The 72,089-nt window shown below is 45.5% G+C and overlaps 2 protein-coding genes across 4 annotated transcripts; one reads left to right on the top strand and one right to left on the bottom strand.

The window, feature by feature from the left end:
* Nucleotides 1-13,939: 13,939 nt before the first annotated feature.
* CIB1 (calcium and integrin binding 1) lies at nucleotides 13,940-46,654 on the bottom strand. Its single transcript, XM_040414131.1, has 7 exons — nucleotides 46,504-46,654; nucleotides 46,005-46,039; nucleotides 36,220-36,322; nucleotides 35,607-35,760; nucleotides 21,488-21,606; nucleotides 18,454-18,542; nucleotides 13,940-14,550 (listed from the first exon to the last, which is right to left on the bottom strand). Exons 1-7 carry the CDS (start codon nucleotides 46,552-46,554, stop codon nucleotides 14,529-14,531), a joined length of 573 nt encoding a protein of 190 aa, XP_040270065.1. The 5' UTR covers nucleotides 46,555-46,654; the 3' UTR covers nucleotides 13,940-14,528.
* Nucleotides 46,655-47,030: 376 nt separating this feature from the next.
* GDPGP1 (GDP-D-glucose phosphorylase 1) lies at nucleotides 47,031-71,628 on the top strand. Of its 3 annotated transcripts, none has more exons than XM_040414129.1 (2): nucleotides 47,031-47,083; nucleotides 69,979-71,628. In XM_040414129.1, the coding sequence occupies exon 2, from the start codon at nucleotides 69,988-69,990 to the stop codon at nucleotides 71,167-71,169; it is 1,182 nt and encodes a 393-aa protein (XP_040270063.1). In that variant the 5' UTR covers nucleotides 47,031-47,083; nucleotides 69,979-69,987; the 3' UTR covers nucleotides 71,170-71,628. The 3 variants fall into 3 exon arrangements, with proteins under 3 accessions (XP_040270063.1, XP_040270062.1, XP_040270064.1); XM_040414128.1 differs by lacking the exon at nucleotides 47,031-47,083 and adding an exon at nucleotides 67,824-67,874; XM_040414130.1 differs by lacking the exon at nucleotides 47,031-47,083 and adding an exon at nucleotides 68,158-68,228.
* Nucleotides 71,629-72,089: the final 461 nt, after the last annotated feature.

Here is a 72,089-nt window from a genome sequence, read left to right as displayed (position 1 = left end):
ATACTGCACCCCGTGTATAGTCCTGTATATTACACTGCACCCCGTGTATAGTCCTGTATATTACACTGCACCCCATGTATACTCCTGTATATTACACTGCACCCTATGTATAGTCCTGTATATTACATTGCACCCCATGTATAGTACTTTATATTACACTGCACCCCATGTATAGTCCTGTATATTACACTGCACCCCATGTATCGTCCTGTATATTACACTGCACCTCATGTACAGCCCTGTATATTACACTGCACCCCATGTATAGTCCTGTATATTACACTGCACCCAAATGTATAGTCATGTATATTACACGGCCTCCCATGTATAGTCCTGTATATTACACTGCCCCTCATGTATAGTCCTGTACATTGCACTGCACCCCATGTATAGTCCTGTATATTACACTGCCCCTCATGTATAGTCCTGTATATTACACTGCCCCTCATGTATAGTCCTGTATATTACACTGCACCTCATGTACAGCCCTGTATATTACACTGCACCCCATGTATAGTCCTGTATATTACACTGCCTCCCATGTATAGTCCTGTATATTACACTGCCCCTCATGTATAGTCCTGTATATTACACTGCCTCCCTTGTATAGTCCTGTACATTGCACTGCACCCCATGTGTAGTCCTGTATATTACATTGCACCCCATGTATAGTCCTGTATATAACACTGCACCCCATCTATAGTCCTGTATATTACACTGCACCCCATGTATAGTCCTGTATTTTACACTGCACCTCATGTACAGCCCTGTATATTACACTGCATCCCATGTATAGTCCTGTATATTACACTGCACCCCATGTATTGTCCTGTATATTACACTGCACCCAAATGTATAGTCCTGTATATTACACTGCACCCCATGTATAGTCCTGTACATTGCACTGCACCCCATGTATAGTCCTGTATATTACACTGCACCCCATGTATAGTACTGTATATTACACTGCACCCTATTTATAGTCCTGTATATTACACTATAACCCATGTATGGTCCTGTATATTACACTATAACCCATGTATGGTCCTGTATATTACACTACATACCATGAATAGTCCTATATATTACACTATTACCCATGTATGGTCCTGTATATAGCACAATAATCCACTGTAAACTATCGGAAATATCTTTAAAATGTTTTATTGTGAAAATGTAACATTATAGATAACTATCTGTAAGCACTCCAATCATCTCACAGTTTATTACTCCCATCATGTCACACACAATGTATTTTTTTCCCATCATGTCACACACAATGCATCTCTTCCATCTTATACATAATTTGTCACTCCCACCATCTCCATCTCATACACAATATATTAGAAACCATCATTGCACAATGTATTTCTCCCATCATCTCGCACATTGGGTCAGATCAACAGTAAAACTGTCCTTGAGAGATTGAGAGATTTAGATACAGTCCTGATCAAAAGTTTAAGACCACTTGAAAAATGGAAAAAAATCATATTTAGCATGGCTGGATCTTAACAAGGTTCCAAGTAGAGCTTCAACATGCAACAAGAAGAAATGGGAGTGAGACAAAACATTTTTTGAGCATTCAATTTAATGAAAACAACGAATAAACAAAAACGGGCTGTTTTTCAGCTGATCAAAAGTTTATTGACCACACCTCCAAAAAAAAACTAAACCCCCCCAAAACAGAAATCCAACTTCCAAACATGAACTCAGTAATGAGTATCTCCGCCGTTATTGTTTATCACTTCAAAAATTCGTTTTGGCATGCTTGATGCAAGCATTTCCATGAGGTGAGTGGGAACATTTCTCCAAGTGGTGAAGACAGCCGCACAAAGGCCATCTACTGTCTGGAACTGTTGTCCATTTTTGTAAACTTCCCTTGCCATGCATCCCCAAAGGTTCTCAATTGGATTTAGATCAGGGGAACACGCAGGATGGGCCCAAAGAGTGATGTTATTCTCCTGGAAGAAGTCCCTTGTCCTCCGGGCATTGTGTACTGTAGCGTTGTCCGGTTGAAAAACCCAGTCGTTACCACACAGACGAGGGCTCTCTGCAACATCTGGACATAGCCAGCGGCCGTTTGACGCCCCTGCACTTTCTGAAGCGCCATTGTTCCACTGAAGGAAAAAGCACCCCAGACCATTATGGCGCCCACTCCACTTTGGCGCGTAGAAAACATCTCAGGTGGGATCTGCTTGTCATGCCAGTAACGTTGGAAACCATCAGGACCATCAAGGTTAAATTTTTTCTTATCAGAGAATAAAACTTTCTTCCACCTTTGAATGTCCCATGTTTGGTGCTCTCTTGCAAAGTCCAAACGAGCAGTTCTGTGGCGTTCAAGGAGACGAGGTCTTTGAAGACGTTTTTCAGTCTCAGATGCCGTCTGATGGTTATGGGGCTGCAGTCAGCACCAGTAAGGGCCTTAATTTGGGTCGAGGATCGTCCAGTGTCTTGACAGACAGCCAATTGGATCCTCCGGCTCAGTGCTGATGAAATTTTTTTGGGTCTTCCACTTGACTTTTTTGTTCCATAACCCTCAGGATCATTTAAGAAATTCCAAATGACTGTCTTACTGTGTCCCACCTCAGCAGCGATGGTGCGCTGTGAGAGACCCTGCTTATGCAGTTCAACAACCCGACCACGTCCAAAAAGGGATAGTTTTTTTGCCTTTGCCATCACAACGAGTGACTACCTGACATAAAATGACAATGAATCCACATCTTTGCACAGATTTTGCCTTTTAAAGGCATGTGGTCCTAAAATTTTGATCAGCTGAAAAACAGCCTGTTTCAGTTTAATCGTTATTTTCAATTAATTAAATGCTCAAAAAATGTTTTGTCTCACTCTCATTTCTTCTTGTTGCATGTTGAAGCTCTACTTGGGACCTTGTTAAGATCCAACAATGTAAAATATGATTTTTTGCCATTTTTCAAGTGGTCTTAAACTTTTGATCAGGACTGTAGCAATGGGGCAGATGTGGTGAAGTGGGCAAAAATAAAAGTTTTTTGTTGCAACCAATGGCAGCGCAGATTTTTTTCTTCCAAGAGCAGAATATGAAATGAAACCTGCGCTGTTATTGGCTGCTACAAGGACCAAAGTTCTACTTTTAGACATGTATATAGATGCTGTGTTATTAAAAAATGATCCCAAGAACACCCCTCAGTGCAAAGTGTGACCCCATTACATTCAATAGGGCCACTCTCATGCTAAGGCACTTCTTGTGATGTCATCATTAGAATGTCATGGGCGTGCTTAATCCCCCCCCCCCACACTTGCTATGACCCCTTTACTTGTGATGTCATAATAGGGGCATGACTCACCTACTTATGACATAATAATCAGGGGGTGTGGTCTAATCCTATAAATCGGGGTCACACCCTGACAGCAGTGTCAGTTTCTCTAGCTGTCTGTCACCATGGGGAAATCTAGGAAGAGGAGGAGGTTGGTTCCAAAGACTGTTCCTGTGGTGAATGCTGTAGAGAGCATGGATGTCGGCCCTCGCCAGTATCCAGATGATGAAGAAATGAAATCTGTTCCCAGCGATGACGACAAGATGGATATTGGCCCTCGCCAGTATCCTGATGATGTCGAGATGGAGGATCTTCAGGGGGTCACCACCAACATCAGGGCCTCCTACCCCCGGAAGAGAAAGCGGCCATCTTGTTCCATCTGCCGCCGGCTATAACATCTGCCGATAGGCCCTCAAAATAACATCTGCTGCCTGGTTCCCATATACTATCTGCCGCCTAGGGCCATTTACAATCTGCGGCTTGGGGCCATTTACCATCTGCAGCTTGTGGCCCACTTACCATCTACAGATGGTTTTTACCATCCAAACCATCTGAAATTCCCATGAAGATGAGAAGAGCACCACAAGGCCTGGTAAGTTTGGCCCCTTCCCTCCGTCTTCTTGTTTTTTGCAAACTGTTTTTCTTATTTGGATATTTTCTCTTCTAAGATCTGACTACAAAACAACATGAGGAACCTCTCGTGACACTATTCCGTCCCTGAAAATCTGCCAGAAGTTCGACCCCCAACTTCCTCTCTACAAGTTAGCGGACCTGAATCCAGCCAATCCTGGTGATGGAGCTACTGCCTTCCTTAAAGAGCCGCCTCAGAAAATGCGCTGAAAACCTAAACTGTTTTATAATAAACATAGTTTCTTTTAAAAGAAAAAAAGTTTTTTTATTTATCTTAATTATCAAATTGCACAAATTGTACTCAGCCCTATTTTCTATGGGTATCCTAAGGGCGTTGGTTCATAACTGGAGCCTGAAGGGATGAGTTATGAATTTTCAAAAGTGCATTATGTAAGCTCACAAATTTTTATTTGTGCCTTATACTATGCCAGAAAACTAACACAAGTTTCAAAATAAATTATCCCCCCAGGTAATACTTTATGCACTAGTGATATCTCCCTTAACATACCGTTAAGGGAGATATCACTAGTGCATAAAGTATTACCTGGGGGGATAATTTATTTTGAAACTTGTGTTAGTGTTAGCTCAAAGTGTGAGCCCAGTACATTCAATATGGCCGCTCTCATGCTAAGGCACCATTTGTGATGTCATCATTAGAATCCTATCATTAGAATCCTAACATGGTTACACTTCTTGTGGTGTCATCATTAGAATTATGGCACGGTCACTTTTGTTTCCTTAGAAACACTATTTGTGATGTCATCTGCTAGAGAATATGAGGCTACATGCACATGACAGTGAAAAAAAAAAAAACGCCATTAAAACACACTGGCCATTTTTCAACCATTTTTGCTTCCTGATCATCAGTCTTTTTTTAATGGCCGTTTTGCATCCGTTTTTCATAGTCTTTCAAAATGTCCATTAAAAACAGATGAATGTGATTGGCTTTTATTTTATAAAAATCTCAACTCCTGCAGTGCCCTGAGTATACATAATGGCCCCAAACAGTAATAATGCCCCCCATAGTGGCTCCAGAAGTAATAATGTCCCCTATGGAGGCCCATAATGTCCCCCATAGTGGCTCCAGAAGTAATAATGTCCCCTATGGAGGCCCATAATGTCCCCCATAGTGGCTCCAGCAGTAATAATGTCCCGTATGGAGGCCCAAAATGTCCCCCATAGTGGCCTATAATGACCCCAATAGTGTCCCCAGCAGTAATAATGTCCCCCATAGTGGCTCCAGAAGTAATAATGTCCCCCATAGTGGCTCCAGCAGTAATAATGTCCCGTATGAAGGCCCAAAATGTCCCCCATAGTGTCCCCATCAGTAATAATGTCCCCCATAGTGTCCCCCAGCTGTAATGTTTCTTTTTAGCAAATAAAAAAAATCACTCACCTCACTCCATTTGCATACGCAGAGGTAGTTGCTCCTCTCTGGATTGTGAAGGACCTGCACTAAGTGTGGTCACATCACTGCACCCTCGCAGAATGATCTCGTTGTGACGTCTAGCGCTGAGCACATGATCCTTCGGCAGGTCCTTTTCAATCAAGAGAAGAGCGACTGCCTCTGTGAGTGCAAATGGAGGAGGTGAGTGATTATTATTTTTTTACTCCATAACCATATTGCACTAGAGTACCCATTTCTAACGGCCATTAGACAGGTGCACTCTTGTCTAAGCAACCATTGAAAACGGTCCCATTGAGAAGCGTTAAGTGTAAAATGAAAATTTTTCGCATAAAACCTGCTTGTGTCAAAGTTTGTGACTCTTAGTATGCCAGAAAACTAGTACAAGTCTCAAAATAAATCCTCCAATTAGGTAGTTATCCATCCACTAGTGATATCTCCCAACCTTTAAGGATATGTGCACACGGCCTTTTTTACACATAAAGCATATATTTGGCATGTATTACGTTGCAAAATCCAACTGAAATCCACCTTCCAAAGTTTTCAATGGGAACTCATGCTGCCGAATTGCATGGGGCACAAAGGAGGACATCATTATTGTATGGGGGCACTAAGGGGGAAATTATTATTGTGCATGAAGGGGGTATTATTCCTGCATGAAGGGACAAAAGGGACGTAATTTTTGCTTTTGTGTACAAAAGGAGACATCATTATTTCATTGTGCACAAGGGTGGATTATTATTGCATACCTCCCGACTTTTATAAAGCCCAAGCAGGCAGAATATTAGCGGCACGCATAGCGTGGCATGAGAAATTAAGTCTTACCTCTAACTGCGCCCAATGCCTATATTTACACCTACACAGTATAATGCACCCTTAGTGCCCCCCACATCGTTTTTATGCCTCCTTAGTGACCCTACACAGTATAATTCCCCCTTAATGCCCCCATAGTATTTATGCCTCCTTAGTGTCCCCATATTAGTGTGACAATCTGCAACAGTCCTGTATATTACACTGCACCCCATGTATAGTCCTGTATATTATACTGCACCCCATGTATAGTCCTGTATATTACACTGCACCCCTTGTATAGTCCTGTATATTATACTGCACCCCATGTATAATCCTGTACATTACACTGCACCCATGTCCAGTCCTGTATATTACATTGCACCGCATGTATAGTCCTGTATATTACACAGCTCCATGTATAGTCCTGTATATTACACTGCACCCCTTTTATAGTCCTGTATATTATACTGCACCCCTTTTATAGTCCTGTATATTACACTACACCCCATGTATAGTCCTGTATATTACACTGCCCCATGTATAGTCCTGTATATTACACTGCACCTCATGTATAGTCCTGTATATTATACTGTACCCCAGGTATAGTCCTGTATATTACACTGCACACCATGTATAGTCCTGTATATTACACTGCCCCATGTATAGTCCTGTATATTACACTGCACCTCATGTATAGTCCTGTATATTATACTGTACCCCAGGTATAGTCCTGTATATTACACTGCACACCATGTATAGTCCTGTATATTACACTGCACCCCATGTATAGTCCTGTATATTACACTGAACCCCTTGTATAGTCCTGTATATTATACTGCACCCCATGTATAGTCCTGTATATTACACTGTACCCCATGTATAGTTCTGTATATTACACTGCATCCCATGTATAGTCCTGTATATTACACTGCGCCCCATGTATAGTCCTGTATATTACATTGCACCAAAAGTATAGTCCTGTATATTATACTGTACCCCATGTATAGTTCTGTATATTACACTGCACCCCATGTATAGTCCTGTATATTACACTGTACCCCATGTATAGTCTTGTATATTCCACTGCAATCCATGTATACTCATGTATATTTCACTGCACCTTAATTATAGTCCTGCATATTGCACTGCACCCATGTATAGTCCTTTATATTATACTGCACCCCATGTAGTCCTGTATATTACACTGCACCCCATGTATAGTCCCGTATATTATACTGCACCCATGTCCCATCCTGTATATTACACTGCACCTCATGTATAGTCCTATATATTACATTGCACCTGATGTATAGTCCTGTATATTACACTGCGCCCCATGTATAGTCCTGTATATTATACTGCACCTCGTGTATAATCCTGTACATTACACTGCACCCATGTCCAGTACTATATATTACATTGCACCGCATGTATAGTCCAGTATATTACACTGCACCCCATGTATAGTCCAGTATATTACACTGCACCCCATGTATAGTCCTGTATATTATAGTGCACCCCATGTATAGTCCTATATATTATACTGAACCCCATGTATAGTCTTGTATATTACACTGCAATCCATGTATACTCATGTATATTACACTGCACCTCACCTAAGTATAGTCCTGCATATTACACTGCACCCCATGCATAGTCCCTGGCTCGGACTGGTCCACAGGGTTACAGGTGAATCCCCCGGTGGGCCCCTGAGCAAGATGGCCCCTAGTTTCCTATTCCCTGGACAAGTGGTACATAACACAGTAGACTTACTGCACTACATACATATGTTCAATGTACAGCACCTCAACCAGCCTATGTTCATATAATACACTTGATAGATTATTAAAGAAACTCCCCAGTTTATTATTATAGACACGATCAGAGATGAGATGACTTCTAGGTATAGGGGAAAGCTGCCAGTGTCCTCTTCTCCCCAGGACCTACCTTCTCAAAGTTGCTGCAGGGACCCCCATATTCAATCTGGTAGCATCTTGCTGCTGTGTGAGCAGGTCATATTTGAATGTATCCATACAGTGGGCCCCCAAAATGCATTTTACTGGTGGGCCCTAGGCACCCCAGTCCGACACTGGGTATAACACTGACAAAGGTAAGGTTATGCACATGGAAAGGAATAATGCAAGTCACCGGTACATACTAAATGGTAAAACACTGGGTAACACTGACATGGAAAAGGACCTAGGAATTTTAGTGAACAGCAAACTAAGCTGTAGAAACCAGTGTCAGGCAGCTGCTGCCAAGGCCAATAAGATAATGGGATGCATCAAAAGGGGCATAGATGCCAGTGATGAGAACATAGTCCTGCCACTTTACAAATCACTAGTCAGACCACACATGGAGTACTGTGTACAGTTCTGGGCTCCTGTGAACAAGGCAGACATAGCAGAGCTGGAGAGGGTTCAGAGGAGGGCAACTAAAGTAATAACTGGAATGGGTGGACTACAGTACCCTGAAAGATGATCAAAATTAGGGTTATTCACTTTAGAAAAAAGACGACTCAGGGGAGATCTAATAACTATGTATAAATACAGTCAGGTCCATAAATATTGGGACATGGACACAAGTCTAACATTTTTGGCTCTATACACCACCACAATGGATTTAAAATGAAACGAATAAAATGCGCTTTAACTGCAGACTGACAGCTTTATTTAAGGGTATTTACATCCAAATCAGGTGAACGGTGTAGGAATTACAACAGTTTGCATATGTGCCTCCCACTTGTTGAGGGACCAAAAGTAATGGGACAGAATAATAATCATAACTCAAACTTTCACTTTTTAATACTTGGTTGCAAATCCTTTGCAGTCAACTACAGCCTGAAGTCTGGAACGCATAGACATCACCAGACGCTGGGTTTCATCCCTGGTGATGCTCTGCCAGGCCTCTACTGCAACTGTCTTCAGTTCCTGCTTGTTCTTGGGGCATTTTCCCTTCAGTTTTGTCTTCAGCAACTGAAATGCATGCTCAATCGTATTCAGGTCAGGTGATTGACTTGGCCATTGCATAACATTCCACTTCTTTCCCTTAAAAAACTCTTTGGTTGCTTTTGCAGTATGCTTTGGTCATTGTCAATCTGCAATGTGAAGCGCCGTCCAATGAGTTCTGAAGCATTTGGCTGAACACTTGAGAATTCATCCTGCTGCTTTTGTCAGCAGTCACATCATCAATAAATACAAGCGAACCAGTTCCATTGGCAGCCATACATGCCCACGCCATGACACTACCACCACCATGCTTCACTGATGAGGTGGTATGCTTAGGATCATGAGCAGTTCCTTTCCTTCTCCATACTCTTCTCGCCCCATCACTCTGGTACAAGTTGATCTTGTTCTCATCTGTCCATAGGATGTTGTTCCAGAACTGTGAAGGCTTTTTTAGATGTCGTTTGGCAAACTCTAATCTTGTGGTGAACCCTCTGTAGTCACTCTGGTGAAGTCTTCTCTTGATTGTTGACTTTTACACACATACACCTACCTCCTGGAGAGTGTTCTTGATCTGTCCAACTGCTGTGAAGGTGTTTTCTTCACCAGGGAAAGAATTCTTCGGTCAGCCACCACAGTTGTTTTCCGTAGTCTTCCGGGTCATTTGGTGTTGCTGAGCTCACCGGTGCGTTCCTTCTTTTTAAGAATGTTCCAAACAGTTGTTTTGGCCACGCCTAATGTTTTTGCTATCTCTCTGATGGGGTTGTTGTGTTTTTTCAGCCTAATGATGGCTTGCTTCACTGATAGTGACAGCTCTTTGGATCTCATCTTGAGAGTTGACAGCAACAGATTCCAAATGCAAATAGCACACTTGAAATTAACTCTGGACCTTTTATCTGCTCATTGTAATTGGGATAATGAGGGAATAACACACACCTGGCCATGGAACAGCTAAGAAACCAAGTGTCCCATTACTTTTCGTTCCTTAACAAGTGGGAGGCACATATGCACTGTTGTAATTCCTACACCGTTCACCTGATTTGGATGTAAATACACTTAAATTAAAGCTGACAGTCTGCAGTTAAAGCACATCTTTCTTTTTATTTCAAATCTATTGTGGTGGTGTACAGAGCCAAAAATGTTAGAATTGTGTCGATGTCCCAATATTTATGGACCTGACTGTATATCAGGGTCAGTACAGATTTCTCTCCCATCATCTATTTATCCCCAGGACTGTGACGATGGGGACATCCTCTACGTTTGGAGAAAAGAAGGTTTCTACAAAAACATAGAAGAGGATTCTTTACGGTAAGAGCAGTGAGACTATGGAACTCTCTGCCTGAGGAGGTGGTGATGGTGAGTACAATAAAGGAATTCAGGAGGGGCCTGGATGTATTTCTGGAGTGTAATAATATTACAGGCTATAGCTACTAGAGAGGGGTTGTTGATCCAGGGAGTTATTCTGATTGCCTGATTGGAGTCGGGAAGGAATTTTTTTTCCCCCTTAAGTGGGGAAAATTGGCTTTTTTTTTGCCTTCCTCCGAATCAACTTGCAGGATAACAGGCTGAACTGGATGGACAGATGTCTTATTTTCAGCCTAATAAACTACCGTATGTTACTATTGCCAGGTACAGATGGGTGTTACCGGTAGCGGATGTGCCTGACTCTGTCCAATCAGTGCTGCTGATGTCAGACGGTGCAGAACGCCCCCACCATCCCGACTGGTAACACCCAGGTCATTTTACCTTATTACAAGCTGCTGCTAATTCGTTCATATTACATGGGGAATGCAAGTAGTCACTAAAACAGACATATCTGGGGAGGTGACAGGTCCTCTTTAAGGAAACAACAAATGTATAAGAATATATAGGCCCCGTTCATACTTTGTAGTAATGGCACTGCTCAGAGCTGCACTACTACCACAACTAACAGATGGAATAAGTTTGCAGCAGTCACTTTTTTTTTGCATTATAGGAGATTTCTACAATAATAGGCCTCACCACCACAAATTCTAATATGCAGTTTTCCAACTGATGTCAAATGCGAGATCACACACGGTAAACAGCAGAGATGGAAAACGCCGCAGCCTGCCTGGTCCTAATTAAAATCTATTCACTATGTATCATCCAGCTGCTGATGACAGTGCAATTACATTTTCACGTGGCTTTCACAATATCCGCTACCGATGAGTACATTTTCTTCCTAGAATGGCCTGTATCTCTACGTGTCTTAAATTCATAGATCTCGGATTCCAATGTATCAGGTCATTCTACCTATCGTCAAGATGATTACTGCTAATTACTAACTGAAATGTACAAGAGAACACCTTGCCCTTCCTAGTACTGGTCAAAACACCTTGGGGGAGATTTATCAAGGCTGGAATTCCCATAGGGTTGACCCCCTGTGCACCAGATAAAATAGGAGTGCCTATTTTATCACACATTTTCTTGTATAAATTCATATGACAGGGTGAGTCAATCAAAATAGTGCACCCAGTCCATATCAATTAGTGGGAGAGCCACTCTATGCACATCTAGCAGAATAAAATGTGTAAATCTAAAGCAACAACAGGACTGAACAGAGAAGATTTATAGCTGATCTTTCTGGACATCAAAATTCACAAAATCTAATTATCAGACTATTAAAATAAATCATGGGCAGGATCCTTCTCTCATGATTATACATGTACGCGATATAAATATTTGGAGCAGTTTTACTGCCTGAATGTTTACTGGAATTTATTTTCCAAAGTTTCCTATCCTCATACATAAGTAATAAAGACGGTAGCTAAAAAGAAAACTGGCGAATAAAAGAAGACAATGGAGGCAATAACTAAACTTTTAATGCAGAATTCACATTTATTGCATATTTACAGGTCATATCATTACATACGGTAGTTTAATAATTATTATTAAAATGCTAAAAACAAAAAAAAATCTGATTTAGGATAAAACATAGTAGTCATTTAAGATAGGTTACACTTAAAGAAAAATGTTGTACTAATAATTAAATTCCGTTGAGAAATGTTATAAAACTGAAAAGCAATAACCCTACAGCTTTCTTCCCACATACTTTGTGTGCCTGTTAAAAATTGCCACGATATTTCATGTGATTTTTTTTTCCCTATAAAAGGAGTATAGGAAATGACTTAAAAAAAAAAAAAAACTTCATACCTACAACATGCTGCTTATTGAAAAACTGACACAAAAAAAAAAAGTTGTAAAAAACAGCACAAAAAAGCTGTTTGTGGCGTTCTATAATTCCCTATTTATAACATTTCCCAGTGTTGGGCTCATCTCATAAACTCCTGGACAACCAGTTTAAGCCCTGCCAAGTCTTATGGGCCTTCTCTGCCTGTTCATGATTAGGTCTTCACAGCATGAACGTAACTCATCACTAGACACCATGGTGTGAAGGTAAACTGGCTGAGTTGCCCATAGCAACCAATCAGATTCCACCTCATATTTTTCAGATCTCCTTTGGAAACTAAAAGGGGGAAACCGATTGGTTGCTATAGGCAACTAAGCCAGTTTTACACCAGTTTTGATAAATCTTCCCCTATGGCTGCTTGTCGCATACAGGAAAGTACATCTGCAGGTATAAACCTGCAGGCGCAATGTAAGGATCTACCGATTAAAAGGGGTATTCCCAATGCTTAGGATATGCCATCAACTTAATATAAGAGCTGGGACCTGCACCTATGTCCAGAATGAGTCCCCCCCTAAGTGAAGAAGAGCGTATGCCACAAGTGTAGCCACCATCCACTCACCGCCATGGGATTTCTGAAAAATAGCTATTTACATCAGTCCCATAGTGGTAAATGGAAAGGTGGCCAGGCATGCTCTCTAAATTCACCAACATAGTACTTCCGAAAAAAGCCAGGCGCGCTCGCTCAGCAACTTTTGGAACTCTTATAGAAGTGAATGGACAGCACATAGGCCGTGCGCTCTCCTTCACTTTGAGGGCCCTGTTCAGGAGATAGGAACGGGTCCCAGAGGTGGGGCATTATCTGATATTGATGGAATATCCTAGTGATATGCCATGAATGTGTGAGATGGGTACAACCCTTTAACGTGTGGCACGAGGGGCTGGCCTGATAGAACAAAGGCCATTGTGCTGTCAGACTCGCACAAATGGTAAATCATATTCTACTGATCCCAGCCACTGGGTACTGGCTTCGCTCCCCTGACGCTACCGCAGATCTCGAGTCTCCTTGCATCAACATCTGGTTTGACGTGGGTCATGGGGCAGCTACAGCCAATGATTGGCTGAAGCAGTGACATGTCCCCCATGCGTATAGTCACTGGGTCAGATGATACATAGGGGAACAGTCAGTGCTGCGGATACTGATGCTGGGGAGACCTGAGATCTGCTATTGAAGTGAAGTGAAGTGAATGAGCCGGTACCCAGTGGCGGTGATCAGGTAGGTACGATTACCTCCGCAGCTCCGACCATTCTGGTGGTGGTGGGGGGGGAAGGGGGGGGTCTGCATGAAAGGTCCCTTGTGTTACACATAAAAATAAAACCATTAATAATAAATCACTTCTTCAATCACTATAAAACAGCAACATTTACATTAGAATTTTTCAGGAAAACTGGAATACGTATAGTCATAGTGAAAGTTGAAAATAGAATATTTCTAATCACTATAGAAAAGAGGACAGATACTTCATAGATCTTTGAATACATAAATTGCATACATTTTAAAATATTTTACTAAAAAAATGTACATGTGAAGGGTAGATTAAGACTACGGATTCTCTCTTAAAGGGCATCTGTCAGCAGATTTGTACCTATGAAACTGGCTGACCTGTTACATGTGCACTTGGCAGCTGAAGGCATCTGTGTTGGTCCCATGTTCATATTTGTTCGCATTACTGAGAAAAATGAAGTTTTAATGTATGCTAATGAGCCTCTAGGGGCAACGGGGGCGTTGTCGTTACACCTAGAGGCTCTGCTCTCTCTGCAACTGCTGTGCCCTCTGCACTTTGATTGACAAGTCAGTGTAAACTTGATCACACCTGCCTGGACCTGTCAAACAAAGCAGAGCCTCTAGGTGTAATGGCAACGCCCCCGTTGCACCTATATTAAAACATTTTTCTCAGCAATGCAGGCACATATGAACATGGGACCAACACAGATGCCTCCAGCTGCCAAGTGCACATGTAACAGGTCAGCCAGTTTCATAGGTACAAATCTGCTGACAGATGCCTTTAAACTGAAAAGTAATGTTGTACAATGCCACCTCTGTAGAAATGGTTTCAGGTTGCCCAGTGTATAGACATCGCTGAAGGGTATATGACCAACAGTAGTTACATGCACCATCATCAGTCAGCCTGTTACTACCGGGGGGATTACCACGCCAGCTGCCCGGCACAGAACAGTACTTCCAATTGTAATCACAGCTGACAGCTTCATTCCAGCAATAAGCCTATTGTTCACTTGAAGACAGACTGCAGCAAGACTCATAGAATAATTTTGAAGGAGCTAAAAAGAAAATACAAATACTTATACTTCCGAACAGAACTGCACTGAAAATTCTGACAACTTTAATTATGTTATCATAAACCAATGTATGATCTTTACTCACTATGACAAACCTTAAAAGGCATCTGTCAGCAGATTTGTACCCGTGAAACTGACTGACCTGTTACATGTGCACTTGGCAGCTGAAGGCATCCGTGTTGGTCCCATGTTCATATGTGCCTGCATTACTGAGAAAAATGATGTTTTAATATATGCAAATGAGCCTCTAGGAGCAACAGGGGCGTTGCCATTACTCCTAAAGGCTCTGGTCTCTCTGCAAATTCAGCACCCTCTGCACTTTGATTGACAGGGCCAGGTAGTAAAAATATGATCACATCTGGCCCTGCCAATCAAAGAGAAAAGGGCGCGGCAGCTGCAGAGCATCTAGGTGTAATGGCAACGCCCCCATTGCTCCTAAATCCTAAAGGCTCATTTGCATATATTAAAACATCATTTTTCTCAGTAATGCAGGTACTTATGAACATGGGACCAACACCGATGACTTCAGCTGCCAAGTGCACATGCAACAGGTCAGCCAGTGTCATAGGGACAAATCTGCTGACAGATGTAATTTAAAGAAAACATGTCACCATGAAAATGCAGTGTAATCTGCAGGCAGCAGGTTATAGAGCAGGAGGAGCTGAGCAGATGGACATATTTTCTGGGAAAAGATTCAGTATAACATAATTCATTTACATTCCTGCTCATTCTGGGCTTTGAAGTCCAGGAGACGGTCCTATCAGTGACTGACAGCCATCTCTGTATACACAGTCATAGAGGGAAGGTCCTATCAGTGACTGACAGCTATCTCTGTATACAGTATAGAGGGAAGGTCCTATCAGTGACTGACAGCTATCTCTGTATACACAGTCATAGAGGGAAGGTCCTATCAGTGACTGACAGCTATCTCTGTATACAGTATAGAGGGAAGGTCCTATCAGTGACTGACAGCTATCTCTGTATACACAATCATAGAGGGAAGGTTCTATCAGTGACTGACAGCTCTCTCTGTATACACAGTCATAGAGGGAAGGTCCTATCAGTGACTGACAGCTATCTCTGTTTACACAGTCATAGAGGGAAGGTCCTATCAGTGACTGACAGCTATCTCTGTTTACACAGTCATAGAGGGAAGGTCCTATCAGTGACTGACAGCTATCTCTGTTTACACAGTCATAGAGGGAAGGTCCTATCAGTGACTGACAGCTATCTCTGTTTACACAGTCATAGAGGGAAGGTCCTATCAGTGACTGACAGCTATCTCTGTTTACACAGTCATAGAGGGAAGGTCCTATCAGTGACTGACAGCTATCTCTGTTTACACAGTCATAGAGGGAAGGTCCTATCAGTGACTGACAGCTATCTCTGTTTACACAGTCATAGAGGGAAGGTCCTATCAGTGACAGCTATCTCTGTATACACAGTCATAGAGGGAAGGTCCTATCAGTGACAGCTATCTCTGTATACACAGTCATAGAGGGAAGGTCCTATCAGTGACTGACAGCTATCTGTGTATACACAGTCATAGAGGGAAGGTCCTATCAGTGACTGACAGCTATATCTGTATACACAGTCATAGAGGGAAGGTCCTATCAGTGATTGACAGCTATCTCTGTATACACAGTCATAGAGGGAAGGTCCTATTAGTGATTGACAGCTATCTCTGTATACACAGTCATAGAGGGAAGGTCCTATCAGTGACTGACAGCTATCTCAGTATACACAGTCATAGAGGGAAGGTGCCATCAGTGACTGACAGCTATATCTGTATACACAGTCATAGAGGGAAGGTCCTATCAGTGATTGACAGCTATCTCTGTATACACAGTCATAGAGGGAAGGTCCTATTAGTGATTGACAGCTATCTCTGTATACACAGTCATAGAGGGAAGGTCCTATCAGTGACTGACAGCTATCTCTGTATACACAGTCATAGAGGGAAGGTCCTATCAGTGACTGACAGCTATCTCTGTATACACAGTCATAGAGGGAAGGTCCTATCAGTGACTGACAGCATTCCCTCTATGACTGTATACAGAGATAGCTGTCAATCACAGATAAGACCGCCTCCTGTACTTAAATTTAATGAATGAAATACAAGTGAGGCCCCATTCAAACCACTGTATTTTTGTTCCTCATCTGATCCGCATTTTTTGCAGATCGGATGCGGACCCTTTCATTTCAATGGAGACTCCATGTGCTCTCCACATCCATATGTCCATTCCACAGCCCCGCAAAAAAGATAAAACATGTCCTATCCTTGTCCATTTAGCGGACAAGAATAGACATTGTTACAATAGTTCCCCAAAAAAGTGGATGCAACACAGACGTCGTCTATATTTTTGGCGGATCTGCGCTTTGCGTACCACAAAACACGTAAAGTCATGGTCAATGCACCTTTACACAGAATATTTTCCCACAAAACTATACATCAACCTGCTCAGCTCCTCCTGCTCTATAGCTCATTCACCATGTTCAATATGACAGGTTCCCTTTAAACCCTAGTAACTAGTCTAACCAACTATAGTTCTGAAAGAGAAAAGGTCTGCCCCCTTCATGTGAGCCAGTGCTGATGTTAGAAGAGTCCATGAGATTCTCATTTAGTGCCATTAGTACTTGTGATTTATGTGTCCTACATATCACTTCTACTCTGTATCCTACACAATATTCTGCATACACAGAATAAGAAATACACATTATACAGGACTTATTTCTGTCTTCCAGTAAAAAAGTAAATGTTTTAATAAACAAAATTTTTTTTAAAAAAAATACATCAGTTCCTTGAATAAGGCCAATTTGCAGTTCCGTACAGCACAAGGTCACAAATACCGCAGTGCTGAAGAAACCATAGATGCTTTCACCCGCAGGACTCCCACCAGAGGGTAATGGACTCCTATTGTGCCAATACCAGCCATCAGCATTGTCTAGTACAGGGAAGTGAATTGAGCAGGAAGGGGCACTTATTGGGCACCAATCACATGAGTGTCTGTAGTAGAATAAGAGCACCAGGGTTAGGCTGCATTCACATGGCTGTGTGCAGTCCATGAAACACTGTCCATGTTGTGGCCACATTTCCCAGAACAACCGTGGCCCATGTACGGCAAACTCACTGCATCATAGTGATCTAAGATGCTGTGACTTCCAGGCCATCTGCGGGTCTAATGTCTCGTACTCACAGCATTATTTAAACGCAGGACAAGAGACCCAAGGATGGGCCGGAACTCACAGTATCATAGATCACTAGGACGCTGTAGTTGGTCCAGTATATGGGGCTGTCAGACTGCCCATATTTCACAGTCCAGTGGGGGAGGGGGGTCCTACAGCTATCTCTGTATACAACCAATATAAACCACACACACAAAATCCTACTTCTGTGCATCGCCTACTAAATGCCAGTGAAAACCACTGACAGAACACAGATGCCCTCGGTTTTCATAGACCCACAGACTCCAAAGGGCGTGCTTGGTCTGCAACAAGGATGTGTGAATAAACACATTAAAATCAATGTATATGTGTGCTGTCCATGGAGCACATGCGATTCACTGACTGAATAAGGAGTTTCACTGAATGTTTTCCCATAAAACTATATATTAATTTGCTCAGCTCGTCCTGCTCTATAACAGGGTGTCGGTAGAATGGATTCGCTATAATATAGGCTACTGGTGAAACAGACAAGAACATCTAAATGAAATTGTAAGTCCTAAAACTGCTGAAGGGAATGAACCTTTCCCTGCCATCAATGTAATAGGACAGAGAATGACCACAAATACTTTCCAGAAACCTTGACTATGCAAGTAGAGCAAACATTTCTTCCTCAGTAACCGACCTGGACAATGACTAATGTTATTTTTTGGAAATACGTACCTGACAAAGTCAGGAGATCTGGAGATGACATGCTGGAATTCAGAGTGGTTTATTGTGCCATCCTTATCAATGTCGGACTCGTCAAGAATCTGGGAGAAAAATAAAAAAGCCCAGATTGAAAATGGGAGGTAGAAAATATGGTATCATCAAATTAACACTCCTGGAAAAACCCGATTTTGTGTTATGCCTGTTGCACAGTGTGAAAGAGCAGTGCACGACTTCTGTCTTTACTTTTCGCGGAATCCCTGATTCATGCATTAGGGGCGCTCGCACACTGTGTGGCCTGGAGCGGCCTGTTCTTGCCGGGCTCCACCGGTACTTGCTATTGTTTGAAGCAGGAAGCACAGGTGCGGGCCAGCAATTTGCAGTAATCTGCATACGGATCCCATGTACGGGTTCCGTAAAAGCCTCCCTTTAATCCGATGATTCCCCAAATAAGGGGTTTTGAGGAAAAAGGGGCTGGTTTATCTCCAGCAGCCTCGTACAAGTGAGTGTGCACTACAGCACCCTTCACACAGGGGCCTCAGGGATTCCAGGTCTCATCAATGGTCTCAGCAGTCGGACCCCCAACGGTCATTTATTACCTATCATTTAGAGAAGTCATAAATACTGCAAAAACAAAGTTAGGGCTCATTCAGACCGTCGTATGTTGCTTTCCGCATCAGATCTAGATGTGGACCTATTCACTTCTATTGGGGCCCCAAAAGATGTGGACAGCACACTGTGTGCTGTCTGCATCTTTTCTTCTGTTCCACGGCCCCGCAAAACGAATAAAACATGTCCTATACTTGTCAGTGAAAATCAGGATGTGGCCCCATTGAAGTGTACAGGTCAGCAAAAATGCAGAATGCAATCCGTTTTTTTGTTTTTTTTTTGCGGACACACTAAACTGTACACAAGAAAAGAATTCAACATTTTTGCGGTCAGCAAAAAACATGCGGCTGTCTGAATGAGTCCTAGCACATCCTATAAAATGAAGTAAATGCGCAGGTGCACATCGCTGTAGCTGAAAGTACTCTGCAAACATTAAACATATAGACTGTAAGTGTTACTAATCCTATATTCACTATATAAATGGATAGGAGGTACTTAGCAGATACATTTTGATCAAAATCATTTGTGCCTATCCAGCATGGCAAGGTGGCCTCTTTTAGATGGGACCCTACTCTATCATGGCTCCTCTCCTTGTAATATTCATTCCTATAGAGTGTATAGCATTAGTAAAAATTACAATCTACATAGTCAATGTACGCAGGGCAGTGTCGCATTGCATTTGCATCTCTTTGGTATTTTAGCCATAGTGACGTGCACATGCGCATTTATTATATTCTATAGGATGTGCTGATTAACTTTGCATTTGGTCTTTGCAGTATGCATTTGGAGTAGAGATGAGCAAATCCATTCTGGGTAGCAGTGCATGAAGGGTCACTGCTCCGGAAGGGGAAGCAGAGCCACGGCGAGATGTCTAGCCTTGTCAATCAAGCAGCAGGGACAGCCTCCCAACAGGTGAGGATCTCTAGTTGTGGAGATGAATCTATTTGCTCATCTCTAATTTGGAGGGGTGGCTGCTTACATTTTGGTCATGCACTCAACCACCCATCTTTCCCTCAGGCAGTTTTTAATTAGTGCAGTATATAGTCTTTATAGAATAGAGTCACATCTAAAAGAGGTCGTGGTGGATTGGTACAAATTATTTTGAGCAACATATATTTGTCCAGTATCCGATATTCATTTATATAGTAAATACAACACTGTGAAAAGGTTCCATGCGTGGAAAAATGCTTTAAAAAAAAAAAAGTGTTAATAGTTTATTTTCATCAATTTCACAAAATGCTAAGTGAATGAACAAAAGGAAAATAAAAAAAGAATGAAATCAATATTTGGTGTGACCACCCCTTGCCTTTAAACAGCAGCCGTTCTTCTAGGCACACTTGCACACAGTTTTTGGAGGACCTTAGCAGGGAGGTTGTTCCAAACATCTTAGAGAACTAACCGCGTATCTCCAAGATATGGAATATATGGATTCATAATTCATATATCCAATGTTTGCAGAGTGCTGTTGCATTGTGTGTTATTGCTACAGAGTCAATCCCTTTAAGAGGTTAAAGGCTTGGTGTTTCAGATGCACAATAAAAGCACTGAACAGGTGTTTATACAGAAATATAACTCATCGTCGTCATCTCTTTACCGTATGGATTCATGTTAGACTCGCTGTAACAATGCCCCCTGATTACAGACACTATTTCTCTATAACAGTGCTGGTTACGTTACGCTCCAGGAGTCAGGTTACCTGTCTGTACACTACACATTTTAGACAGAGCATCATATAATTACCTTGTAATTGTCTTGTATTCTCAAACACCTTGCCACCTGAAGCAAAAATAAGACACCCTACTCTTCTACCAAACATTAACTAGTGATAAACGGGTAGACATTGGGGGCATATCGCTAGAGGTGGGACCCGCTTGTCAAGCAAGATCTATCCCTGGTAACACAGAAGATGGCTGAGAGGAAGCGGGGTCGTGTCAGAGCCGAGATCCTGGAGCCCAATAAAAGTAAACCTGCATCTACACAGCTTTTAAGGATAATAGGAGCCCCCTGTGTGTCTGTAAGTGTGCTTTCCACCTCTATGTATTCTGTGAGCTCCAGAGCTGAAAACAAACATAGTGGGAAGCAAAGAAAAAAATGTCACAGCAGTAAAGTGCTGGCAGATTCCACAAAGGAGAGACACTCCCTGCTTGTGAGAGAAATGCATCAGCTTGTCCAGCTGTATAGGGGAATAATGGGGCTGAAAAAGACATAAAGGAAGCGATTTAGTGATTTACAAAGAACAGCCACTATGCAAACTTTTTTGAAAACTTAGGCCTGCTTTAAGGATAGCTACTCCAGAGCTGGAGCCCTGTCGATCAAAACTTATGACGTCTCTTAGTTACTCTTTAAGCTGCATATGAGAAAAAAAATAATAAAATAAATAAAATAAAATAAATGTTATTACATCTCTGCAGTGATATCAGTCTAACAGCACTGGACTCACATTTGCAATAAGCTGCCGCATCTCATTGTTACTTAGTTTTGAGTCCTCTTCTTCCCCTGTCAGATGATTCACCAGCGTCTCTAGATCGCTTTCATTTAGGGCACCATCTCCATCAAAATCTATTAAAAAAGACAAACGGTGATTTGTCAGCCAGACAAAATATCTAATATATAAAGCTGAGTGTATGTATGTATGTATTATATGTATGTATATGTCCGCTAAAGGAATCCGCATCGTCGCATTTACAGTCACGAAATTCGGCACACAGGTACATCAGGTGTCCGGAAAGGTTTTAGACCATGCCTCAGCTCTCTAGCACGTACCGTTCCTGAGATATTCCCCAAAAAATGTGAATATGGCACCATCACATGACCTACATCAGCCAATAGAAGCTTGCAGGCCTTTAGTCTCCACATACACACAGTTTTACACCAGGTTTCCATGACAACCCAGCTATTTTTCTTCACTGCTGTAGGTCAGCTTAAACGACCTCAGCCCCCATGGCTTAAACACCCTGAAAGACCAGGCCACTTTTTACACTTCTGACCTACACTACTTTCACCGTTTATTGCTCGGTCATGCAACTTACCACCCAAATGAATTTTACCTCCTTTTCTTCTCACTAATAGAGCTTTCATTTGGTGGTATTTCATTGCTGCTGACATTTTTACATTTTTTGTTATTAATCGAAATTTAACGATTTTTTTGCAAAAAAAATGACATTTTTCACTTTCAGTTGTAAAATTTTGCAAAAAAAACCGAGATCCATATATGAATTTTGCTCTAAATTTATTGTTCTACATGTCTTTGATAAAAAAAAAAATGGTTTGGGTAAAAGTTATAGCGTTTACAAACTATGGTACAAAAATGTGAATTTCCGCTTTTTGAAGCAGCTCTGACTTTCTGAGCACCTGTCATGTTTCCTGAGGTTCTACAATGCCCAGACTGTACAAACACCCCACAAATGACCCCATTTCGGAAAGTAGACACCCTAAGGTATTCGCTGATGGGCATAGTGAGTTCATAGAACTTTTTATTTTTTGTCACAAGTTAGCGGAAAATGATGATTTATTTATTTATTTTTTTCTTACAAAGTCTCATATTCCACTAACTTGTGACAAAAAATAAAAAGTTCTATGAACTCACTATGCCCATCAGCGAATACCTTGGGGTCTCTTCTTTCCAAAATGGGGTCACTTGTGGGGTAGTTATACTGCCCTGGCATTCTAGGGGCCCAAATGTGTGGTAAGGAGTTTGAAATCAAATTCTGTAAAAAATGACCAGTGAAATCCGAAAGGTGCTCTTTGGAATATGGGCCCCTTTGCCCACCTAGGCTGCAAAAAAGTGTCACACATCTGGTATCTCCGTATTCAGGAGAAGTTGGGGAATGTGGTTTGGGTGTCTTTTTACATATACCCATGCTGGGTGAGATAAATATCTTGGTCAAATGCCAACTTTGTATAAAAAAATGGGAAAAGTTGTCTTTTTCCAAGATATTTCTCTCACCCAGCATGGGTATATGTAAAATGACACCCCAAAACACTGAGTACGGAGATACCACATGTGTGACACTTTTTTGCAGCCTAGGTGGGCAAAGGTGCCCAAATTCCTTTTAGGAGGGCATTTTTAGACATTTGGATACCAGACTTCTTCTCACGCTTTGGGGCCCCTAAAATGCCAGGGCAGTATAAATACCCCACATGTGACCCCATTTTGGAAAGAAGACACCCCAAGGTATTCAATGAGGGGCATGGCGAGTTCATAGAAAAAAAAAATTTCTGGCACAAGTTAGCAGAAATTGATTTTTTTGATTTTTTTCTCACAAAGTCTCCCTTTCCGCTAACTTGGGACAAAAATTTCAATCTTTCATGGACTCAATATGCCCCTCAGCGAATACCTTGGGCTGTCTTCTTTCCAAATTGGGGTCATTTGTGGGGTGTTTGTACTGCCCTGGCATTTGAGGGTCTCCGCAATCATTACATGTATGCCCAGCATTAGGAGTTTCTGCTATTCTCCTTATATTGAGCATACAGGTAATGAGATTTTTTTTTTCCGTTCAGCCTCTGGGCTAAAAGAAAAAAATGAACGGCACAGATTTCTTCATTCGCATCGATCAATGTGGATGAAAAAATCTCTGCCAAAAAAAGAAAGGGAAAGGCGTCTGCCAGGACATAGGAGCTCCGCCCAACATCCATACCCACTTAGCTCGTATGCCCTGGCAAACCAGATTTCTCCATTCACATCAATCGATGTGGATGAATAAATCATTGCCGGGATTATTTTTTTTATATATACAAAGTGTTTGCCAAAGTATATGAACACCGCCACCTCCTCAGCTCATATGCCTCGGCAAACGTATCTTTTACTGCAGAGGAGAAATCTCGTCTTGCAGCGCCGCATACACCGACTTGCGTGTAATCTGACAGCAGCGCAATGCTTCTGTCCGAATGCACATCAGTGCTGCAGCTAGTCGATCGGTTGGTCCACCTGGAAGGTAAAAAAAACAAAACAAAAAAGAAAAAACCAGGCCGCAACGCAATAAATTTCTTAACTTTTGAACAGAACATATAAACTTTTTTTAACGTTTTTAACTGAACGTTAACTTTTTTACTTACCGGTATTTTTTTTTTTGTTTAGTTTTTTTTACCTTTATAGAACAAACCTCTCCTTCCCCATGGGACAATGTGCAAAGCGCAAATCGCCCAAAGATGTGGCGAAGTACGTTATGCACTTTATCCCAGATGAAAGGAGAGGTTTGCAGCAGCTGTGAGTAAAAGGGCCCTAATAGCCCTGTGTGCCTGTCCTGTGAGATGCAATCCCTATGCTAGGTGTACCTGTGTGTGGTACTTCCGGAAACACTCACCAAAGCATAGGGCAGGGTGGTCAGGACAGTCAGGACAGAAATAGCGGGTGTCACGCCTTATTCCACTCCTGCTACAGACACGACATCTTTTTCGGGGCGACGGTTGGGTTGAGGTACCAGGAACGACACTGGGGAAATGTCGCTCGTGTAGACGGCTAACTACACTGGTGGATGGGGCCACGGAACCTCCTGGATACAGGAGGTTCTCGATGATCTCTTCCTGGAATTTGAGGAAGGATCCTGTTCTCCCAGCCTTACTGTAGAGAACAAAACTATTATACAGCGCCAATTGAATTAAATATACAGACACCTTCTTATACCAGCGCCTGGTTCTGCGGGAAACTAAATACGGAGACAACATCTGGTCATTGAAGTCCACCCCTCCCATGAGCGCATTATAGTCGGGGACACAGAGGGGCTTTTCATTGACACGAGTTGCTCGCTCAATTTGTATTGTCGTGTCTGCGTGAATGGAGGAGAGCATGTAAACGTCACGCTTGTCTCTCCATTTCACCGCGAGCAGTTCTTCGTTACACAAGGCAGCCCTCTCCCCCCTTGCAAGACGGGTGGTAACGAGCCGTTGGGGGAAGCCCACGCGACTAGTTCGCGCGGTGCCACAGGCTCAAATCCGTTCTAGAAACAAATGCCTAAAGAGGGCCACACTTGTGTAGAAATTGTCCACATAAAGATGGTACCCCTTGCCGAATAAGGGTGACACCAAGTCCCAGACTGTCTTCCCACTGCTCCCCAGGTAGTCAGGGCAACCGACCGGCTCCAGGGTCTGATCTTTTCCCTCATAGATCCGAAATTTGTGGGCATAGCCTGTGGCCCTTTCACAGACCTTATACAATTTGACCCCATACCGGGCACGCTTGCTTGGGATGTATTGTTTGAAGCCAAGGCGCCCGGTAAAATGTATTAGGGACTCGTCTACGCAGATGTTTTGCTCAGGGGTATACAAATCTGCAAATTTCTGGTTGAAGTGGTCTATGAGGGGCCGAATTTTGTGGAGCCGGTCAAAAGCTGGGTGGCCTCTGGGACGGGAGGTGGTGTTGTCGCTAAAATGCAGGAAACGGAGGATGGCCTCAAATCGTGCCCTGGACATAGCAGCAGAGAACATGGGCATGTGATGAATCGGGTTCGTGGACCAATATGACCGCAATTCATGCTTTTTAGTAAGACCCATATTGAGGAGAAGGCCCAAAAAAATTTTAAGTTCGGAAACTTGGACTGGTTTCCACCGGAAAGGCTGGGCATAAAAGCTTCCCGGGTTGGCGGATATAAATTGTGTGGCATACCGGTTTGTCTCTGCCACGACTTAGTCCAAGAGCTCCGCAGTCAAGAACAGCTAAAAAAATCCCAGGGCCGAACCGATTTGAGCCGTCTCAACCCGAACTCCAGACTGGGCGGTGAAAGGGGGAACTAATGGTGCGGCTGAAGTTGGTGACTGCCAATCAGGGTTTGCCAGCACCTCAGGGATTCTAGGGGCTCTACGGGCCTGTCTGTGCGGTGGCTGCGACGGGGTAACTACTGCACGTGCCACCGTACCAGCTTCAACTGCCCTTCTGGTGCTCGCTACTTCACCAGGTTGTACGGCAGTGCTGGTACTAGGTCCAGGAAGGGCTGCGCTGCTGGTGTATGCCTCACCACGTGATCCGGCAGCGACAGCCCCACTCTGCTGCTCTTGAAGCGGATCCTGCACAACCTGTGGTCTAGCGACACGGGGCTGGGTACGCCTGGTTCTATCAGGGACCTCCACCTCCTCGTCCGAACTTTGGGTCAGAGAGCCACTGCTTTCCACAGGTTCATATTCTGACCCGCTAGATTCGTCAGATGAGGGTTCCCATTCCTCATCCGACTGGGTCAGAATCCTGTAGGCCTCTTCAGAAGAATACCCCCTGTTTGACATTTTGGACTACTAAATTTAGGGGTATTCCCTGAGACTACCCAAGAAAAAAAGCAAGCCTGTCTTACAAAGGGGAGGCTAGCGAAGTACCGGAGGCCGCTGCGGTTGATAAAAAATATCAAAACTGATTTTTTTTATCGCCGCAGTGCGTGTAAAATGAATGTGCAGTGATCAAAAAAATATATAATTTTTTGTCACTGCGGTGGGGCGGGCGTGGGTGAACGCACGTGTGGGCGACCGACCAGGCCTGATCGGGCAAACACTGCGTTTTGGGTGGAAAGCGAGCTAAGGTGACACTAATACAATTATAGATCTGACCGTGATCAGTTTTGATCACTTACAGATACTATAAAAGTACAAATGCTGATTAGCGATACGCTAAACAGCGAATAAGTGACTGCGGTGCGGTGGGCTGGGCGCTAACTGACGCTAACTACCTAACCAAGGGGCCTAAACTATCCCTAAAACCTAACGGCCAATACTAGTGAAAAAAAAAAAGTGACAGTTTACACTGATCACTTTTTTTCCTTTCACTAGTGATTGACAGGGGCGATCAAAGGGGCGATCAAAGGGTTAATTGGGGTGCAGGGGGGTGATCTGGGGCTACAGTGAAGTGTTTGGTGCTACTCACAGTTCAGTCTGCTCCTGTGCTGGATCCAACCGACGAAAAGGACCAGCAGAGGAGCAGAGAAGCCATATAACAGATCATATTTACTAATATGATCTGTTATATGGCTTGTGATTGGATTTTTTGAAAATCGCCAGCCTGCCAGCCAATGATCGTTGCTGGCAGGCTGGTGACGAACTTGTTCTTTAACTTTTGCCGGCCCGCGATGCGCATGCGCGGGCCGGCTTTGAGCGAAATCTCGCGTCTCGCGAGATGACGCGTATATGCGTGACTTGTGCGCAGCGCTGCCACCTCCGGAACGCGAATCTGCGTTAGGCGGTCCGGAGGTGGTTAAAGGGGCAGGGAGCTGTGAAGGACACTGTTAAGGGAGCAGAGTGCTGTGGATGTCACAGCTAAGGGGACAGTCCGCTATGGAGGTCAGTGTTAAGGGGCAGATTACTGTAGAGGCCACTGTTAGGCTCCATTCACACGTCCGTGGTGTGTTGCGGACCCGCAAATTGCGGATCCGCAACACACCCGCCCGGCACCCCTATAGAAATGTCTATTCTTGTCCGCAAGCTGCGGACAAGAATAGGACATGTTCTATCTTTTGCGGAGCTGCGGACCTGAAGATCGGGGCCGCGCTCCGCAAATGCGGATGCTGACAGCACACTGTGTGCTGTCCGCATCCATTCCGTCCCTATAGAAAATGAATGGGTCCGCACCCGTTCCGCAAAATTGCGGAACGAATGCGGACGTGTGAATGGAGCCTTAAGGGGGCAGGGTGTTGTGGAAATCACTGTTAAGGGGATGGGGTACTGTGGAGGTCACTGTGGAGGTCACGGGGTACAGTGGAGGTCACTGTTTTAATAGATCTCCTGGCACCCCGACTGGGTACCTCTGTTGATAGATGCTCCTAGTGCTTCCCGAGGGCTCCAAGCACTCCGCTCGACACCGTAAGCACTGCCGACCCAACGAACCGCCGTAGTTTGGTTGGGATCTCGCAGTCTTCTACCCACCCTGGACCTACGACAAGGTTTCCAGGTTCCAGTGAGTGACCCTCTCTTCCTTTAGAGAGCGATGCAGGAACAAGCTCCTAAAAGAGCTCAGGGATTATAGCCAGGGGAGTATACAGCGTATAGCATTCCCCAGTGTAGATGCAGCCTTTCCCCCCCACACAAGACGAGGCGCTATGTTGAGGGTAAACAGGAACACTTTAATGGGGCTACATGTCAGCCTTTTATACAGGTCTTCCAGCAAGGGACACTCCCCTGGGGACCCTGTGGAAGACTGAGACAGTTTTTACATTAGCCAATCACATGCATTTACAGTATGGAAACACCCCCAGCAATTGTACACGCCGGGAATGGTGGAGCTCTGTAACCTATGGTCAGTGTTAAGGGGCAGGTGCTGTAGAGGTCACTGTTAAGGGGCGGGCCCCTGTGGAGGTATCTGTGGACTGCTGTGGAACTCAATGTTAAAGGGGCCGGCTGCTGTGAAGGTCAAAGTTAAGGGGGCGGGCTGCAGTGAAGGTCAAAGTTAAGGGGGCGGGGCACTGTGGGGGTCACTGTTAAGGGGGGCAGGGTACTGTAGATGTCCCTGTTATAGGGGATACTGTCGATACACGACACACACAAACATTAAATGAAATAGATGAAATATACCCGTGCGCCGAATACAGAAGTAGACGGCGTAGGCGCGGGATTTCGTCAGCAATGCTGCGAACTCAGACGTCACTCAAGAGGAGCGGGGTGGGCTAGACGGAGGACCTGGGTGGGATAAATGGCTAGTAGACGGAGCCTCTAGGTGCTGAATCAACGCCCACATAGTACCTCATTAGCATATTGTAAAAGTGTGTTTTTTAGGAGAACGGCTGCAGGGACAAATGTAAAAAGAACACTGTTATGTAGTGCTGACATTAGCACATCTCTAATGTCAGTCAGCTACGTAACCGAAATTATGATGGTAGAAACCCTTTAAGGAGACTGGGTACTGTGGAGGTCACTGTTAAAGGGGCGTTTACTGTGGATGTAACTGTTAAGGGGGCAAGGGACTGTGAAGGCCACTGTTCAAAGGGAAGCTGCTGTGGAGGTCACTGTTAAGGGAGCGGAGTACTGTGGCAGTCATTGTTAAAGGGGCGGGTGCTGTGGAGGTCTCTTAAGGGGGCAGGGAATGGTGGAGGTCACATTTAAAGGGATGGTCTGCTATGGAGGTTAGTGTTAAGGGGTAGGTGCTGTAGAGGTCACTGTTAAAGGGGCGGGCCCCTGTGGAGGTCAATGTCAAGGGGACAGGCTGCTGTGAAGGTCAAAATTAAGGGGGGGGCCCTGAGGAGGTCCCATTTTAGGGAGGCAGGGAACTTTGGGTGGGGTCAGTGTAAAGGAGTGGGGGGATGTGGAGTTCACTGTTAAAGGGGCGGGGTGCTGTAGAGGTCACTCTTGTGGGAGAATATTGTCGATATCTTTTAATGACACACACAAACATTAAATGAAATAGATGAAATATACCCGTGCGAAGCCGGGTACTTCTGCTAGTATTCTATAAAGAAGCTTCTACTTTATTACAGTCGACACTCAATGTAATCCTGCTCAGTTGTAAAAGATCTGAACCCACTCCTGGCATGTCTGTTTTAGTAACTACTTGCTTTCCCCAACAGCATTTCTGGATCATTTTTATATAACTCTAGGTTGTGCCATTCCCCTGTTATTCCTTTTAGAAGTTTATGAATAAATTAACAGCAGTTGTGCAATGAAGGTCCAGCTGGGTATTACCTGTTAGGGGTGTACCCCTGCACAGTCTGACACTGGCAGCACTGATTGTATAGTGTCAGACACATCCCTACCTGGTAACACACAGATGGACCTTTATTGCAGAGTGTTAGCAATTCATTCATAAATGTCTAGTAGGAATAACAGAGGAATGGCACTACATAGAGTCACAGGAACAGATGCTCCAGAATTGTTATTACATGAGGCTTACAAGTAGTCACATGTCAGGAGAGGGGGACAGGTCTTGTTTAACAAACATACAGACCATGCGGTAGAGATTAGTGTACCTGAAAGTGTAGTAGCGCATACACAGTCGCTATCTACGTGGCTCTGGTAGCTGAGAGCAACTGCGCAGCCAATCATGGGGAAGGGGTGAGCCAGTCCCTTCCTGCTCAAATAGTCTGTTTGCTGTGCAAATTGATTTGCGCACCTCTAACCTTCAGTTCTAATTTCGAAGAGAATGTATCCTCAGAAAATGACATTGTAGAAACATGGTTAGAACTTTTTTTTTTTTTACTTGGCCACTAGATAAATCAACAATAGGCCAAAGCTTCCAATTGTTAGCTTTGCCTTGTAGACTAGGACATGGTAAACAGAGATAGGGCAATCTAATGACAGCACAAAAAGTGCTGGTGCAGAGCTGAAAGAGGCAGGATAGCGGCACTATACACACAGATAAGATTCTGTGTACCCCTCCCCTGTCACTCTCTGGCGGAGGGGGCTTACTCCAACGTTTCTTAAAGACTTTACTAGTACATGACATTACTCTGTCAATGAACTGCCATAATGTGCACACACCCTACAGCACTGCCTGAAATGTGAGAAGGCAATGTGCCTTTTCAAATACATAGCTGAAAGATGCAAAAAAGGACCGACATATTATATACCTTCTACACAATATAATCTAAGCAATGAAACTAAAATGGCCTCATGCACATGACCGTATCTGTTCTGCGGTTCACAAATTGTGGATCCACAAAATATGGATGCAGTCCGTGTTGCATCTACATTTTTTGCGGATCCGTCGACTTCAATAACTGATACGCATTTTGCGGACAAGTATAGGATATGTTTAGATGTAGCCGAGTTAAACTTGACTCCGATAACATGTCACAGTGTTATCTCGTGACAAAAGCCATTGAAAAGTTATCTTTTTCATGCCATTCTTTACTTAACGTGTGAACCATCAAGTTTAGCTCTGCAGCATCTGTATGTTGTCATCTGTGTGGTTTCCACATCCATATGTTCGTCCCACAAAAAGATGGAATATGTCCACAAAATGTGGACTAATAAAATTCGAACAGCACACGCACTGCATCAGTACTTTGTGGGTCCACAATTTGTAGACTGCAAAATGGATGCAGTTGATTACCAATCTGCCCCTGGGCCTTATGCAATCTACCCCACCGGGAAACTTTCCAGTGGGCCGATTGCCAAAAGTATGCTGTGGGCCTGCGTCATTACACATTCGCCCTCACTACAATACACATTGTGGTCACCAGCAACCACCGTCACTGTCATGATAATGAGATCGCAGCAAGGCTGCTGGTGGCCGCAATGTGTATTGTGTATTGGCCGCAATGTGTATATGCGCCATTGTGCCCGCCCCCGTCTCTGATAATGCGCCCGCCCCTGTACCTCCCGCTGTCAGGTCCTTTGACACTGGACAGCAGGACAGAGATCACTACTCTGCCCTCCGGATGTCAAAGGACCTGTGGTTCCTCCCACTCCCAGCGTCAACGCGACTGACGCTGTGTCGTCCTCCCTACCCCTCCTGCTCCAGGACACAGGCCAGAAGAGGCTGCCGCATGTATGTGGGGAAAGGCACTCAGGTGAGTTATTTATTTATTTTTACAGCCATTTGACAATAAGGGCGTTTGGGGGCAGGGCCCATTAAGGTGACCACTATAAGTACATTACTGGGGGCTCTATAGGGACATTACTGGGGGCTCTATAGTGGCATTACTGGGGGCAGGGGGGAAATTACTGGGAGCTCTATAGGGATATTACTGGGGGCAGGGGGCATTACTGTACCGCTATAGGGATATTACTGGAGTAGGGGGGGCATTACAGGGGGCGCTATAGGGATAATACTGGGGCAGGGGGCATTACTGGAGGGCAAGGGGAGGACATTACTAGGGGCATTATTATTACTGAGGGCACTGTGGGGCATCATTATTACTGGAGGCACAATATGGGGCATTATTATTACAGGGGACACAATACAATACATAATAATACTGGGGGCATCATTATAACATGAGGTGGCATTTTTAATACTGGGGGCACTGTTGGGACATTAGTATTACTGGGGCACTTGTGATGTGTGTGACTTTCCCAGGAGGCTCTCTCTTCAAATCTATACAACAAATCCATCTTATTGATCCAGTGATCAATAGCTGGTACATTAGGTGATAACCAGTGACAAGGTAGAAGAAGACGAGCTGCTAATAAGAGGTTTTTTTTTAAAAGAAAAAGGGACCAAAGTGGCACTGCCGTGAGGAGACAGGTGTAAGAGAGCCAGTTGTGGGGATATAGGAATAGAAGATCCACAGATGTCATTGCTTCTCTTAAAAATTTCAGACCACCATTTATTAATTGGTAAGCAAGTCCACCAGATATGGTAGAACGTGCCTCTCTCCTCACCACAGCGCCAGCAAAGGTCTGTTTTAGAGTTATCGCATCTATGTGTAATGTCAGGGGTCTTATACCACCTCGTCATCACCTTGTAGCCATTTTCTTGTACTCTCACACTCCTTGAAGAAGTATGGGGAGTAATGAGTATTTTGTAAAGATCTTCAGGTGAGAATTGGGTTTCTAGATCTTTTTCCCATAACCCAATAAAGGAAGGTTTCGGCAACAAAGTAGGTGAGCTAAGTCTTTTGTATAACTGGGAAATCAGTTTGCGTGGGGGGTTAGCTTGGGTAATCAGACTTTCAAACCAAGTGAGTGGCCTAAGAAGTGATTGTAGGGGTATGTGTTTTAATATGAATGAGAGCAGGAAAGATACCAGGTTGGGGTAAGATCCCAATCCAGGCATTATTGAGAGAAGGGATTGTTTGTCTCTTACCGCTCCCTGCTCATCAAACAAGGAGATGACCGGTATTTTAAAATTTCGTATTGAGCTCGGAATGCTCTGCTTTAGTTCAACAGGGGCAAGGTCAATAACATCTCTAATCTGAGCGAGGGGAGATGGCAACGGGAAGCCCCATTCTGAGTCTTGTAGCCATTTTCAAGCCTCCATGGTAGTTTTAATTAGTGGGCTCATGATTTTAGTGATAGATGGGTTGTTTTGGGTCTTCACTAGTAGGCCCCTAAAGGAAGAGCCTGAGATAGAGGACTCCATTTCCACCCAGGATCTATGTGGTGTTTCTCTAAACCAATCAATGGTCCCAGAAAGTAGAATTGCTCTGTTATATATTATGGGAGCGGGAAGACCCATACCTCCAAGTGCTCTTAGTCTTTGTAGTGTGTTTAGCACAATGCGTGGCTTCTTCCCACTCCAAATGAAGGAGCGTATATTTTCATAAAAAATTTTGAAATAGGAGTTGGGGATCGGTAGAGGCAAGACTTGTTGTAAATAGGTTAGCCTTGGTAACACTAGCGAAGTAAACAGGTTTTTACGCCCAAACCAGGAAAGTGTAGGGGAGTGCAATCCATTCATTTGATCATGGGTAGACTCAAGTAGTGGGGTATAGTTCAAGTCAAATATTTGTGAGAGATCTGGGCAAATCTTAATTCCAAGGTATGTGATGTAAGGGGCATCCCAATTGAAGGGAGATGTTTTGGCCAAATCTAATCTAATTGATGTCTTTAAGCCTATGCTCATCACATATGATTTCTTCATATTTACTTTAAAGTTGGATAGGCGGCTGAATTTCTCTAGTAAATCATATATGAGGGGCAGAGATTCAACTGGGTTAGCTGTTAGAATTAATAGGTCATCAGCGAAAGCTGCAACCTTGTGTTCTTGATCACCAAGCTTGATTCCTTTAATTTTCACATCATGGCAGATTTTTTGGAGTAAAGTCTCCATAATCATAACAAATATTAAAGGAGATAGGGGGCACCCCTGTCTTGTGCCATTTCTAATGGGAAATGGGTCGGAGACAGTGTTATTCACCAGCACCGATGCAGAGGCATTGATATACAACGTGAAGATGGCCTGTATGAAGGGGCCTGGGAGGCCAAACTTATCAAGTGTCAAGCGTATAAAGTCCCAATGGACTTTGTCAAAGGCTTTCTTGGCAACATTTTCTTATTTTTTTTTACTTAAATTTTTAATATATTTCTTCTACAAATAATATCTTTCCCAAGAGGTCATAAAAAGACCTTTGGGAGACAGACACTTTTTGTAAAATTTTTACTCTTTTCTTTTTATTTATATTTTAATAATATTTTATTGTATTTTTTTTTATAATTGGTTTATTACTTATTATTTAAATATATTTTTGCCACATACACTAATATCTCCCCCAAGAGGTCATAAAAAGAGTGTTGGGGGACAATGAAAATTCTACTAATTTGCACTTTTTTTTTTCTTTTATTTGTATTTAATTATTTTGTTTAATTTTTCATTTTCTATTTTTTTCTTAAATATATTTTTGCAACATAATTTGTCCCCCAAGGGATCATAAAAAGACTGTTAGCAGACAGTGAACACTCTTATTTTGCAATTTTTCCTTTTATTTTTTTTCTTTTATTTGTATTTTTTTTTTTATAAAATTTTCTATTTTTTGCCACATATTTTATTTATTTATTTTTCTTTTATTTGTGATTTATTATATATTTTTTTAATAATTTTTAACTTATTTTTTAATATAGTTTTTCCACATAATTTGTCCCCAAGAGGTCATTGGGGACAAAGACTTTTTTTTTTGCACTATTTCCACTGTAACTGAGCCATCCAAAGGAGCCCCAGTTACAGGGAAAACCAGCCTGCTGTGGGGGCTTTGTACACTGGCAGAGCTGATCAGGGTCTCCTGACCCTGCAGCTCATTGCTCCTCTGCCCCCAAGCTGGGTCCACCCTGCATAGCGCTCACACAGGTGATACACTGCTTCTGCCCTTTCCTCGGGTCTCGTGCTGTCACTGACAGCCGGGGACCCGTCCTGCTCCTGCTACAGTGCAGCGGCAGGAGCTGTAATGATCACGATCACCTGTGTTTCAGTCCATGAGAACGGGGGCCGCAAACCTTGGCTCTGGGGGCCACATGAGGCCCGCAGGCCGCGGGTTGTGCACCCCTGCTCTATATTGGTCAATATTCTCTTCCAGGCTTGGATATCAGGTGTACAGAATGGGATCAGTTTCAAGCAGGAGGAAGTATTAAAGGGGTTGTCCGGGCTTTAATATTGATGACCTATCCCAATATTGATTGGCAGTGGTACCAGGTGTCGAACCCCCATCGATCTGATATTGATGACCTATCCTGAAGATAGCGCATTAATATTAAAAGCCCAGAGAACCCCTTTAAAGAGAATCTGGACAAAGGCATACACGCAAAATAATCCTTAGGGTGAATTTACATGCAGCAGATTTGTTGCAGAAATGGCTGAAAATCAATTCCATTCATCTGAAGGGGGTTGTTTGGGCGGCAAGAACAGGGATTTCAATGAACCCCCCCCCCCCCCCCCCCCCAAACAACTTTCTAAATTGGACACGGTGGCTCAGTGGTTAGCACTGGTGCCTTGCAACGCTGAGGTCATGGGTTCAAATCCGACAAAGGACAACATCTGCATGGAGTTTGTATGTTCTCCCGCTTCCTCCGGATACTTCAGTTTCCTCCCACACTCCAAAGACATACTGATAGGGACCTTAGATTGTGAGCCCCATTGGGGACAGTTGGATGCTAATGTCTGTAAAGTGCTGCGGAATATAGTAGCGCTATATAAATGCGTAAAATGAATAAATTGATAGGAATATACCGAGCAACCTCCACGTTTTAGAAGAAATTTGTAATAAAGCTGTGAACTTTCTTACCAAAGATTCTGAAGGCGTAATGAGACTTAACTTCAAGTGAAGCAGAGTCACTGAAAGCACTCAGCATGTCAAGGAAGTCTTCAAAGGACATGCTGCCGTCAGCTTGTTCTGAGGTAGAGAAGACGTGGCAAATGCGATGCTTAAAGGGGTTTGCCTGTGAGGAGCAAAAGGTGGACATGAAAAGGAGTCTGGAAAATTTTATCTCCTAAAGGTAATTTACTGAATCACAGTTCCACTCCTTCTGAGTTGTGATAGTGGGGGGGGAGGCAGAAGTTGGACTCCAACAATCTAATATTGATGATCTATACTGAGGACAGGTCATCAATATCATGCAACTGGAATGCCCCTTGAAGGGGCTGACCCATTAGGACAGATAACCTGTCTGAGAACAGGCTCAACTGGATAGACACGTGTCTTTTTCAGCCTACGTTACCTAAGAGTCTAGAGTAGACCATGAGTGATCCTCTCCAATGTCCTGCCATTGTTTTCACAGTCGGGCAAATTGCTGAATGCACTTGAGCACATTTTAGGGGAGATGAATTATGTCATCCAGGATAGTAAAGCATGGGTTTCATGATCAGACAGCATTTACATTAACAGGAAACACAATTACCTTTAATTCAGGCAAAGTGAGAAACCTCTCCTTGGGGACTCGGGCAGCTTCAATGTTGCTTCTGTATTCTTTCTGTATCATTTCACTGAATCTTTTATAAGCACTTTAGGATGAAATGGAAACACAGGATGTAATTATCAAGCGTTATAAATAATATAAACCTGGGAGAGCCTGATAGATTTGTGAAATACCGTTTTTGTTGTTTTGCTAAAATATGATGAAGTTCAATTCCAGAGGAGAAACTTCCAATAGTCACGTCAGATATGTAATGTGCCGCAGCGCACTGCTCTGTGCATACCAAAGACCAGGCTTAAAGGGGATTTCCAAGCCTTTACAACTGATGACCTATCCTCAGGACAGGTCATCAGTATCTGAATGGTGGGGAGGGGGGTCAGACATCCAGGACCCCCGCAGATCAGCTGTTTGAGAAGGCAGTGGCGCTCATGAGCCCAGCGCCGTATAGCGGCTGTGCATGGTATTGCACTCAGCCCTATTCACTTCTAGGGGGCTGAGATGCTCCTGGCCATGTGACCAATGAACGTGTCGTCACTGGCCTAGGACAAGCAGTAAGAAGGCAGCTGTGCTAGTGTGAATGGCGCTGTCTTCTCAAACAGCTCATCGACAGTGGTCCCTTGTGTCAGACCCCCACTTGGCTCATGCACCATTCTACATATAATGAAACGATTCTCCCAAAAGGTAAAATGGAGACCACCAATAAATAAAGTCAAAAAGGCGGGCAGAGCTTAAGAGAAGGTGCAGTGCCAACACATTAAGGGCTCGTTCACACTTCAGTGTTTGATCAGTTATTTCCATCAGTTATTGTGAGCCAAAACCAAGCGTGTGTCAAAAAATACAGAATAGGTGCAAATCAAATCATTCCACCTGATCTCTGAGTGGGCTTCACTACTGGTATTAACTCACAATAAGGGTCCATTCACACATCCCTATGTGTTTTGTTGATCCGCAAAACACGGACACCGCCAATGTGGGTTCTGCATTTTGCGGACCGCACATCGCCGGCACTCTCATAGAAAATGCCTTTTCTTGTCCGCAATTACAGACAAGAATAGGACATGTTCTATTTTTTGGCGGAATGAAATGCGGATCCGCAAATGCGGACAGCACATTCTGGCCCCATTGAAAATTAATAGGCCCACACCTGTTCCGCAAAATTGCGGAACAGATGCAGACCCACTTTGCGGATGTGTGAATGGACCCTAACTGATGGAAATAAACGACCAAATAACTGAAGTGCAAACTCAGCCTTAGGGCTCATGCACACAAACGTATTTTCTTTCCATGTTTGTTCCGGGTTTTTTTGCGGACTGTATGCGGAACCATGGGTTACTCTGTGTGCATTCCGTATGTCCATATTTCCATTCCCCCAAAAAAATAAAAATAGAACTTGTCCTATTATTGTCCACATTACAGACAAGGATAGTACTGTTCTATTAGGGGGCCAGCTGTTCCTTTCCACAAAATACGGAATGCAAAAACGGACGTCATCCATATTTTTTGCGGACTGCAAAATACATACAGTCGTGTACATGAGCCCTAAACAGCATATAACTCTTTAAAATTGGTCGAATCTTGCACCAGTGGGGTTTTTACCAAGTCTGGCATGTAAATGACCCCACTGTCCTTTTCAGCTGGGTTAAGGCATTGCACTCAGCCAGCCAGAATCCTACTCCGTGCTGATGAGGGGCCAGCACCCCGAAACAGCTTTAGTCTATGGATGGATATCTGGCCTGGCTATTTTTACTTGTCCAGTCCCAAAAACTTGTTAAAATGTAATATTTTGACTCAGAGGGAGCCACTGCCACAAGGTGGCATTAGTGAGATGGTTGTCTTTCCTTGGGAGATACCTCTTTGCATATTATTTTCCCATGAAGCATTGTCACTAGGTCTCACACAGCCAGTCTCCTTAAGGAGGGTCAGCACCCTGCCTAAGCAGCTGGGTTACTGAAAGGATGTCAGAGATAATAGTGGGGATAAAAAAGTGCATCTTTTCTTCTGGAGGACTAGGCATTGTTATGCATTACATTGGACAATCCATGGACTTCAAATGAGTGCTATGCAATGCTTCACCCCCTTATGGGGGCGCCGCAAGGAATCTGTACACTTGATCCTGATGATCCCAGCAGCGGGACACCCCATGATTAACTTATTAGGAGGTGAATGCCAGAGGTGCCAGGATAGGAACCGGAGATGATCAGCTGAGTGCCCCTTTAATAACACTCAATGTGGGTGCCATTACCTGGCCATAAATGTACACATAACACACGAGTTGCTGACGACTGTGTAGAATTACTATAATTGGGGTTTATGGCTAGTGCAGGGCACGCTATAAAGCTGCGGACAATACACACTCAGCACTGCTTAGCGACCGAAACAATCCCAGTACAATAGTAGTTTAATTTTAAAAACATTTTTTATTGACTCTCGTAAGTAATAACACCATACAAGTTGTCATGAAATAGGTACATAGAAACAAATTGGACCATCTAGACATGTATCCATTGTTTTACAGAAGATTGTTTATATTATGCACCATAATGACAATGAAAACTTTTGTTTTTAATAGAAATGTTTCGTCTTAAAATGAACAAACTATAATGACATAGCTAAAAGTACAGATAAAGCTGAGTTTTACGAAGAGTATGAGAGTGCACGGTGTTCAAGTAAAACCAGTTGGCTAACGGAGTTTTCTAAATTTCTTCCAATCACCCCAAATATGTTCAAACAAATAAGCAGTGTTCAATTCCCAATGTGCTAGTTGCTCCATTCTATAAGCCTGGTCACATTTGGCGAGCCATCGTGAGATTGCTGGGGGCGACGCATCCTTCCAGTTTCTTGCGACTATTAAACGCGCTGCCGCTAACAAATGCTGTTGCAGGCGTTCTTCTAGTCTGGTATTAGTGGTTATTAGGATCATTCCTAAAAGGCAGAACTGAGGTGTTTGACATACCTTCTTATGACTAATCTTAGTCAGTGTCTCACAGACACTAGTCCAGAAAGGAACACTCAAGGGACATGTCCACCAAATGTGGAGGAAAGTACCTGTGCTCTGGAGGCATCTCCAGCACATCGGCGACGTTGTAGGAAAAAGCGTGTGTAGCTTCTCCGGGGTGTAATACCATCTAGTAAGTATTTTATACTAATTCTCTTGGAGACGTACACATCTGGATAGAGTTGTTGCGATACCAAATTTTTGATTCGGTTTCGATACCATGAAAAAGTATTGCGATACTCGATACCATTCGATACCACGCAAAAAAAATAAACAAAAAAAGCCACGTGCATTCCTCATTTTTAAAAATGGCGAATCGCGCAGTTTTTATTTTATTTTTTCTGTTCCGGCATTCACCACCTAGATTTTTTTTTTATATTTTAATAGTTTGGACTTTTCTGACGTGGCGATGTAATATGTTTATTTATATATTTTATATGTGAAATTGGGAAAAGGGGGGTGATTTATACTTCATATTTTAGTGTTTTTTTTTTTTCACTTTTTATTTAATAACTATTTCCCCCCTTAGGGGCTAGAACCTGGGATCTTTCATCCCTTTTCCTATTCACCCTGATAGATCTCTATCAGGGTGAATAGGACTCCACACTGTCCCTGCTGCTCTGTGCTTTGTGCACACAGCATCAGGGATGTTACCATGGCAACCAGGGCTTCTGTAGCGTCCTGGCTGCCATGGAACCCCAGGCTTACACAGCTGGGGCTCCGATCAGAAGCTGCCACTGCACCACCAATGAGGGGGAGTGGAGAGGTCCCTGTGGCCACTGCCACCAATGATTTTAATACTGGAGGGTTGAGAGGGGCCGGCGCACTGTGCCACCAATGATTTTAATGGGATGGGGGGATTGAGGGGGGGGGGGCACACTGCACCACCAATGATTTTACCCCTTTATACAGGAGGCGGGTACTAGCAGATCAGCGGCAGTTAACTGCCGCTGATCGCAGCTCCCTGTCAGGGGCAGGGTGCCGGCAATGCGATTCTGCTGCCGGCACCCGCCTCCTGTATGAGTTAAAGACTGACTACTGTATATGAGTCCAGACTTTCACTATTAGGCCACACAGAGCGGCGCCCAGCGATGTCTCAGCACTCACCATTTAGTCCTGGGCGCCGCTCCGTTCGCCCGCAGTGCCCCATTACTGTCTCCTCTCCTGCTCCACATGCTGCTGATTACTATCGGAGCGATGGGAGGAGACATCAGCTTCACTAGTGGGCGTTCCTTCTCACTGGCTGTAGCGCTGTCCAATCGCAGCGCAGGGAAAAGGAACGCCCACTAGTGAAGCTGATGTCTCCTCCCATCGCTCCGATAGTAATCCTATCATTGGTGGCGCAGTGCGCCCGCCCCTCTCTTCTCATTGCCGCCCCTCCTCCACCCCCTCTCTTCTCATTGCCGCCCCTCCTCCGCCCCTCTCTTCTCATTGGTGGCAGCGGCAGCAGCACAGGGGGAGGGAGGACAGCTTCCTTCTCCCCGTGCTGCTGAGAGAGAACATGAGCGCGCCGACAGCAGCGCGCTCATGTTCAGAGATACTAGACTGCGCAGAAGCGCAGCCCAGTATCGAAAAAACGGAAATCCCGGTATCGTATCGATACCGGGACAAAAGTATCGATTGGGTATCGAAATTTCGATACCCGCAACAACCCTACATCTGGATACTTTAGGGGTGCGGGCTAGTAGCGACTTCACGTCAACCTCTGTAAAAGGATTTATTTAGATTTTCCTCCCACTTCGTTACAAAAGGTGGTTTTTCAAGCATAACTCTAGGGAGAAGGAAATGATATATTTTGGATATTTTCTTCAAGGGCTCCCCCCTTGCCATTACCATATGTTCGAAACCTGTGTAAAGAGTGTCTCCCGGTACCTGTATTTGCTTCAGAGCTTGAAGAAGATGCAGCTGGTGAATACTAGAGAGATTTGTAGGTGGGAAATCCTCAATACCAGAGTCATCCGTCTCAGTGTGATGTCCTATTACATCCCATATTGGGTTTTTATTACTTTTGCCAGCTTCAGTAATGGTGGACCTAAACTCTACTGTGGAGTCCCATAGAAGATCCCTGACTTGAAGCAGAGGAGTTTAGAGGGCTTGTGAGTAAGCGGCCGGCTAGCCATGTGTACCAAGTCTTAACTGTATTATACGTTTGAGCGTTAGAAACTGCCTTAAGCATGTCAAGTTTATGATTCCTGGCCAGAACCAGTGCTCATAAGGGTACTTTGGACATGGCTTGTTCCAGGGATATATCCAGTCTTCCCGGTGTGCTGCCCTGAATAGCTCTATAATACGGAAGGAAATCCGGTACTCCTAATCCTCCCTCCCTAACTGGCTTGATTATTTGGGAGTGTGAGAGCCTTGGTCGAGAACTGTTCCAGAGAAAGCGAGGGATTATTTTCCTCACTTGTGTAAAGAAGACCCTAGGAAGAGGTATAGGTAGAACTTGTAAGTAATATAAGACTTTTGGAAGGATGACGGTTTTAATTAGTGCTCTACGTCCGAACCAGGATGTGTATGAAACATCCCATGACTTAAGGAGGGTATCGATAGCGATATGGAGATTTCTGTAATTTTCTCTATATAAATCCTTAGGTTTATGCCTAGGAAAGGGATGCTACTCGTTACCCATTTAAATGGCAAGCACCTCTCCAACTTTATCTGTGTCAAAGGGTCCAAGGTAATGTTTAAGACTTGAGATTTTGCAAGGTTCACTTTAAAATTAGAATAAGTGCCATATTGACCCAGCATTGCATGAATCGCAGGGAAAGCTTCCGTGGGATTAGAGACGACTAGCAACAGGTTGTCTGCAAAGGCTGCTTGTGTGTGTGTTTCGCCCTGTATCTGTATTCCCTGTATACTAGTATCTAGCCGGAAGGCCTGGAGAAGTGGTTCCAGAGAAAGGACGAACAAAAGTGGGGACAACAGGTGCTGCAGCAACGCCCCACTAGCACCTAGAGGCTCAATAGCGTATTATCAAAGTCTTTCTTTTGCGGGAACGGCGGCAGGCAGGGAGATATAAAGCATAGTTATGTTCTGCTGACATTAGCACATCGCTAATGTCAGCCAGATACATAACGATTTTTCGGATAACAGAAACCCTTTAAATAATGCAATGGGAGTTTCATTTCTGTTCAGAGGCATCCCTGCGTGGTGTAACAGAACCTTGTTTTCTTCTTGACCTGTTCTTCCGCCCTGTCCCTGCTAAAGTCCACGCCACAACCATAGGGAGAATCGGGAGTGAGGCAAGTTCTTGGACCGGATTCCAGTCGTCTATCTGTAGGTCAGCAATGCCAAGAAATTCATATAGCTGCTTGAGATCGGCATGGGCTCTCACCACCACTTTCCTCTCTGGCATAGTAACGAGAAGTCCAAAGGGGTACAGCCATCTATATATTAGCTTACGGCAGGGGTAAACAACCTTTTCCGGTTGGGGGCCACCTCATCAGCCTGAACCATTTCCAAGGGCCGAAAATAAAACTTAAAGTGGTACTACCAACTGAAATACTATGTTTACAGCATATTGAACACACAGTATATATCAGAAATGTCTAGTTACACTTCCAGGATTCTCATCTGATGGAAGAATACATGAAAAATACATGTGAGCAGCCACAAGACCTAGACATACATTTCTGTTACCAGAGGGCTGGGGGCCGCACACCATGGTATCGGGGGCTGCATGTGGCCCCCGGGCCGCAGGTTGTGCACTCCTGGCTTACGGTCTCTTAGGACCTCCAACAGAGGTTTCAGCGCTTTCCTTTTCTTTAAGGTCATCGGCGACAGGTCTTGGTAAATAGAGACTAGGGTGCTGGCGTACTTTAGCCATGTTGCCGCCCTAGCAGCTTTCAGAATGTATTCCTTAGTTTGAAAGCTAGCCAGCTTACATATAATATCCCTTGGTGGCCTCAGTGCACGGTGCGCTCTAATATAATCTTCTCTGTCAATTCCTCGCCCAGCAAATCTGAAAAAGTCGCGGAGCACGTCCATAATGCCATCCGCCTGTATGGATTCCGGGAAACCTTTCAGCAACAAATTGTTCCTCCTCCCTCAGTTGTCCTGGTCCTCTAGCTGGCTATACTGGTAATTCAGGTGTGCTTATGTATGGTCCATATTGTGTGATATCGCCGTCTTGAATTCCACCTCGCAGATTGTCGAGTCTCTATTGATTCTACTCGCTCGCCAAGTTGTTTTAAGGGTACTTTCACACTAGCGTTATTCTTTTTGCGGCATAGAGTTCCGTCAAAAGGGCTCTATGCCGGAAAAGAACTGATCAGGCATATCCAAATGCATTCTGAATGAATAGCCCCCGGACCATTAGGAGGGGGACCCATGGCAGAATTAGCATTAAGCCATACTTGAACTTTATTTGACCTTAGGTGAGGAGGTTTGTGTTGGTAGGCTAGGAGGGCAGAGAAAGATGGATTTAGGCGGGAAAGTTTCCCGCTGTTTTGGTTAAGGTTTCTGGGCTGATGTGCTCTGCCCAGCAACCTTAAGTTGATTGGTTGGCAAGTGGGCCTGTAAATGCTCTAGGGCTAGGGCAGTTTTTCTGGGCCCTGGAGATAGGGCTCTGATTGGTCATGGGAGTCCTCTGGAGTGAATAAGAAGGTGGGAGACACAGGCTGCGGTGCCTTTTGAATTGACCTGCGGCTGTCAAGAGGACCGTTCGTGCCCCGCCCACCCTCCCAATTTTTTTTAGTCGATTATGATAGCGTTGTGATCGGGCCATGGCGCTGTGGGTGGTGAGGATAGTCGTCCCCGATATGGGGATGGACTTGTTTATGTGTACATTTGATATTGTACTGCTGAAGGTAAGTCCGAGTCTATGACTGGACTTTGTTATGAGTATGTTTTAAGTTATAATGTTATTTATTAAGTTAATAAACAGGCCATGGCCTTTACCTCCACTCTCTGTCTATGTGTATTATTAAAAGAAAAGAAAATATATGTGTTTAAGGTATGGGTGATCTATATGGCATATTCTGCCATGGATAGAAATCCGTTCAGTTTGTATCAGTATGCCTTCCGTTCAGTCACTGTCAGGTGTTTTGGCCGGACAGAATACCGCAGCATGCTGCGGTATTATGTCTGTCCAAAATGCCTGATCAGTCGCCGGAATGCCGGATCCGGCATTAATTCCCATTGACTTGCATTAGTGCCGGATCCGGCATTGCAAAACAACTGAAGGACGGATCCGTCCTTCTGGTCTGCGCATGTGCAGACCGGGAAAACTGTGAAAAAGACTGCAAGACGGATGCGTCCATCCGCATGACAAGCGGAGAGACGGATCCGTTCTTGCAATGCATTTGTAGACGGATCCGCACCCGGATCAGTCTACAAATGCTGTCAGTTGTCACACTGATTGGCAGATGCGGCAGGCAGCTCTGACAACGGAACTGCCTGGCGGATCACACTAACGCTAGTGTGAAAAGAGCCTAAGTCTTGCTTAAAGTCTCTGAGTTCCTTCATCAGGGGGTCCAATGCCTCGGTCAACAACTGGCGCATAAAAGCTCTTGAGACAGGCTGTTGCATCTGTGAGGCAGGCGCTGCGGCCACGCTGCCCTCCTCGTCATCCGAGTCTGAAACCTTGTGGTGTTGTTGCAGCTCTGAGCGCGGCGCCATCTTGTCCTGATTTCTCAGGTGCGGAGTACTCACCTTCCTCACAAATCTGTCCAGGTCTCCTTGCCCCGATACTGGTCTCGTCCCGCTGACAGTGTCCCTGGACTTCTTCTTATTAATCTTGCCCATATTTGTGAGCTGTTACACGGCTTAGGATGCCCGTTCCTATCTGATCCTCAGCGGAGCTCACACCACTACGTGCATGTGGCTCGGCTGCTAGGCTCCACTCCCCAGCACATTAGTAGAGCTGAGCAACCAGTATGATAGGAAGGAAACAAAGAAAACTGAATAGTAATCGGATCCAGTCATAAAACAAAGTACAAAGCTGGATAGTGCACTGTACAAGCAATGGCCTCTATAAAACCGCTTGAACCGCAAGCGAGAGCCTTAATGCGGAGTGTAAATGACATTTTATTACACTCCGTTAGAAAGGGGTATTCTCACCTTAGACGTTTATGGCATATGCTAGAAATGTCCGATAGGCGCAGGTGCCAGAGGTAGGACCTGGTCCTAGTTCCAGGACAAGGGTCCCCGACCCCCCCTGTCCCATCTGATGAGGCAGCCACCGGCCACCAGGAAGAGAATGAAGAGGCGTTTCCATGACTCCCATAGACATGAATGGAGAGAGCAGAGCACATTTGTGGCCACCACTCCATTCACTGCCCATCTCCTCTGGTGGGACAGGCGTAGGGGGCACCCGTTCTGGAGATAACTGCAGTTCACAGAGGTGGGACCTGCATCTATCCGACATTTATAGGATATCCGGTGGTGGGAATACTCCTTTAATACATGCTGCGGCTAAACAGCCAAATGGGCAGATTACACCAATCTACGATACTCGCCGTCACCAAATGGGCATTAAACGGGCTTTCCAAGACTTTAATATTGATGATCTGTCCTCTGGATCACAATCCACCACGTGAACGGCGCCGAAAGGGGTTTACCCATCACAAATAAACGCAGGGAAAAACTGACATTTGCCACTGGGACCCCTTTAGTTTCATGATTAGTGGGGGGTCCCAGCAGTTAAATGACAACCTTTAAAAAGCTATAGAAAATCCCTAAAATAGGTCACCACGATCTGTAATGGGAACGCCCCTTTAAGGGATTGTTCTGTTCCTCGCACATTATAAAAGGTATAGGACGTTCAGGTACTTACAGCAGGATTTCCTGTTTTGTCAGGTAGGTCAGCTCCTAGAAGAAAAAGAATGACCCAGGTGACCACACTTTTCCGTAGGCATCGGATCACCACAATCAGACACTACACAGGAAGGTACACAGACAGCCATACTTATCTACAACATTGACCATGCACATACCCCCTGCCCAAAACACATTCATGAGGCAGTATTATGGGGGACCTCCGGCTGCCATATCAGAGTGTGTTTTGGAGATGGGGCTTATGCACATGAACATTCAGTGGATCTCCTGGAAGCAGTAATACCAGTAGATCCCTAGGATCGGAGATGGAATATAGACAGGTAATTATATCTCAGGCTGAACTGGGTGGACATATGTCTTCTTTCAGCCTTACAGACTATGTCACTGCAGCCATGGCTATGTATTGCTGGAGTGCCTCTTTAACCTAACCACAGGGAAGTAAGCCCATACAATGTACCCTGCTTTCCGTATCCCTGCAGTACACACGGGTCACCTACCTGATACTCGTTCAGGAACTGTTTGGACAGCTGGCTGGACGCTCCCCCCATAACGAGCACTTCTTCCTCCGACTCTCACACCCCGGAGCCCAACTTTTCCCTCAGCAGCGCTACAAGCAGCACCAAAACTTCCTGCTACTACGTCACCACCCGCTGGGGAACGCCTGATTTGCATATTTTATGTGACCCCTCCCACTGGCTCGCACATGGGCGTGGTCATCCGTGGCAGGGGAGGAGTATGCCGTTGTATCTATATACAGTAATAAGATCAGAGGCGCCGCTGGAAACCTAGTGATGTGGAGGTTGTGTCCATATCTCCTATAAAGAGGGGGGTTACTAGTATTTCTTTTCCGTTATGGAGACGTGTGCTGTGGTATACATGATATAGTATTGCTGTAGTTTACTTAGAATGATATGACTGTTAGCTTAAGAGCTGTATGCGGATTGGCAGAGGCGGAATGGTGAGTGTATTAGCCCTGGTTACACCCCTGCACTTCTCACCTGTTGGTACAGTCGCAGCAGGAAGTGCCCGTGTAACCGGCAGGCAGCAGGGGATGAATGGGACGTGGGAGTCGTACAGGTACGTGGGGCGCTGGTGACTTCTTGTGTCCTGCCAGGCTCATGGGCGCCTATAGCAGCGCGGCGTTCTGCCCACTCTAGGGGTCCATTCACACGTCCGTAGAATGGGTGCGGATCCATTCATTCTCTATGGGGCCGGAAGAGATGCGGACCCCACACAGTGGGCTCCGGAAAGAAATAGAGCATGTCCTATTCTTGTTCGCAATTGCGGACAAAAATAGGCATTTCTATGGGTGTGCCGGTTGGGTATATTGCAGATTCACAATTTGCGGATCCGCAATGCCAGTGGCGTAGCTAGAAATGACTCGGCCCCACAGCAAAAAAATTTATGGGGCCCCCCTCCCCCAGTAATTTTTTCACAACCCCTTCCTTTCACGCCGCCCCCTTTCCTGTGGCTAGTAAAGATCGCTCTCTCAGACCAGGGCCGGCAGCTGTTCCATCCGTTTTCTACACTGTCGCTGTATATAATTTCATTGTGTAATACTGTTGAGGGGGCCCTGACAAAATCTTTTAGTCCTCCTCCTGGATGGGCCCCCTTCTAGGACAGGGCCCCAAAGCAGCCGCTTCACCTGCTTCCCCTATAGTTACGCCCCTGCGCAATGCACTATGGACGTCTGAATGGAGCCTAGGACAGCAGCACTGTGATGTCTGAGTGTAAGCTGCAGGGAGAAAGTCACCCTCCCTCCCACCCCTGCAGCTGACAGAAACTGATTTTTACCTTCATTTTTTCAATCCTTGTCGGCTCAGGAGTGTGAGAGGGCGTGGCCTAGCCAGATCAGAGACGTGGCTTAGTGGGACCTGGGGGCGGGGTTTTAAGTCTTGAGGGTGGACACATTGTGGCAGGGGGCGTGTCTGGGCTCCTTCCTGCAATAGTGATGCCCCTCTGGGCACCTTTACTGTCTTTCAGAGGATAAAAACATCTATTGCTGGAACAAAGGCACATCTTGTAATAAAGTACTAAGTACTATTAGGCCATGGCTTTACTTCAATAGCGATTATCCTGGTGACAGATTTCCTTTAAAGCTCTCCTACAGCAGTGAAGATAAATGGCTGGGTTGTTATGGAAACCTGGAGTAAAACTGTATGTGGAGGCTGGAGGACCTGCGAGCTTCTATTGGCTGATAAGGGTCATGTGATCAAGCTTCTATTGGCTAATGCATTTTTTGGGAATATCTCAGGAGCGGTACGTCCTAGAGAGCTGAGACCTGGTCTAAAACCTTCCCGGACAGATGATGTACCTGTGTGCCAAATTTCTTGATTGTAAATGCGACGGTGCGGATTCCTTTAGCGGACATACACACACACACACACACTCACACATATACACTCAGCTTTATATATTAGATTAGAATCCATATTCTTTTAGTCAGGATCCGCAGTCACACAAGGGGGAACAAGAAACATCCTTTCAAGTCTCCCGACTCCACACTTTCTTGAAATGACTCGAATTAGGCTTTCCTTCAAGCTTCACTGATGTGCTTGTGGTCAAGAACACTCGGAATGGACCATCAAACCAGGATTTGAGGACAGGGCTTTTCGAACGTGTCTTTTTACCACCAGCCAATCTCCAGACACAAGTGGGTTGGTTCCTGGTGGTTTTTTAATATCTGGAGGTGAAGCAACCACTGTGGGAAATACAATCCTGTCCTAGGGCCTGACCCACAAAGGACCTTTATAGTGATTAAGGCCTGTCTCACGGTTAGGGATATACCTTTTTTCATCTTTACCTTTAGTGTCCCGTTCAGTTCCTTTTTTCCCTACTCTACGGCTGCTTTGTGGATGGTACGAAGCATGTAAGGCCTGTTCTACACCCAAAACCTTCATTATCTTCTGCATCACTTCACCTGTGTCACTTTCAAGGGTCTCAGGTACCCCATACCTGAATCTTCTTTGCTGTGGTCCTAGCTACGGGGTATGCTTCTGGCCATCCTGAAAACAAGTCATCGCACACCAATACATACTCATACATGCCCACCTTGGGTGGTTAAAGGTAGTCTGCAAGCGTTGAAACAGATACAAAGGGCAAGACGTGTGTTTCTGGGGTATCTTAACCACCTTGTCTCACGTTGTTCTGGACAAAAATCATACATCCTTCAGTATATCTAACTGCTACAGTGCTAAACCCTGGGGCGTTTCATACGCTATGTACTAAATCACACACAGCAGTTTTTCTGACTGGTGCGTCACTCCATGGGTTGCCTGTGTCATCAGAGATTAGAGGGACCTGGGAAGGCAGAGTTTCCCTTGGAACTGTGCAGCGCTGTGGAGTCGGTAGATAAATGCTCCGACTTCGACTCCTCAGTTTTTGGTACTTCCGACTCCGACTCCTCTGTATTTAATATGCAAATATATTTTATACATTCCTTGAAGGAAAGAAAGGCAACATACATGTCATTACCACAGAACTACTGGCTAGGAAGCTGCTGCCTTCTCCTTTGTGTGCTGATCTTCTGCTGAAGATAGGGCAGTGGGGGGATCCAGGAAGGGGCATTTATTGTAATACCTGATTTCCCTAGTAGAATCCCATAGTCATGTTTAAAGTTTAAGCTAACAATCTGAGTTTACAAGTTTTTATAGCCTTAGCTGAATGACAGCAGTTTTTCCAATGGTTTACAGCTTCAGTCTTGAGCTATTGACTACCCATTCCCTTCACTTATACAAGTGTCTCTAGTCCTGCAAAAAACATAGTATAAGTATTGCCGCTCCTTAACTGTGCGTTGCGTGCCATATAGTGAAGCATATGAAAAGCACGCTTCTTCATGGTCCCTTAACGTGTTCGTTTTGCGGTAACGTGACGCACTGCATGCATTGGCCTTTATTCTTACAGTAGAGAAGTACCGTATTTTTTGCAAAAGTGGGGGAAAAATAGCAGTGTGTCTTATGAGGCGAATGCTGCGACCGTCCGGTGAATAGGCTGAGAGGGAGGAGGGGCTTGGGGGCCGGCATCTGTTTCTGTAATGGCAGCGGGGCCCGGTGCAGTCACTGTATTCTACTACACCGGGACCCGCTCACTATAATCATATCTAACTTGTGGGTATTGTTAAAGTATTCCAATCATCTTAAATCTAGCGCTGTACTACTTACTACTAACTTCTTGGCAGTCAGGAGGCCGGGTGGGCGCTCGTAGCGTAGCTCACTACGTCACGCGCCTGCTCCGCCCACTTTATGAATGAAGCAGGCAACGGGCCCCGCTGCCATTACCGAAACAGATGCTGGCCCCCATTCACTACACAGGGACACTGTTATGCGGGGGATCTGTGGATGACACATAAGATAAGATGCTATATATGTGTCATCCACAGATGCCCCCACAATGATCCCCCATAACAGTGCCATCCACGGATGCCCCCATAACAGTGCCATCCACGGATGCCCCCATAACAGTGCCATCCACGGATGCCCCCATAACAGTGCCATCCACGGATGCCCCCATAACAGTGCCACCCACAGATGCCCTCATAACAGTGCCATCCACAGATGCCCCCATAACAGTGCCATCCACAGACCATCATAAGTTCAAAACCCACCAAAAGCACACCTTTTGGTTCAAAATGTTTTTTTTCTTATTTTCCTCCTCAAAAACCTAGGTGCGTCTTATGGGCAGGTGCGTCTTATAGGGCGAAAAATACGGTAATTAATTATAACTTTTTGTGAATTGGGACATTTAAACTTGCTTTTTTAAATTTTTTAATCCAATTCAAATCTAGTAGAAGTCGGAGTCGGTTCATTTTTTGCCGACTGTGTTAGGCCTTCCTCATTTGTAGTCCCCCCTTTTCCATCCACCAGTCCCTTTCCTCCTTCCCCACCTTGTTCTGTAAGGTCTTCAGAACTCCCAGTGAAACAGGAGGAGTTATTTCAGCGACCTGTTCACTTGAATGGAGCTTAGCCCTGCCCAGGCCAGTTGATACTAGCCGTGGCGCTCCTAGAGCGCTGCTGCCTTCTCAAACAGTTGATCAGCGGGGGTCGGACCAGAAAAGTCACTCACTCACCTGTTGCGCCTGCTCCATTCATAAAGTGGGCGGAGCAGGCATGTCACATGAGTGAGTGACGTTACGCCGCCTCTGTCTGTCTGTTACCGGAGCTTCCTTGTAAGGTAATAAAGATCATAGCGCTAATTTAAAGTTCAAGTTACTGTTGGTTAAGGAATAGTCTTTAGATATTATACTGCTGTGAGCGGCTGATACATCGCTGCACTGTGAAGCTGTAGCAGGCCTACAGTGAATAAATTAGGAGAGGGGCGGCGCTGGGATCCAGGATTCGGGGCTCTGCAGCACAAGGGGGGAGGGAGGGACAGGCAAGCGTCCCCGTGAATACTCAGATCCGATGGGATATTCTAACCCCCAGGCAAGCGTCTCTGTCACCATGGGAACGCCTGGGGGTTAGAATATACCATCGGATCTGAGTTTATACCTTATACCCGGCGTATAAGACGACTCCCGACTTTTGAAAATAATTTCTAGTGTTAGAAAGTCGTCTTATGCGCCGGAAAATACGGTATTTAAAACACTTGATCTCTAAGCTTCAGGAAATAAGTTTGTGATATGTCATGATCGTATCTAACAGTGCCAATTGTGAGAAGCCAATAAAGGTAATACAATTCCATGACATGATCCTATGTGTTAGTAGTACAGTAGGTTAAAAAATCGACACAATAAACATATGGTCGGGATCAGTTATTAAATGTTAATTTAGTAACTTTTTGGTGTACTCAAACACATATATACTGTTGAGAAACACACATTTGTGTACTAGTCGTTGTCTCTCTCTTGGACTGAATTCCTGAGCTGAGCTGGATGGGCAGATGTCTTTTCTCAGCCCTATAAAACTATGTGAGAACCAATTCGCTTAGGCCTCTTTCACACTTGCGTTGTCCGGATCCGTTGTGTACTCCATTTGCCGGAGGTGCCCGCCGGATCCGTAACACCGCAAGTGAACTGAAAGCATTTGAAGACGCATCCGTCTTCAAAATGCGTTCAGTGTTACTATGGCACCCAGGACGCTATTAAAGTCCTGGTTGCCATAGTAGTAGTGGGGAGCGGGGGAGCAGTATACTTACCGTCCGTGCAGGTCCCGGGGCGCTCCAGAATGACGTCAGGGCGCCCCATGCGCAAGATGACGTGATCCAAGTGTTAAGGATTTTTGACCGGAGCAAAAAGCGCAGCATGCTGCGGTATTTTCTCCGGCCAAAAAACATTCCGTTCCGGAACTGAAGACATCCTGATGCATCCTGAACGGGTTTCACTCCATTCAGAATGCATTAGGATAAAACTGATCAGGATTCTCCCGGCACAGAGCCCCGACGACGGAACTCTATGCCGGAACAGAACAACGCAAGTGTGAAAGAGCCCTTATCCTTAGTCAGGATGAATATGATCATTCAAATCAACAAGCAGAGATATACCGAGGTTCAGCCCTAACAAGACTGTGGCCTTCTTCCGGCACATAAGGATTTAGCAGAGTTAAACCACACACTTTGTAAGTTATCACATCTAACTCTGCGGGCAACAAAAAGGTTCTTGGGTTGTACTTTCATGAGGATAGACGTACTATCACTGTCACTTTGTGGTTCAGGACTATCTCAGAGCCTTTATCAAGCATGGCTTGTACAACTGCTACAGCTCTGCTGCAGAAAGGGGCACCTCTGGCCACGGGGTCAAGTCTGGCTGAATAATATGCCATAGGGCATTGTAGCTGGCCATGCAGTTGGGTGAGGACAGCTGAGGCATGGCCATTCACTTCTGTACAATACAATCTAAATGTGATAATCTGATATGGTCAGTGCGGGGGAGCACAAACTTGTCATCTTTAGGCATAAAAGGCATCTACCACCTCATCTGTGAGGCGGTAGGGACTAAAGGACAAACAATCATATAGAGGCTGCATCAAACGTGCGTATCCAAGATTTGCAATAAGGAACAAGGCCCAAAAATGTCCTCAGTGCATTCATGTTTCTGGCCGAACAGGTGAGATGTTTCACCCCAGGAAGCTAATGCAGAGAAACTGAAGTTACATTTTTGACACCTTGCAGCCATGATCAGTTAAAAAAGGAGAGGAGTGACATGGCTGCAGTATACATACTGGGCGAATTCTGGGCTCCTTGCGGTAGCACCACCCAGGTACCCTCGTGTGATGAAGGCAAATAACTACCAACTATCTGAATGTAGTGGTACTGAAAAGAAAACATTTGTCAAATCAATCACAGCGTAGTGGGAACCTGAGTCAACAAGGTGTGTGTTGGGCACAATGGGGCTGTTACAAACTGTGGCTTCATTGGCAGCACGTAGGTCATGTACCATCTGGTATCGGGTTGGTTTGCCCTTCTCACTTTTCTTTTTCACAGGGTACAAAAGACTGTTAGAAGGGGATGCAATCTCCTTGATAACCCCTTTTTCAAAAAGTCTCGGACTGTTTAAGATATGGCATCTGACTGCGATACTCAAGTGATACTGCATCTTCCTGGGAATTGGGGCTCCAGGTTTCATCTCCACTTCCACCAGAGGGACTGGGAGCTTTCTAACATCCGCGGGCTCAGTGCATTCCCGCAAGCAGGGCTTCCTTCTCATCTTCCGAGAGTACTGACACAAACATGGACCAGGGAGTTTTATCAAGCAAGCAAATCTGTACCCAGGAGGCAACAGGAGACGTTACCACCGACCAGCAACCGGGCAAGCACTTCTTGGGTAAGGACAAATCTAACACGGATGGGTTCTGTTGAAAGGGGAGTGTACGACTTTCCCATCCACTTCTACCCAAGGACTGGTGTTCTTGGAGATTAATCCAGGGTAGGCCATATTTGCTGGACAATTGTCTGGTTGGCTGCTCCAGTATCAATCAAACCGGGGCTACTTCTTTATCACCCAGAGGGAGGGATATCATTGGGGCCGGACTTGAATCTGCTAAATGGTTAAAAGCACAGCCGATACTGGATTGCCTGTTTCCTAATCTTGGTCTGACCTATGTCATCCTAACAACAAAAACATGGGTGTCTGTGGGGACAGACAGTGATCCAGGCAACACAGAATACAATCCTCTCGTGTGGTGTGGACGATGAGTGCCACACACAGCACAACTTTCTCTATCATCTGGGTCCCCCAGACCCTGCAGGTCCATCTCCCAGGACAATTATAGGGTGGCAGACCTACTGTTTCCTTTCTCCGTTTCGGAGGTGGTTTAACATTATCATGATAACATTCTTTTTTTTTTTTTTTTAACAAATCTTTATTTAACACGGCAAGCATGGTAAAAAAGACAATAACAATGCGGGCAACAGCCCAACAATCGAGCAGACATATGCAGTACAATGATATGAATATAAGTACAGTATCATAAATGTTCAAGCATTGAATAAAGATGAGCTAGTCAGGCGGACCTAACAAGAGTAGTATGTGTGTCGTGTAAGGAGGGTCAGATACCTCTGAGGCACAACAGCCCTAGTCCACAAGACATAGGTGGTGCAGGCTAGGAACAGTAAAAAAGTATGCTGATGTAGAGTGAGACATGACCATTGGTAATTTGAGCAAGCATGATATACAAAATAGAGTGAATAGCACAAATGGGTAGTTACTAGGGGGGGGGGGGGGGGAGTTTACAGAAACCCCGGTAGAAAGACACAAGTTCCCCGACTCTGTTTCCAACCAATTCAACCACGGTCTCCACATATCATTAAATTTGTCGTGTGAGAGGGACTCCCAACTGGTTAGTTCTTCAAACCTACAGATCTCGTGAACCTTTTGGGTCCATTCCTCAATTGAAGGAGTGTGTGTCGAGAGCCAATGTAGAGGGATTAAAAGTTTGGCAGCCGTTAACATATGTGCTAGTAGAGAATATTTATGCAAGGGGAAATCCTTTGATGGTACATTGAGAAGAACCAGAGTCGGAGAAAGTGGAGGGGCCGAAGGACAAATTTGCTGTAGTATCCTACTAAGCGAGGTCCAGAACTGGGAGACCCCCCGACACGACCACCATATATGTGAGACTGTGCCAACTTCTTCGTGACATCTCCAGCAGGCTGGGGAAGTGAGAGGGTCCATCCTATGTAGCACCTCCGGAGTGCGGTACCATCTCGTCAGCAGTTTAAAGGAATTCTCCTGGATTCTGATGCATCTGGAGAACCCGTGAGAATTCCTCAATAGTGAAGAGACAGACTCATCTGATAAAGTAATGCCTAAATCTTGCTCCCACCTCCCAATGAAGGACGGTCTGCTAGGAACACCCTCCAGCAACAGTTTGTTGTAAATTAACGAAATGGCCTTCCTCACCGGTTTGTGCGAGGCTACCAGAGTGTCGAACCAGGAGGGAATAAAATTCCTATTGGCTTTAGCGAGGTACTGTTGGCCTATAAATGAAAAATGAGAGTAATGCAAGGGGGTCCAACTCAAAGCCAATTGTGATGCCCGGAGGTCCTCCAAGGACGCAACCCGCCCGTCTCTCAAGAAATCCCCCACAGCAAATGCGTTAAAGGCAGGCCATATCCCCAGGACATCTGAATAGCTTGAAGATAAGCAGTACGGCAGCAGGTGCATGGGGAGAAGGGGCGAGGGACCAGGGCAAAACCCAAACTTCCTGGCTATAACGTTCCAAGTCGTTAAGAGACCTTTTAGAAGGGGTGGTGCATCTATGCAATGCGTAGGACCATGATCTACCGTTCAAAGGCGGGCGAGCACGTCAGGAGATGTTAATTGGCGTGCAATTTTTTTATGTTAATGTTTAGTAATTCCCTCAATAAACGGAGTTGAATAGCCCTATAGTATAATTTGATGTCTGGCAAGCCAAAGCCGCCTCTGTGTTTGGGGAGGGTTAACAAGTCATATGCCAATCTCGGACGAGCACGCCTCCAAATGAAGCCTGAAATAATCCTACGCAGGTCCAGGAAGTAAGAGTCAGGTAAGTATATAGGTAAGGTCTGGAGAAGAAACAGCACTTTGGGAAGGATATACGTTTTAATTATATTTTTCCGCCCCATCCAAGAGACAAATGGAATATCTAAATGTTTCAATTGTTTTTTAATATCAGCAAGGAGAGGGACATAGTTTAATTGGAAGGCCCGATCTATACGGGCTGAGATCTTCACCCCTAAGTAGGTGACACTGGACGACCATTGAAAGGGATGATCCTGTGACAGCAATGAAATGGTTGCGTCAGGGACACAAACCCCCAGTGCCGTGAATTTAGATAGATTGATCTTGAAGTTGGACATATGGCCAAAAGACTCGAAAAGACCCAAGATAGCTGGGAACGCCTTTATTGGATCCGGCAGGAGGAGCAACATGTCATCGGCAAAGGCCGCGACCTTATGAGTCGACGTGCCTACCTTTAGCCCGGCAATGTCATCATCCTGTCTGATGGCCTGCAACAACGTTTCCAGACAAAGGATGAAAAGGGAAGGAGAGAGGGGGCAACCCTGCCTGGTCCCATTGGCTATGGCAAAGGAGGGAGAAAGTACCCCATTGACTCTAACCCTCGCGTGAGGTGAGGAGTACAGGGACAGCACCGCACGGATAAAATGGGAAGGGAATCCAAATTTGTTCAGAGTGGCTTCCATAAACTTCCAATCAACCCTGTCGAATGTCTTCTCGGCATCAGTGCTGAGAAGGGTGAGCTGCTTGTTACTCGTCAAAGAATATTCTATGGCTTGTAATACCCTGTAAGTGCCGTCCCTGCACTCCCGACCCCCCACGAAACCGGCCTGATCGCCCCCTATCATTCTCTGGAGTAACGGGTTTATTCTGTGGGCCAGAATCTTTGCCCATAATTTAGTGTCTGCATTTAGCAGAGAAATGGGCCTATAGCTGGAAGGGAGAGACAAATCCTTCCCTTCTTTAGGGAGCACCACTATATGCGCCTCCAAAGCCTGAGAATTCATAGCAGCACCAGAAAGCAAAGCGTTAAAGTAGTTAACAAGATGGGGCCTAAGACCGGGAGGAATTTTTTGTAGTACGTGATCGGAAACCCGTCAGGGCCAGGGCTCTTTCCTTGGGGAATGGAGGAGAGGGTTTTCTTAATTTCTTCAAGTGTGATAGGAGCTAATAAGGAGTCCCTTTCTGATTCAGACAGGGCAGGTAAGGTGAGAGAATCTAAGAAGTCTGCAACTTTCTTTGACCTAGAATCTATTGCAGCAGGGGTCTCGCTCTGGCGAATATTATATAAAGAGCAGTAATAATCAGTGAATGCTTTAGCAACTTCTGAAGTGTCAGAAACTAAAGTACCTGCAGTGTTCCTCATGGAGCTAATGTGTGTTTACTCTTTACGTTTTTTAATCAGAGCCGACATTATCTTGTTGCCCTTGTCGCCATGGGCATACTGTTTATGACGCAGTTTTAAGTAAGCATTCGCGGCCTTGGCGTTTAAAAGCGTTTTTAGTTCGTTCCTCAACGATAAAAGGAGCTTATGATCCTGAATAGCCAGCGATCTTTTATGTGTACATTCTAGTGTCGCAATTTTAGATAGAAGGGAGTTGATGTCCGCAAGACGCTTCTTCTTCAGGAAGGCGCCAATCGAGATCAACTCCCCCCTAATCACAGTTTTGTGGGCTTCCCATATGGATGCGGGAGATGCCTCTGTGACTGAGTTGGTCTGGAAATAATCTGTAAGTGAACGTGAGATAGCATCCATTTGTGAGGATGTATTAAGAAGCGTGGGGTTCAGCTTCCATGTCCATTCTCTAGAAGCAACTCCGGGCAGTGACAGGGACATAACAATAGGGGCATGATCAGAGACTGTAATAGCGTGGATATCTACCCCATGCACCTGCTGCAAGTACCTGTCCTGGATAAAGAAGTAGTCGAGCCTCTGATACGATCTGTGTGGATTAGAATAAAAGGTAAAATCTTTGGCATCTCCATGGACGGACCTCCAGGCATCACACAGGTTGAGCTCCCTCAGGCGACCCTGAAGACTCCCCAGAGCACGGTATGATATAGCTGATCTCCCTGATGATGCATCTAAAATAGGATTAAGAGTGAGATTCAGATCACCGCCAATTAGCAGCATACCTGTATACATTGCAGAAATATTTCTAATGATCTTGGTGAGCCAGGGTACAGTTTGCTTGTTGGGGGTGTATAAGTTACACAAAGTGACCGCCACATTCCCAATTTTACAGCTAAGAAAAATATAGCGACCCTCCGGGTCTGCAACTATAGTGGGATCAGTGAGAGGGACATCCCTATGTATCCCAATACTAACCCCCCTGGAAGAGTTAGAGTGACACGCATGGAACCATTTGGAATAGCTGGATCTGGATAAGTTAGGAACATGCCCTACCCTAAAGTGGGTTTCTTGGAGTAAAATGATATCAGCCTTATTTCTCCTTAATATTTGGAAAACCCGACTACGCTTGATGGGATTATTACACCCGTTCACATTGAACGAGGCTACATTGATAAGTCAGGGCCTCCATGTCATAAAAACACACGATAACCGACCGTACCAGCAAGATATGTCCTCGATAAACTTAACTGAAAATAAAAGAAACAGGCAAACATTGCCACAAAAATGTAGAACATTAATACACATAAGTTTGGAGCAAGTTTAAATATGGTGCGCTCTATAACGAGCAAGAGAGGGGGGGGGGGAGTAAGGATTCAAAACCTCTGGCCTGATCTGCCCAAGCTGCCAAGCATTTCAGACAGAAGCACAAAAAGTGCAAGTAAGAAAATGGTCTAATCCCGTGCAGGGAAAGATAAGGTCAGCAACAACAAAGGTTGAGGAGGAGAGGCAAAAATGTGGACAAATAAGTGGGGCAAATCAGTAAGGAGAGAAAAGGGGGGAGGAAAAGAAGTGAGGAAGGGAAACACAGAAAAAAGGATGAGGAGACATGGAAGGGGGGGGGGGGGAGAAGAGAGGAGGGGGGGGGAAGAGAGAGAGGGGGGGGGAAACAAACCAACACTAAATAGTAAAATTACATGAGGGAGAGAGAAGAGAGGAAATAAAGTAAGCATATAGCTTATTATATATAAGCATTGCATTATAAAGCATTGTAACCAAATAGTGTGAGCCGAAAAACTGGCCCAGGAGAGTGGTCAAAGGGAACAGTGTAGAGAGAGGATGACGGGTGAGGAGAGAGACCAAAAAAGGGCCTCATCCTCACCCCTCCGACCTCAACCCAGTGACCTGCCAGTAGAAAAAGAAGTAACTGAAGTGACCATAAAAAGGGCCTCAATCGTTAGAGTCCAACCGCGACGTTCTGGGCTTCTTAGACTTCTGCTTTCCAACGGTGGTCCACGGAGTAGGGAGTTGCGGGATCGTGCCATCATGCTGGACTGGAAGCCATGAAGGAATGGCGATCGGTGGGATCTGTAAGGCATTCCAGAGCACAGGTAAGTCCTCAGGTGACCGGATTATAATGCGCCTATTTCCAGATGTGACCTGAACCCCGAAGGGGTAAAGCCATTTGTATGGGATCCTGGCTGCACGCAGAGCCTCTGTGAGTGGTTTCAACACTCTTCTTTTTTGGAGAGTGGAAGGGGCGACATCTTGAAACAGCTGAACTGTGGAGTCTGCAATTTTTACCTCCTCCAGTCCTCTGGCTTTGTTTAAAATGGCGTCAGTGTCCCGAAAACTTAATAGGCCGCAAATAATGTCCCTGGGGTTGTCCGCCGGAGAAGGCTTGGGACGGAGGGATCTGTGCACCTTCTCCACTATGATGTTTTTGGCGCGCTCCGCACCCAGGAGGTAAGTGAAGAGATCATGCATGGCCGCAAAGAGATTTTCTTTATCCGCAGCCTCTGGAAGGCCTCTCACACGGATGTTTTTGCGGCGGCTGCGATTTTCTTGGTCCTCAATTAATAGCAGGGCCGTATTGATCGCTTTGTTATGGGACTCCAGGGTTTTAGCAACGGACGCCGCTTGTGAAAAGAGCGCGTCCTGCGATTGCTCTAGGGCCTCCACACGATTGCCTATATGGCGGATATCCACTTTAATAGATGACAAGTCCGCAGCGATCGGGGCTAAGGCTCTCTGCAGGGCCATATCAAAATAGTCCTTAGAAAGGGGGTTGGAATCACTCACCCCATGTTGCGGCCGGCCGTCTCCCTCCAGGGGCAGAGTGCATTCTCCTTGAGCCGCATCCAGCCTGCGATTCAGCGCTTTCGGCGCCATCTTGTCCTCCCTGATGGGGAGCTGTGCCGCACGCTTGTGGATGAATTTCTCCATTCTGTTCTCCTCTTGCTCTTCCAGAAAACCTCCAGCTAGTACTCCTGCACCAGGCCTAGGCTGCATCTTGACCATGGCACGGGAATTAGAGTGCTAAAGTGGCTGAAAGCAGCTTGGTGGCGGGAGCGCTCCTCTCAAGCAGCCGCCATATAGCACGGTCAGGCTCCGCCCCCCATGATAACATTCTTAACCCGACTTTCTCTGTCTCTCTACACCTCCTCCTCTATACACTTGCCTCTCGCAGGAAGACGTCTGCCTGTTCTGTGAGGTTGTTATCTTTCAGCCACCCTTTATCTCCCTACATGCTTTTTCTCACTACTACTCTCCGTTTACCATCGGAGATGGGGGGGGGGGGGGGGGGGGGCATGTTTACACCTTTCATTAGCTTGCTGATGTTTTTCACTGCCTGTTTGCATTCTTTACTACTTCTGCAGTATCTTATCTCAAGGTTAGCATTTTTCAGCAACATCATATGAAAGACAGAAAAAAACTGAATCTATCTGGGCTTAAAGCTACAGTTTACCACAGTTAAGACCACCTCCATCACAATCCCCTCCGTTTGCGGTTCTAGAAAAGGAGGGGGGAGTTTCACTTGACTTTACTTGAAAAACAAAAACATAGAAGTTAAAACATTTTATCTGAATAAACAATTAAACAATGCTACCGGTCATGACTAATTAGAAGTATATGTGTATCCTTCACTTACTGACTGGAGTGAGTACCTCTTGTGGTGCTACTTGGATCTATGTGTATAGTTTCACGATTTTAGCCGTATCCGGAAATATACCAGTAACTAAGATGGCTCCCTGTCATGGTCTTACCTTCTTGCTGTTCTCCTTCGTTTGACATGTGCTGGCGGCCATCTTGGTTTCTGGGTTTCTTGTAGCCTTCCACCCTGCGGCTCCTCCTTCCCACTGGGAGGAGCTGGATGCCTAGCTCATATATATAGGAGGTCTGTGGCTTCAGTTCCTTTCTTGGTCCTCCTGTGTTCACATGCTTCTAAGACTGCTGCTGCTTCTGGTTCCTGATCCTGGTTTCGTCTGACTACCCTGCTGGTTCCTGATCCTGGCTTCGTCTGACTACCCTGCTGGTTCCTGATCCTGGCTTCGTCTGACTACCCTTCTGGTTCCTGATCTCTGGCCTCTCAAAGACTCTGCTTCGGTTTCACCATTCGTTTGGACTTTTGCTTTACAGCTTTATTTTCAATAAAGCCTTCTTATTTTCACTTATCTCTTGTTGTACGTCTGGTTCATGGTTCCGTGACATTAGGACCAAGCCATGAGTTCTGACGGTACAGGGCCATCCTCGCTACCCATGCTGGTTGCCAGACTTGATCAGCAGGATCACCTGTTGGGTCGGTTCGCTGTGGCGTTGCAAACCCTGCTTGAACGCACGGCTCATTTCGCTCCCGTTGCCGATGGGTCGGTTGTCGCTCCTACTGCCGCTCCGGTTGTTGCGCCAGAGTCTACCCCGACACCTGTTGTTGCGCCTGCGGTGTTTCGGGGTATGACCGGTTCTGCCCCTCTTCCACAGCGCTTTGGGGGAGAGCCAACTCAGTGCCGAGGTTTCCTTAACCAGGTGGGCATTTATTTCGAGTTGCTGCCACATGCCTTTCCTACTGAGAGATCAAAGGTGGGCTTCTTGATCTCGCTGCTCTCGGACAAGGCCTTGGCCTGGGCCAGCCCTTTATGGGAGAACAACAATCCGGTGGTTGCCGAGTTTTCCGGTTTTGTTGCTTCTCTTCGGAAGGTATTCGATGTGCCGGCTCGTGCTGCCTCTGCTGCGAAGCTCCTTATGTCCATCAGACAGGGTTCACGATCCGTAGCTGAATACGCCATTGAGTTTCGTACCCTGGCAGCAGAGGTGGGCTGGAATAATGAGGCTCTGGTCGCTGCTTTCTCTCATGGCCTCTCGGATGCCTTGAAGGATGAGGTTGCAGCTAAGGACCTACCAGTGGAGCTCGAGTCTCTTATTTCTTTCCTGATTTTGATTGACACCAGACTCAGGGAGAGACCTTCCTTTAAGGAGAGCCTGCGGAGGTCTTCTAACAGATTGGCGCCTACGTTTGCTGTCCCACCCGTGCCTCCCTCTCCTCCCACGCCTCCTGGGGATGACTTGTCTGGGGGTGAACCCATGCAGCTGGGGTTTGCTCGCCTGTCCGAGGGGGAGAGGGTACTCCGGAGACGCGAGGGTCGATGCATGTACTGTGGTCTCGGTGGGCATTTTCGGTTGGCATGTCCGAACCGTCCGGGAAACGCTCGTACCTGAGATCCTGTCGGGGGCAGATCTTGGGTGGAGTCTCCTCGTCCCCGGTTTCCCGTGGTGACAAACCACTGATCACTGTTGTCCTCTCCTGGGTCGGGGGCTCGGTGACGACCCAGGCGTTGGTGGACTCGGGTGCTGGTGGTTTGTTCATTGATAGTGTGTTCGCTGCCGCCAATTCCATTCCTCTGCAGGCTCGAGGTTCCCCACTGGCTCTTGAGGCGATAGACGGCAGACCCCTTCTGTCGTCACACGTGACTCATGAGACCCTTCCAGTGGGGATAGCCATTGGTGCCGTTCACAGAGAGTCGGTCTGTCTCCAGGTTATTTCGTCTCCACACTACTCGGTGGTCTTGGGGTACCCCTGGCTCCAGAAGCATAATCCGACTTTCGATTGGAGATCGGCCGAGATCCTCTCGTGGTCACCGCAGTGTGGGACTAGTTGCATCCATGGGTCTGTCAAGTTGCTGTGTACTTCCTCGGACTCTCTGTTGCCTCCTGAATACGAGGAGTACCGGGATGTATTCGATAAGGTGCGCGCGGTTGCCCTACCTCCGCACCGCCCATACGATTGTGCCATAGAGTTACAACCTGGTGCCGTTCCTCCTCGTGGCAAGGTCTATCCACTGTCGGTAGCGGAGAATGAGGCCATGGAGGAGTACGTGAGGGAGGCGCTTTCACGCGGACACATTCGCAAATCCTCGTCCCCGGCAGGGGCTGGATTTTTCTTTGTGAAAAAGAAGGGGCGGTGAGTTGAGGCCTTGCATCGATTACAGGGGTCTCAATCGCATCACGATCAAGAACGCTTACCCGATACCCTTGATTTCCGAGCTGTTCGATCGCCTTAAAGGGGCCACGGTCTTTACCAAACTCGACCTGAGGGCGGCATATAACCTGGTAAGGATCAAGGCGGGCGATGAGTGGAAGACCGCGTTTAACACCAGGACCGGTCATTATGAATCCTTGGTTATGCCCTTTGGGTTGTGCAATGCACCCGCAGTCTTTCAGGAATTCATCAACGATGTTTTCCGTGACCTGTTGCAGCAGTGTGTGGTGGTCTATTTGGATGACATCTTGGTATATTCTGAATCCATGGAGGCCCACATTCTGGATGTCAGACGAGTGTTGCAACGGTTACGAGAGAACAAGCTGTTCGGTAAGCTTGAGAAATGCGAATTTCACCGATCCCAGGTAACCTTCTTAGGTTACATCATTTCCGCTGAGGGGTTCTCCATGGATCCTGAGAAGGTTTCGGCTGTCTTACAGTGGCCCCAGCCCAGTGGTCTTCGTTCCCTGCAGCGCTTTTTGGGCTTCGCCAATTATTATCGGAAGTTCATCAGGGACTTTTCCATGCTGGCCAAGCCTCTCACGGATCTGACCAGGAAGGGCAGTAATTCCCAGGTCTGGCCGCTCTAGGCCATCCGAGCTTTTGAGGCCCTAAAGTCCGCTTTTGTGTCGGCTCCGATTCTGTCGCATCCCAACCCTGGGTTGCCCTTTGTCCTCGAGGTGGACGCGTCTGAGACGGGAGTAGGCGCCCTTCTGTCTCAGCGTAGAACACCAGAGGGTCCTCTGCTTCCTTGTGGGTTTTACTCCCGGAAACTGTCTTCCGCGGAGTGCAACTATCAGATTGGTGACAGGGAGTTATTGGCCATCGTGCAGGCCCTTAAAGAATGGAGGCACTTGCTCGAGGGTTCGGTGGTTCCGGTTCTCATCCTGACGGACCATAAGAATCTGACCTACCTTTCTGAGGCTAAGAGATTGACACCACGTCAGGCCAGATGGGCTCTGTTCTTGTCACGTTTTAATTACGTGGTCTCCTACCTACCCGGTTCCAAGAACATCAGGGCGGATGCCCTATCACGGCAGTACTCCGAGCTGTCCAGGGAGGAGTCGATTCCGACTTCGGTCATACCTCCGAATCAGATCCTGGCCGCCATTCGCACCAGCCTGACCTCTCCCCTGGGTGAGCAGATTTTGGCGGCTCAATCTGGTGCTCCCTCTGGGAGACCCAACGGCAGATGTTTTGTGCCTGAGGAGTTGCGCACTCGGTTGTTGCGAACCTACCATAACTCCAAGACCGCGGGGCATCCTGGAAAGAATCAGCTGTCCTGGGCTGTTTCACGTCTGTTCTGGTGGCCTTCCCTACGTTCCGACATCGCCGCATATGTAGCGGCATGCTCCGTTTGTGCCCAGAGTAAGTCCCCTCGGCACCTTCCGTTGGGCCTTCTGCAACCCATAGCCACCGGGGAGCGCCCATGGTCACACCTGGGGATGGATTTCATTGTGGACCTCCCTGCATCCCGAGGCCATACGGTCATTCTCATGATTGTGGATCGGTTTTCCAAAATGTGCCACTGTGTTCCTCTCAAGAAGTTACCCTCTGCACAAGAGTTGGCCACGATTTTTGCCAGGGAGGTCTTCCGGTTGCCCAAGGAGATTGTGTCGGATCGGGGGAGTCAGTTTGTGTCCAGGTTCTGGCGCGCCTTTTGCTCCCAGTTGGGGATTCATCTCTCCTTCTCCTCGGCCTACCACCCTCAGTCCAATGGGGCCGCAGAACGATCCAATCAGGCCTTGGAGCAATTCCTTCGTTGCTATGTCTCCGATCACCAAGACAATTGGGTTGACCTTCTGCCTTGGGCTGAGTTTGCCAGGAACACGGCGGTGAACTCTTCCTCTGGGACGTCTCCCTTCATGGCCAATTATGGGTTCCAACCTGCCGTGTTACCGGAGGTATTCACCGCCGGAATATCCTGGGGAGAGGAGGATCACCTTTCCGTCCTACGTGCTTCTTGGGTACAGATCCAGAAGTCCCTTGAGGCCTCTGCGCAGCGCCAGAGACTCCAGGCTGATCGCAGACGAGCGCCTGCTCCTTCCTACCAGGTCGGAGACCGTGTATGGTTGTCCACCCGCAACCTCAACCTTCGAGTGCCCACTCCCAAGCTGGCGCCTCGCTTTGTTGGTCCCTTCCGAGTGCTTCGCAGGGTAAACCCGGTAGCCTATGCCCTTGCGCTTCCTCCTGGCATGCGGATCTCTAACGTGTTTCATGTCTCCCTGTTGAAGCCACTGGTGTGTAATCGTTTCACTTCCTCGGCCTCGTCCGGTCCGAGTGGGCAATCATGAGGAGTATGAGGTGAGCAATATCCTGGACTCACGCCTGGTCCGCGGTCGGGTGCAGTTTTTGGTCCATTGGCGTGGTTATGGTCCAGAGGAGCGTTCCTGGGTTCCCTCCGCAGATGTCCATGCTCCTGCCTTGCTCCGAGCCTTCCACGCACGCTTCCCTCAGAAACCGTTTTTTGCTCCGCGGAGGAGGGGCCCTTGAGGGGGAGGTACTGTCATGGTCTTACCTTCTTGCTGTTCTCCTTCGTTTGACATGTGCTGGCGGCCATCTTGGTTTCTGGGTTTCTTGTAGCCTTCCACCCTGCGGCTCCTCCTTCCCACTGGGAGGAGCTGGATGCCTAGCTCATATATATAGGAGGTCTCTGGCTTCAGTTCCTTGCTTGGTCCTCCTGTGTTCACATGCTTCTAAGACTGCTGCTGCTTCTGGTTCCTGATCCTGGTTTCGTCTGACTACCCTGCTGGTTCCTGATCCTGGCTTCGTCTGACTACCCTGCTGGTTCCTGATCCTGGCTTCGTCTGACTACCCTTCTGGTTCCTGATCTCTGGCCTCTCAAAGACTCTGCTTCGGTTTCACCATTCGTTTGGACTTTTGCTTTACAGCTTTATTTTCAATAAAGCCTTCTTATTTTCACTTATCTCTTGTTGTACGTCTGGTTCATGGTTCCGTGACACTCCCTCAGTTAAGTTGGCCGCTGGGCCAGCCAGAAGTTACAGGAGTTAAGATTGCAGCCAGGCCGGAAATTGGATTAGTGAAGATGTTCGCTGGTGAGGAAGTTACTTCAGTTAAGATGGCTGCTGGGGGGTGTGGTAGGGTCTCACAGCACCATCTTGGAGGGTAGTGTCAGTGGCGCCATACATTTCTGTCCAGCCTAATTTCCTATGCTTAATTATTTTCATGTTGTCGCTTGCATTGGTTTTTTATAATATCAAGAATAGAATGTTCTAAATTCAAGGCCGAATGTCCTGTGTTCACTCCTGTGAGAAATTTTGTAATAATTTCGCTCCTTTTTGGCCTAAAGCCACCCCTCCTTGTGTGATGTTCTCTTTCATCTCGACTTAACTCTTAATTTGGCCTGTGAGCTGATTTCGCTCACAGTAAACTTGGCTGCGTGACCTTCCTCTACTAGTCAGTTTTCTAGTTGGCAACACACAAGGTCAGATTCCCGGTCCACACAGACATAACATTCAATGTCGAACAGACATAGAAACAGACAGACATATAGAACCCTTTCCCATACTTTTACACACACAAAAGTCTTTGAACTTATTAACTCCATACACACAAACACACACACAGTACTTGACGCACATTTTCTTTTGATTATATCCAATATATCTTAGTATTGCAGTGTTCTCACTATCACACATTCCAATGTCATGACGTCACTCCCCCGTGCAGCTACGTCACTCCCCCCTGTCTCTCCCTCTATATTCACCGGGTAACAGAGACGCGCACAGTGCGGGCACAAGACACAATACTTCATCAGCGCTGCACTGCATCATCACTCAATTTTCCACAATGCTTAGTATTGCTTACTTCCACGCACTCAATTCTCCATTTAAAATCACATTCTGTAATCTTCAACTTCTTCACATCCATGATCCTTTATAACATACACACAATGTGTCTTTCTGACTTTCGCTCTACTGCCCCAATTTAATAGTAACCCAAGGGTTTTACGTGCACGGAAGAAAATAACTGTGACACACACACTGGGGTCAAAGCAAATTCTCATTTATTACAGGAAGTACAGCAGTTTATAAAGTCATCAGAGGGGCATTCCCCCTGAGGCATGTGGCATTGTTACATTGGCTAACATATGAAAAGAGATAACACTTGGTTTCTCACATTGTGCATTGTTTTACTAATTGTGGTATGTGAACTATGTAGATATCTAGCTGTAAGCGCCATCTTGTAATGGAGTTTTCACTAACAGCAGAAAAAGCATATATGACGTAGCAAGGAGGCGTGTTCTCTTCGGTAGGATGGAACCTTTGTGCTCTGGAGAAGATAAGGTGTTTTCTGAGAGCTAAAGTATGTGGGAGCTTTCTTATATATATCACATGATATAGTATTGCTGTAGTTTACTTAGAATGATATGACCGTTTTCTTAAGAGCTGTATGCAGATTGGCAGAGGCGGAATGGTGAGTGTATTAGCCCTAGTACACCCCTGCAGTTCTCACCTGTTGGTACGGTCGCAGCAGGAAGTGCCCATGTAACCGGCAGGCAGGGGATGAACGGGACGTGGGAGTCGTACAGGTACTTGAGGCGCTGGTGGCTACTTGTGCCCTGCCAGGCTCAGGGGCGGTCAGTGGGGCGCCTATAGCAGCGCGGCGTTCTGCCCAGTATTTACTAAGGTGATGCTCATTGGTGAAAGAAGCGCAGCCGCTGAGGGACGTATAGAAAACCTTCATAAGTATCTGATGAATGGGAGTCTGACCACTGGGATCCTGAGTGAAGGCAGCAATGGTCAGCCTGTGCATACCGATCCAACCTATCTCTATAGAGGTGACTGGAGCCGCGCTGCGCATAAGTGACCGTCGCTGCCTTCACTTCCGAGACTCAGGGTTCCCCATTTTTGTGAGAGTTTGGACACCCACCTGAGGCTAGGAGGTAAGTTGTTATAATGGGACAACTTCTTTAAGGCCTCATGCACACATGACCGTATTCGTTTTGCAGTGCGCAAATCGCAGATCTGCAAAATACGGATGCGATCCCCGTGCCGTCTGCATTTTGTTTGTGGACCCATTGAAAACCCGGGTCCGTGATCCACATTTTGCATTACATGAGGGGAGATTTATCAAGCGACAACTGAATTAGTTGCCCATAGCAACCAATCAGATTGATCCTTTAATTTTTCAGAGCTCCATTGGAAAATGAAAGGTGGAATCTGATTGGTTGCCATGGGCAACTAAGCCAGTTTTCCATGACACCAGTTTTGATAAATCTTCTCCATTGTCTATATAGTCTTAATATAATCTTTATGCAGAACAGACATACGGATGCCGAAGACACACGGATTATCTTTCTGTGCCCATATATCCGTTCCGCAAAAAGATAGAACTTGTCTGCATAATGAGGACCTCAGACCCATTGAAGTCAAGGGGTCCGCTAAAAATGCAGATGCAACACAGACCACGACTTGCGGACTGCAAAACAGATACGGTCTTGTCCATGGGGCCTAACGGTAAGGATAATAGTGCCATATATGAGAGACAGCAGAAAGCCACCATGATGTCATTACCTACATGGAGGTGCAGTGTTCTCGCACCTCAGTCCCGTCAACCTCTGGGCCCCATTCACATCGGGCAGATTTTTTTTACAGAAGATTTCTACTACAAAAAAATCTGTTCTACTCACCTGAATGAGCCCTTTCACAGATCCATCTTCTCCTCGCCGGCACAACCCCATTCAGATAAGTGGAGCTGAATTTTAGTCCCAAAAATTATTTGTAACAAAATCTGCAATGTGTGAAGACGCCCTGACAGTCGCCACAGCTATAGGTACTTACACCCATGGTCGGAAGATTATTATGGGAGGGGGTGAGAAATCTGACTTTTAGAGCCAGTTCAGACCTGAGCGTTTTACAGCGCGTTCCTACACGCTGTAAAACGCTCAACAAGGAGAAACTAATGCTTCCCTATCAGCATGGTTCTCACCTGGGCGTTTTACAGTGCGTACGATCGCGCTGTAAACCGCCCGACGCCCCAAGAAGTTCAGGAGCTTCTTTGGGGCGTAGTGTCGCGCGTTCCCGTACATAAACTTCCGGGAACGCGCGACAATGGGCGTTCGCTTGTCTCTGCGGCGCGATTGTAAACGCCCGTACAATCGCGCATACAGAGCGTACGTTCAGTACGCTCTGGTGTGAACCCAGCGTTAGAGCTCATGCACACGACCGTATATATTTTGTGGACCTCAAAACACGGATCCGCAAAAAAAAGTTTGATATCCGTATTGCATCAGTTTTTTTTTTTTATTTGCGGATCCAACGGACAAGAATAGGACATATTAAAATTTTTTGTGGAACGGACATGCGGAGATACAGAAACTGAATGTACACAAAGTCATTTCAGTTTATTTTGCTGACCCATTGAAGTCAATGGTTCCATAAACAGACCTGTAAAAAAAGAACGGAAACGGAAAGAAAATACGGTCATGTGCAAGAGCCCTTAGTGAGTGTCATTCTTTTTATTTCAACCACACAAGAAAAGTAACAATAGATGAGGGGCAGGTACTTCCACAGGTACCGTAATACCCTGTGGACCTTCTGTCTGTACTTCCAACGGCAGAAAATCCACAACATATCTGCCACGTGTGAACATACCTTAGTTGATGAAATGCTAATTGTTATTTGTTTTATCAGGGCACATACATGGATGTAGGTGATGGAAGCATGGCATTAACACACTCAGCTAGTTTCAATGGAGCCACAGTAGAAGAATATGGATATGCAGAAGAAGACTTTATCCTGCCTGGAATCACATGGCAGAGGAGGAGAAAATGTGCAGAAGAGAAAAGTTTTATTTCTGATTTTGATAGAGCACTGCAGTCCAAATGGATAGAGAAGATGGAGCAGGGTCTCTTTCGCTATCCACTGTGGAGCTTACAAACCAAGATCTTACCCGGCACTGTGAAGTATGTGGCACAGCTTAATGTCAAGAGGGGCATAGAGAGGAGAAAGCCTCAGGACATCAAGACTATTCAAGAGAAATTCAACCCAAGCCAATTCAATTTCAATAAGATCAAGCATAAGGAGATTCTGTTTAAGATGGTCAGGTTGCCACCGGAGGAGGTGCCTAGTGGAGCACTTACGGATAGAAACCCTAATCATGTGTTTGCCCTGTCCAGCAGTAGTCATAACCACACCTTGGTGGTCATTAACGTTAGCCCTCTTGAATTTGGACATGTTTTATTTATACCAGACCCATTCCTTTGTTTGACTCAGATTTTGACCCCAGATCTAACGTTGCTTGGTTTGGAATCCATACTTCTCAGTGGTCACCCGGGGTTTAGAGTTGGTTTTAACAGCCTTGGTGGGTTTGCGTCTGTAAACCACTTACATTTACATGGATTTTATTTGGACGAAGAGCTGCAGATCGAGTCAGTGGAGAGCAAACCTTTGTGCCCCGATATTAACTTCCACCAGCTAACTCATTTCCCAGCTCCAGGCTTTATTTTTCACACCGACGGGAAAGACTTGATGTCCGTCTCCCAGAATATTTGCAGAGTTACAGATTATTTTGTATCTCAAAATATTGCGCACAATGTGTTCATGACGAGAGGTTGTAATCCAGAGAGCAGGGGTTGCTTGGAGTCAAGGGAAGGTATCAGAGTGGTCATATGGGCGAGACAATCCTGTTTTGGTGCCAAGGAGGAGTCCGCATTCAATGTGGCCCTCTGTGAACTTGCAGGTCACTTGCCCGTCAAAAACGAGGATGATTTCAATTCTCTAACTGAGGAATCTGTTATCAGTATTGTAAAGAGTTATCTTTTCTCAGATGATGAATTCAATACATTGTCACTGGAGTTAGTACAACATTTAAATGGTCAATAACTTTTACTACACATGTCAATCCAAGACTATGGATAGGAGTGAGCTGAGGAGACACACATAGGCAAGCTTATAGCTTAGCACAAGTGCGTCATTCACAGAATTACAGGTCACTACTTCTCTGTAATGTCAGTGTGATGACAGAGGAGTGACTGTGAGACAGTTAGGAAGGAGAGTCTCCTCTACTTTCTGTGTTTGCAGTGGGTGGCAGCTAGTCTCTACCCACAGTTTTAGAAAACTGCTAAAAATGCCAGTTACAAGTGATATAATGACCACAAGTCTTGTTATTCATCATGTACACACTGTACTACCGATTAATGCTGAGTTTGTTGAAAGCTCTGTGATGCTTTAATAAACTGACCACCGATAATAAAGTGACACCAAGCCACCTCTGTAATGTTCATTTTATCTGTACATTGCCTTACATGTGTATAACCAAAGCATGAATATCACCATCTTTCATTAAAAGGTATTTCATGAATTATTTCAAACATCTTTGGAACATATAAAGTGATATTCAGCAGGCACATTGCCTTTAAAAAAATAATTCTATGTTATGTTTAGCAGTCACTACTTCTGGGGTGTTTCTATTACTACTATTGGGAGCCTTTCTTTACAATGAAAAGATACATTTTAGAATAATATGACATTCCAGCTCAAATAGTGATGCCAAGCAACATTCTCCATGTGGAACTGAAAGCAGAAGCTCAAAATCTAGCATTTGCCCAGAGTAGACCTGGTCTAAGTGTAGTTAGAAGAAAGCTATAATTAAAGGGAACCTGTCACCAGGAAATTCACTAATAAATCAGACACAATGCCCTGTCAGACTAGATCAGCTGAATGTAATAATACCTTTCACTAGTTTGTGATCTGTTGTTACATCCTGGGGAAAACGTACTTTTAATCCATATGGAAGTGAGCAG

The sequence above is a fragment of the Bufo bufo genome, chromosome 1 (assembly GCF_905171765.1).
Source record: "Bufo bufo chromosome 1, aBufBuf1.1, whole genome shotgun sequence".
NCBI classification, from domain to species: Eukaryota; Metazoa; Chordata; class Amphibia; order Anura; family Bufonidae; genus Bufo; species Bufo bufo.
The sequence above is the reverse complement of the archived record's forward strand: the minus strand, read 5'-3'. Positions and strand labels throughout refer to the sequence as shown.

Coding starts and splice junctions, on each gene's coding strand:
- CIB1 (XM_040414131.1), bottom strand. CDS start 46,554: ATGGGGGGAGCGTCCAGCCAGCTGTCCAAACAGTTCCTGAACGAGTAT. Junction 18,543..21,487: donor TGCGGCAGCTTATTGCAAAT/GTGAGTCCAGTG, acceptor TTTTTCTCCCAG/ATTCTTGACGAGTCCGACAT. Junction 14,551..18,453: donor AGATCTCCTGACTTTGTCAG/GTACGTATTTCC, acceptor TTTTCTTTTTAG/CTCCTTCAAAATTATTCTAT.
- GDPGP1 (XM_040414129.1), top strand. CDS start 69,988: ATGGATGTAGGTGATGGAAGCATGGCATTAACACACTCAGCTAGTTTC.